Source organism: Pristiophorus japonicus, chromosome 7 (genome assembly GCF_044704955.1).
Source record: "Pristiophorus japonicus isolate sPriJap1 chromosome 7, sPriJap1.hap1, whole genome shotgun sequence".
Lineage (NCBI taxonomy): Eukaryota > Metazoa > Chordata > Chondrichthyes > Pristiophoridae > Pristiophorus > Pristiophorus japonicus.
Window position 1 is genome coordinate 198,465,294 of NC_091983.1, and position 72,089 is coordinate 198,537,382.

The 72,089-nt window shown below is 45.0% G+C and overlaps 1 protein-coding gene across 2 annotated transcripts; it reads right to left on the bottom strand.

Annotated features, from left to right (window-relative positions):
- Nucleotides 1-10,580: 10,580 nt before the first annotated feature.
- kcnk5a (potassium channel, subfamily K, member 5a) lies at nt 10,581-50,920 on the bottom strand. Of its 2 annotated transcripts, XM_070885700.1 has the most exons (7): nt 45,085-47,795; nt 43,314-43,433; nt 34,307-34,436; nt 17,634-17,745; nt 17,361-17,527; nt 16,104-16,272; nt 10,581-14,242 (listed from the first exon to the last, which is right to left on the bottom strand). In XM_070885700.1, the coding sequence occupies exons 2-7, from the start codon at nt 43,388-43,390 to the stop codon at nt 13,419-13,421; spliced, it is 1,479 nt and encodes a 492-aa protein (XP_070741801.1). In that variant the 5' UTR covers nt 43,391-43,433; nt 45,085-47,795; the 3' UTR covers nt 10,581-13,418. The 2 variants fall into 2 exon arrangements, with proteins under 2 accessions (XP_070741801.1, XP_070741802.1); XM_070885701.1 differs by lacking the exons at nt 34,307-34,436; nt 43,314-43,433; nt 45,085-47,795 and adding an exon at nt 50,111-50,920.
- Between the last annotated feature and the right edge of the window lie 21,169 nt (nt 50,921-72,089).

Genomic DNA, 72,089 nt, shown 5'->3' on the forward strand with positions numbered 1-72,089 from the left:
CATCCTGCCCAGCCAGGCTTGGTTATGGTGACATCTGGAGGTTGATTTTAACTCCCTCCACCTGGCAGAAACCAGGAGAGGGTGGGGTGGGGTTGTTGTGGGGACAGGATAAAAGCGAATGCAGTCTTACCCAGTTCTTTCCTACCTTGATCTGGCTGACTCCAATTTTAAATTGCTGGCGGGAAGGATGGTCACCCCATCCAGAGGGTTGCCAGTAGATACATCCACTAGAATCGAGCCGTGCACTTATTAAGACATTTTGAAGTGTTTGGACAGGCCTGGCAGATTTTGCCTGCAAATATTAAAGCCAGTCAGCCTCAAAACCAGTCAGCCCCTTCCCTGCCCAGCTCAAACCAGCCAAGTGTTACCTATTGAAATAGGAGAATTGCGAAGCATTCACTGTATAAATATATGTGTGGGTAAGGAAGAAAGAAAATTGTGAAAGACAAAACAGATTTACCAGAATGATACCAGGGATGAGGGATTTCAGCTATGTGTGGAGACTGGAGAAGTTCAGATTGTACTTGAAAAGGTAAAAATATGCAGGGCAATGGGGAAAGAGCAGGGAGAGTGGGAGTAATTGGATATCTCGGTCAAAGAATCGCCACGAGCATAATCGACGAAATGGCGGGAGATCGAGCAGCGTCGGTGACGCGAGTGTGGGGAGGTCTATAACAGGCCCAGCTAGTGCAGCTGCAGCAGGGAGAGAAGGCAAAAAAGAAGTAGAAAGAAATCGAAAGGTGACGTCACAGCCAAGGGGGTAAGTGATTGGCTGATGATGGGTAAGTAGCTTTTCTTTTTTCTTTTCTACATCAGTAAGTAACATTTAGCATTGTTGTTGCCAATTTAAGTGTATCTAAGGGTTAAGTCATGACAGGACAGCTCGGACACGTGTTATGCTCCTCCTGTACCATGTGGGAAGTCATGGTCACTTCCGGTGTCCCTGACGACTACGTGTGCGGGAAATGTATCCGCCTCCAGCTCCTGACGGACCGCATTGCGGCACTGGAGCTGCGGGTGGATTCACTCTGGAACATGCACGATGCTGAGAATGATGTGACTAGCACATTTAGTGAGTTGGGGTCTTACCGCAGGTGATAGGTCCACAGCCAGATAGGGAATGGGAGACCAACAGGAAGAGCAGTGCAAGGAAGGTAGTGCAGGAATCCTCTGCGGTCATCCCCCTGCAAAACAGATACACCGCTTTGGGTACTGTTGAGGGGGATGACTCATCAGGAGAGAGCAGCAGCAGCCAAGTTCATGACACCGTGGCTGGCTCTGCTGCACAGGAGGGCAGGAAAAAGAGTGGGAGAGCGATAGTGATAGGGGATTCAATTGTAAGGGGAATAGATAGGCGTTTCTGCGGCCGCAACCGAGACTCCAGGATGGTATATTGCCTCCCTGGTGCAAAGGTCAAGGATGTCACGGAGCGGGCGCAGGACATTCTGAAAAGGGAGAGTGAGCAGCCAGTTGTCATGGTGCATATATGTACCAACGACATAGGTAAAAAAAACGGGATGAGGTCCTACGAGACGAATTTAAGGAGCTCGGAGTTAAATTAAAAAGTAGGACCTCAAAAGGAGTGTTTGCTAGTGCTGTTGGGGAGGAGTTAAACTAATATGGCAGGGGGATGGGAACTTATGCATGGAGACAGAGGGAAATAAAATAGAGTCACAAGCAAAAGATAGAAAGGAGAATAGTAAAAATGGAGGGCAGGGAAACCCAAGGCAAAAAACAAAAAGGGCCACATTACAGTAAAATTCTAAAGGGGCAAAGTGTATCAAAAAGACAAGCCTGAAGGCTCTGTGTCTCAATGCGAGGAGTATTCGGAATAAGGTGGACGAATTAACTGCGCAGTTAGCAGTTAACGGGTATTATGTAATTGGCATCACAGAGACATGGCTCCAGGGTGACCAAGGCTGGGAACTCAATATCCAAGGGTATTCAGCATTTAGGAAGGATAGGCAGAAAGGAAAAGGAGGCGGGGTGGCGTTGCTGGTGAAAGAGGAAATTAATGCAATAGTAAGGAGGGACATTAGCCTGGATGATGTGGAATCGGTATGGATGGAGCTGCGGAATTCCAAAGGGCAGAAAACGCTAGTGGGAGTTGTACAGACCACCAAACAGTAGTAGTGAGGTTGGGGACAGCATCAAACAAGAAATAAGGGATGTGTGCAATAAAGGTACAGCAGTTATCATGGGTGACTTTAATCTACATATTGATTGGGCTAACCAAACTGGTAGCAATGCGGTGGAGGAGGATTTCCTGGAGTGTATTAGGGATGATTTTCTAGACCAATATGTCAAGGAACCAACTAGAGAGCTGGCCATCCTAGACTGGGTGATGTGTAATGAGAAGGGACTAATTAGCAATCTTGTTGTGCGAGGCCCCTTGGGGAAGAGTGACGATAATATGGTAGAATTCTTTGTTAAGATGGAGAGTAACACAGTTAATTTGGAAACTAGGGTCCTGAACTTAAGGAAAGGTAACTTCGACGGTATGAGGTGTGAATTGGCTAGAATAGACTGGCAAAGGATACTTAAAGGTTTCACGATGGATAAGCAATGGCAAACATTTAAAGATCACACGGATGAACTTCAGCAATTGTACATCCCTGTCTGCAGTAAAAATAAAACGGGGAAGGTGGCTCAACCATGGCTAACAAGGGAAATTAAGGATAGTGTTAAAGCCAAGGAAGAGGCATATAATTTTGCTAGAAAAAGCAACAAACCTGAGGACTGGGAGTAATTTAGAATTCAACAGAGGAAGACTAAGTGTTTAATTAAGAGGGGGAAAATAGTGTATAAGAGGAAGCTTGCAGGGAACATAAAAACTTACTGCAAAAGCTTTTATAAATATGTGAAGAGAAAAAGATTAGTGAAGACAAACGTAGGTCTCTTGCAGTCAGGTTCAGGTGAATTTATAATGGGGAACAAAGAAATGGCAGACCAATTGAACACATACTTCGGTTCTGTCTTCACGAAGGAAGAGACAAATAACCTTCCGATTGTACTAGGAGACAGTGGGTCCAGTGAGAAGGAGGAACTGAAGGATATCCTTATTAGGCGGGAAATTGTGTTAAAGAAATTGATGGGATTGAAGGCCAATAAATCCCCGGGGCCGGATAGTCTGCATCCCAGAGTAATTAGGGAAGTGGCCCTAGAAATAGTGGATGCATTGGTGATCATTTTCCAACAGTCTATCAACTCTGGATCAGTTCCTATGGACTGGAGGGTAGCTAATGTAACACCACTTTTTAAAAAAGGAGGGAGAGAGAAAACGGGTAATTATAGACCGGTTAGCCTGACATCAGTAGTGGGGAAAATATTGGAATCGATCATTAAGGATGAAATAGCAGCGCATTTGGAAAGCAGTGACAGGATCGGACCAAGTCAGCATGGATTTATGAAAGGGAAATCATGCTTCACGAATTTTCTGGAATTTTTTGAGGATGTAACGAGCAGAGTGGACAAGGGAGAATCAGTGGATGTTGTGTATTTGGACTTTCAACAGGCTTTTGACAAGGTCCCACACAAGAGATTGGTGTGCAAAATCAAAGCGCATTGTATTTGGGGTAATGTACTGACGTGGATAGAGAACTGGTTGGCAGACAGGAAGCAGAGAGTCGGGATAAACAGGTCCTTTTCAGAATGGCAGGCAGTGACTAGTGGGGTGCCGCAGGGCTCAGTGCTGGGACCCTTGCTCTTTACAATATACATTCACGATTTAGATGAAGGAATTGAGTGTAATATCTCCAAGTTTGCGGATGACACTAAACTGGGTGGCGGTGTGAGCTGTGAGGAGGACGCTAACAGGCTGCAGGGTGATTTGGACAGGTTAGGTGAGTGGGCAAATGTATGGCAGGTGCAATATAATGTGGATAAATGTGAGGTTATCCATTTTGGGGGCAAAAACACGAAGGCAGAATATTATCTGGATGGCGGCAGATTAGGAAAAGGGGAGATGCAGTGAGACCTGGGTGTCATGGTTCATCAGTCACTGAAAGCGGGCATGCAGGTACAGCAGGCGGTGAAGAAGGCAAATGGTATGTTGGCCTTCATAGCTAGGGAATTTGAGTATAGGAACAGGGACGTCTTACTGCAGCTGTACAGGGGCTTAGTGAGGCCTTACCTGGAATATTGTGTACAGTTTTGGTCTCCTAATCTGAGGAAGGACGTTCTTGCTTTTGAGGGAGTGCAGCGAAGGTTCACCAGACTGATTCCAGGGATGGCTGGACTGTCATATGAGAAGAGACTGGATCAACTGGGCCTTTATTCACCAGAGTTGAGAAGGATGAGAGGGGATCTCATAGAAACGTATAAGATTCTGACAGGACTGGACAGGTTAGATGCGGGAAGAATGTTCCCGATGTTGGGGAAGTCCAGAACCAGAATAGTCTTCGGATAAGGGGTAAGCCATTTAGGACTGAGATGAGGAGAAACTTCTTCACTCAGAGAGTTGTTAACCTGTGGAATTCCCTGCTGCAGAGAGTTGTTGATGCCAGTTCATTGGATATATTCAAGAGGGAGTTAGATATGGCCCTTACGGCTAAAGGGATCAAGGGGTATGGAGAGAAAGCAGGAAAGGGGTACGGAGGTGAATGATCAGCCATGATCTTATTGAATGGCGGTGCAGGCTCGAAGGGCTGAATGGCCTACTCCTGCACCTATTTTCTATGTTTCTATGGCCCCCTTCAGTGCTGTACGATTCTGTGACTTACTGCATTTTGTGAATAGTGTGGGTTACTGGAAAGACATTGCAGTGGTGACTGCTGTAAATACAGGTAAGTTAAGGGAACAGCCCATTCACAGCCGATCTAAATTAGAGGATCCCGGCCCAAGCACCGGCAAGGGCAGCAATTTGTCACTTTCAGCAGTTTCCTTTGAGAGGCACCAGGGGATTCTTGGAAATATAAAATGTGCTGACGATCAGCTCACTGAAAAAGTGAAAGAAGAATCGTCTGATCATTTGCTCGTTTGTCAAACAGAAGAGTGAGAAGACATATGCAGACGGTAAAATAAGATTGTACAATGCTAGTGCCTTTCCAACACTACTATGTGCCTCGGAGCTATGGCAGATAGTGGAAGTGCAGAACAGGAATATGTATGCATTCCACCAACTTAGCTTAAGAATCATCTTGGGAGTACATTGGACAGATCGTGTGATCAGTGGGGAAGTGGCGTGGCGCTTTGGCCAGATGACTATGCACTCAACAACCAGACAGACGGTCATGTGCTTCGGTCATGTCGTCAGGCTACCCTGCGGCAGAGGTACAAGGTACGTGTTAGACTGGATTCTGTATTTCTTTTATTATTATTCATTCTTTTGCTGTGGGTTGCACTGATGGGCCAGCATTTATTTCCCATCCCGAGTTACCCTGAAAAAGTAGTGGTGGGCCTTCCATTTCACATAAGAATATAAAAATTAGGAGCAGGAGTAAGCCATTCGGCCCCTTGAAACTGCTCCGCCATTTAATGAGATCATGGCTGATCTTCTGCCTCAACTCCACTTTACTGCACTATCCTCATATCCCTTGATTCCCTTAATATCCAAAAATCTATCAATCTCTGCCTTGAATATACTCAAAGACTGAGCCGCCACAGCCCTCTGGGGTAGAGAATTCCAAAGATTCACCACCCTCTGAATGAAAAAGTTTCTCCTCATCTCAGTCCTAAATCTCAGGCCGACCCCTTATTCTGAGACTGTGACCCCTGGTTCTAGACTCCCCAGCCAAAGGAAACATCCTCCCTGCATCTACCCTGTCAAGCACTAATAATTTTGTACCTTTCAATGAGATCACCTCTCATTCTTCTAAACTCTAGAGAATATAGGCCTAGTTTACTCAATCTCTCCTCATAGGACAATCCCTCCCCCTCTCCCATCCCAGGAATCAGCCTGGTGAACCTTCATTGCACTCCCTCTATGGCAAGTATATCCTTCCTGAGGTAGCGACCAAAACTGTACACAATACACCAGGTGCGGTCTCACTAGGGCCCTATATAATTGCAGTAACATGTCTTTACTCTTATACTCAAATCCTCTTGTAATAAAGGCCAACATATCATTTGCTTTCTTAATTGCTTATTGTACCTGTATGTTAACTTTCAGTGATTTATGTACAAGGACACCCAGGCCCCTCTGAACACCAACATTTCCCAATCTCTCACCATTTAAAAAATACTCTGCTCTTCTATTTTTCCTACCAAAGTGGATAACTTCACATTTCTCCACATTATATTCCATTTGTCATGTTCTTACCCACTCACGTAGCCTGTCTACATCCTCCTCACAACTTATATTCCCACCTAGCTTTGTATCATCAGCAAACTTGGATAATCTTACATTTTGTCCCCTTCATCCAAATCATTGGTATAAATTGTGTCTAGCTGGGGCCCCAGCACTGATCCTTGCGGCACCCCACTAGTTACAATCTGCCAACCTGAAAATGATCCATTTATTCCTACTCTCTGTTTTCTGTCCGTTATCCTTGCTAGTATATTACCCCTAATCCCATGAGCCCCAATTTTGATTAATAATCTCTTGTATGGCACCTTCTGAAAATCCAAATGTACATCCACTGGTTCCCCCTTATCGAATCTACTAGTTACAACCTCAAAAATCACCAACAGATTTGTCAAACATGATTTCCCTTTCATAAATCCGTGTTGACTCTGCCCAATCCTATTATTATTTTCTAAGTGCCCTGTTACCACGTCCTTAATAACAGATTCTAGCATTTTCCCTGCTACTGATATGAGGCTAACCGGTCTGTGGTTTCCCATTTTCTCTTTTCCTTTCTTAAATAGTGGGGTTACATTAGTTACCTTCCAATCTGCAGACTGTTCTAGAATCTATGAAACTTTGGAAGATGACAACCAATGCATCACTATCTCTATAGGCATCTCTTTCAAAACCCTTGGACGTAAGCCATCAGGTCCTGGGGATTTATCGGCTTTCAGTCCCATTCATTTCTCCAGTACTACTTTTTCACTAATACTAATTTATTTCAGTTCCTCATCCTTTCTGACACAGAGTTGGTTGCTAGGCCACTTCCGAGGGCAGTTAAGAGTTGACCATGTTGGGGTGGGACTAGAGTCAAATACCTGGTAAGGACAGCAGGTTTCCCTCCCTAAAAGGACATTGGTGAACCAATTGGGTTTTTCGGATAATCCGAAAGCTGTACGATCACCACCAACTTTTAACATGCAGTTAACTTCCAGCCTTTGCAGTAGTTGCTTTTAAAATTGGGCCGCGACCAGATTTCTGCTTTGGCTTTCGGTTGGCTTTAGTTCAACCACCTGTTACAGAAATGTCAACATGTCACGTAGCACCCAGATAGCTCAAGCAAACAATACAATGCCAGCTGACGTTGCCATTTTCCAAACACCTTTTCACGGCCTTTTGTTTTGGTCAGTGGTGAATCTCGAAATAAGCAGAAACCCATCACCATGCTGAGGCTAAAAGCCCAGAATACTGTGAAATCTTTTTATTTCTCCAGGGTCGGGTGCCCAAGGGACGCAGTCCACTGACCCAAGCGTGCAAAGAGATACTAAAGAAAGAACTTACACTGTACAAGCACCTTTCACAGACAATTCTTTTGTTTTAAAGGGCAGTCACTGTCACTATGTCGCTCAATACAGCAGGGTCCCACAAAGAGTACCAAGATAAATATTACTAGAGTTTAACTAGCTAAAATCGTGCAGCCTACCAGCAAAAAGCACTGGTAACATTCTCGCTGCTTGTTCAGGCAGGCCTACTCTACTTGATAAGGGGATTGGCTTGCAAGCTTATCTGGACCTTAAGAAGAATCCCAGCTTCCACGGACAGGTCTACACCTCTAGGTCTCATTAGCGAACAAGTCTGGCTGATCACTCATCAACTGCGCTCTGGGATACTGCAAACCTACCTAGCTCAGGTAACCAATTACCAGTCTGCCACAAAAACCATGAGCCTCTTTTTAATAAACATCTGTCAGGTTTGGCCCTTGGCCTTCACCTTTCCCTTTAGGTGGATCTTATGAAGGAGCGTTATCATCATCCTTTTTTCCAATTCTGACAAAGGGTCAACACCCGAGATATTATCCTGTCTTTTCACTTTAGAGATAATGACAGGCCTTGCTGTGTATTTCCAGCATATCCCGCTTTCATTTCAGACTCCCAAGCATTCATTCAGTTTTTTCTTTTTGACTACAGGGAGCATCAAGTTCAAATACCCTGAGAAAGATGTGCCTTACTCAAGACAAGAATAAGCCAAAGATCAAATTAATTATGGGTCGTTGTCAGTCCAGGTTTTGTCCCCCTACTCCACCGCCCCCCATTGCAAAACCTAGAGAAGGGTCGAGTCGACTGCAGAGAATACCTTGGAACAGGAGCAGGTCATTCAGCTGGCTGATTTGCATCTTAACTCCATTTACCCACCTTGGCGCCATATCCCTTAATACTGTTGCCCAATAAAAATCTTGTCAATTTCGGTTTCGAAATTTTCATTCGACCCCTAGCCCAGCTATTTAAATTTTTTTTAAACTTTTTTTTTTTAAAAAGGGGGTGGGGGGGAGGATGAGGAGAAGAGAGAAGAGGAGCAGCCCCTCGAGCCTGCTCTGCCATTCAAAAAGATCATGACTGATCCTCCACCTCAACTCCACTTTCCCACCCTATCGCCATATCCCTTGATTCCTTTGTGTGAAGAAGTGTTCCCTGACATCACTCCTGAACGAGCCTAGCTCTAACTTTAATGTTGTGGGTTGAAAGGAATAGAAAGCACGAGGTACATCATCCGGATGTACTAGGGGACCAAGGGTCTAGTGAAAAAGGAGGAATTGAAGGATATCCTTATTAGGCGGGAAATTGTGTTAGGGAAATTGATGGGATTGAAGGCCGATAAATCACCGGGGCCGGATTGTCTGCATCCTAGAGTACTTAAGGAAGTGGCCCTAGAAATAGTGGATGCATTGGTGATTATTTTCCAACAGTCTATCAACTCTGGATCAGTTCCTATGGACTAGAGGGTAGCTAATCTAACACCACTTTTTAAAAAGAGGGAGAGAGAAAACGGGTAATTATAGACCGGTTAGTCTGACATCAGTAGTGGGGAAAATGTTGGAATCAATTATTAAGGATGAAATAGCAGCGCATTTGGAAAGCAGTGATAGGATCTGTCCAAGTCAGCATGGATTTATGAAAGGGAAATTATGCTTGACAAATCTCCTGGAATTTTTTGAGGATGTAACTAGTAGAGTGGGGACAAGGGAGAACCAATGGATGTGGTGTATTTGGACTTTCAAAAGGCCTTTGACAAGGTCCCACATAAGAGATTGGTGTGCAAAATCAAAGCACATGGTATTGGGGGTAATGTACTGGCGTGGATAGAGAATTGGTTGGCAGACAGGAAGCAGAGTGTCGGGATAAACGGGTCCTTTTCGGAATGGGAGGCAGTGACTAGTGGAGTGCCGCAGGGCTCAGTGCTGGGACCCCAGCTCTTTACAATATACATCAATGAATTGGATGAAGGAATTGAGTGTAATATCTCCAAGTTTGCATATGACACTAAACTGGGTGGCAGTGAGAGCTGTGAGGAGGATGCTAAGAGACTGCAGGGTGACTTGGTTCGGTGAATGGGCAAATGCATGGCAGATGCAGTATAATGTGGATAAATGTGAGGTTATCCACTTTGGTGGCAAAAACACGAAGGCAAAATATTATCTGAATGGCGGCAGATTAGGAAAAGGGGAGGTGCAACGAGACTTGGGTGTCATGGTACATCAGTCATTGAAAGTTGGCATGCAAGTACAGCAGGCGGTGAAGAAGGCATGTCGGCCTTCATAGCGAGAGGATTTGAGTATAGGAGCAGGGAGGTCATTACTGCAATTGTACAGGGCCTTGGTGAGGCCTTACCTGGAATATTGTGTTCAGTTTTGGTCTCCTAACCTGAGGAAGGACGTTTTTGCTATTGAGGGAGTGCAGCGAAGGTTCACCAGACTGATTCCAGGGATGGCTGGATTGACATATGAGGAGAGACTGAGTCAACTGGGCCTTTATACACTGGAGTTTAGAAGGAAGAGAGGAGATCTCATAGCAACGTATAAGATTCTGACGGGACGGGACAGGTTAGATGCAGGAAGAATGTTCCCAATGTTGGGGAAGTCCAGAACCAGGGGACACAGTCTTAGGATGAGGGGTAGGCCATTTAGGACGGAGATGAGGAGAAACTTCTTCACTCAAGAGTTTTAACCTGTGGAATTCCCTGCCGCAGAGAGTTGTTGATGCCAGTTCGTTGGATATATTCAAGAGGGAGTTAGATATGGCTCTTACGGCTAAAGGGATCAAGGGGTATGGAGAGAAAGCAGGAAAGGGGTACTGAGGTGAATGATCAGCCATGATCTTATTGAATGGTGGTGCAAGCTCGAAGGGCCGAATGGCCTACTCCTGCACCTATTTTCTATGTTCCTATGCTCTGCCTGTAGAATCAAGCATGGAAGGGCGACTGAAGCAGCCAAGAAATACTACAGTTTTAAGGTCGTGGGAAAGGAGTTAGAGTTAGTCACTTTGGTTTTAAAACAAAAACACCCAACTGAACCACTTAGTATTGTATATAAAAAGGATTTATTTACATTCTCAAATGAACATAGAAATAAATTAGGTCCACAATTTACAGAGAACCATAAAACGACAGCACTTAATACACGACATTCCAGGAATAAATACAACAAACAGGCTTCTGGAGTTCAACAGTTATTCAATACATGGAGTAATGGAGCGACACAGTCATAGAAAAGACTTTCATCTACTCTTTTACTGTAAGGAGTTTTAAACCTTCCTGTGTAGCCAGTTTTGGCAAGTCAGACGACACTAACCCCTTCAATGTAGTGTATAAAGCAGATTTTCTTGAGTGCGCAGGGAAGAGAATAGACAAGTTTTACACACTTCATTTATACACCCTTACAGTGCCTACATCCATTATCATCAGTTCACCTTGCCTCTCGTCATCCCTGTGCCATTACGCCCAAACGCTGCTTAAAATAAATTGACGGTCATTTCCAAGTTGCTGATCGCATGATTAATGCCTGGCAGCAAATTTAAGGCAGGAATACACTCTCTGCATTCTATTTTTGCTCTCAATAGTTTACAAGGTTGCCTTCGCTTTTAAAAAACGAGGTCGCTCAGTCCCTGCCACCAAGCTTCCAGCAACCAACATGTAGTCAGGTTTTGGTTGTGTTTAACAGTGAAGTCGAATCACCCCACTAGTCACATGTTTCTATGGGAGTGGGAGGCCTCCATGAAGGAAAGGAGAGGTTTGGCCAGGGCTAGATTGCTGTTTGTTGGCCAGCCTTTTCTGTGTCTCTGCAATAGAATAAGAACGTTCCCACTCAATCCTTAAAAAGGACTGAGTGCACTTCATATGTGAAGATTGTTTATTAAACCGTTGCTACAATAGAGACTCGAGTGAAATGTTCTTCAGTGGAGTCATCTGTAACTTAAAATAATTAAACAATCGAGTGGAGAGTGTGTTCTATGGAATATCTATTCCACTTGCTAACAATTGAGTCTATGAAGACAACAACAAAAGTTAAAAAAACTATTTAAAACAAATACTTTTATAATCTTTATCTCATCACACTCCTTCATCTCACAATGAAGCTTTACAAACACCATATAGTTCCTTGACACTAGTGCAGCATTTCCTTGAAGGAAATGGCAATTTATTAAGAATGTGAACTTTTAATGGCCATTTACTTAGGTACAATAGGGTCATTCTGGAGAGGCAAGGTTTCTGCAGATGGAAATTAAAAATCACCCGGAAAAGTTCTGGCACGGCGCAAATCAGGGACACTGACCTCTTTCTCCCGATTCTCCAATCCGCAGTCCAGTCAAGGCGAGGCTTCTCGCCTCGCAGATTTTACACTTTCAGTACCTTCAGGATATCGTGCCACTTCGCAAAATATTCCCACCAACCCAAGACAGAGAGAAGTGAGCAGCCTGCGATTGTGGGACATGAATGCCAGGCATCCTTTTTCCTCAGGCCATCTTAGAAGCTCACATTAAAAGTGAAAAAACACAATTGAATTGAATTTCTGCAGCAGCTCCATTCTGTAACCGATGAATAGCAATGAAAATGTGCCTGTAGTAATTGCATCTTTTGGCATACTTGGGACCTGGCAATGTGCCGCACCAGGCTCTTGGCCTGAATCCACCTACCTTCGTCCAAAAAACAGGTAGATGCCCACCTGCCACTGCAATGAGTACCAGACTGGGAACAAATGTAAACAATTAAGTGCCAAAAAGTATTCCGGTTTCCGGAGTACAGAAAATAACGAGTGATGGCTCAGTCGCACCATTATAAACACGGGAGAGGGAAAAAGGAGAGAGAAGGAAGGAAGGAGTCGCATCCTGGTGAGTTCCATCATAGGATATTTCCTATGCTTCTCACCAGGTTTGTCCATAATTTCATCATTTCGATCGAAAAGCACACGGAAAATGCAGTTTGGCTTATTCGATGCACATTGATTTTCTGTTCGTTTTCTTTCAGATTTTGTATCGGATAACCAAAGACTTAATAAAAATTTATCTCTGGAGTATTGTTGTAAAGTCACAAACAAAGGCAAAACAAAAATATACAAAACATATACAAGAGTCACTCATAAGGTGCAGATCCAAACGAAGTATATGGGGCTGTTACATGGTGACTAGGATAGAGACTTGGCACATTGTAGCATCCTGGGGATTTTGGCACTAACTGCATGATACACCATTTTGCATACAAAAGTACTGGAGGCAGTGAAAATGGCAGTTCCTCAGCAATAAATCACTTGCTGCAACAGGTCACCTGAATTTCTTGTACCCCTCCTCTCCCCCACCCCCAATTACCCTTGTCGCAAAATTAGAGAGCACGGAATTTCTGCATTTTCTCTTTGTACATTGTTGAATGTAGGTCAGAAGGAAAGCGTCTATGCCAAAATAGCCTTGAAAACACTTGGAACTAAAAGCAACTGACTTGTTTAAGATCTACAGTTCCTGGCTCAAAAGATAAAATCTTAAAGGTTTTTTTTTTACTGGTCATTTGAAAAAAAAGCTCACAGTATTAAAAAAAAGGAAAAAATGTTCTATGAATATCTTTACACTTGGAAACATTTTAGTTTTGGTCACAGTTTCCACCTCAGTCAACATTTGTGCTGGAAATTCTGCTCTCCACCCCTCCTATTTAGAAGAGGGATGCTCCTTTTACTTGCTAAGGCCTCTTTTTTAAAAAAAAAAGGATTGTGCTTGTGCCTTGGAGGTATTCTTACAATAAAGCCAAGTGTCATTAGCAGCTCCTCCAAACTAACAGGGTGTCAGCCGTCTCCTTTTACCCAGGTCCTAGTGCTGAATGAACAAAGTGGAACCGAAGGAGGAAGTTTGGAGAAGCGAGTCCCAGACGCCCTTAGTTATATTACCACTTCAATATTATGCACCTTGTTGTATCCATTCATCAGGTGCTCATAGTCAAGTGGACCTCCCAGCTTGTGGGTCTGGAAGTCTGAATGGTCAGTGTCCGGCGTTTGCACCAGGACATCCGACTCGCCCTCATCCACCAGGTTCTCTTCCACTGACAGTTCCACCTTCTCGTCATCACCGAGAAGGTTTTGCTCGTCTATGAATCTGATGTTGACGTTCTCGAAGAACAACGGAGGGCGGATGCGCGTGTCCCACACCGAACAGTTGTCTCGGACGGTTTTATCCAATTGGTTTTCTTGCACGGTTCGATCTGGCTGAGTGTTCAGATCTTTTTCTTCATTTAGTGGCACTGTAATCTCAACATCTTCGATGGTGGGCAGGCTGGGTGGCTCGTAACAAAATCTTTTCAGGCCTATTTTTCTGAACTCGATTGCTCCAAGCTTACCGTTGCTTTCGTCCTTTGTTGTCGGCTTGGCCGGGACCTCGACACCCAATAGTTTGCTCCCATTATTCTTCAAAGTCTTTGAGCCAATCTGCTTGATGAGATCATTGTAGCTTTCTTGTTTTTTGGAAAGGAAGCGAAAGATGTTCACCTCAGTGGAGTCTGACATTTTTGAACTAAGAGGCTGGGGGCTTGACACATTTTCCACGGATCCTCTCATTCGCTTCCGCCGCTTCTTGATGGCTTTGTGTGCCTGGACAAACATGCTCACTTTCCAGTTGAAGAAGAGGGAAAGCCATGCCAAACCCAAGTAGATCCACAGCTCTACAAAGTATCTGTAGAGGATATGGTAATCTATGTTTGGGTCAACACCTATGGAAGAAGTGTACAGTTAAACGAGTGACATATACATCGGACTAGAATACATCAAAAAACAAACTCATGTCAAATGGACACAAAGTGAAGAGGATTCATCAAAGTCCATGACACCAATTGCCTTGAATTTATACAAGCATCAAAATTATTTTATTCTCCTCCCCTTTTTTGTTATCCCAGTTTTGTTGGGTCACACACGCATTAAGTGGGTGGACAACCTGGATCAAGGGCTCCACCAATGTTTCTGGTTATGGACCACTCAGAAGCAGATAAGAGCTCTCCCCATTCTCCCTTCCTCCTCCATAGGGAGGAAGCTCAGAAGTCAGGAACTCAGGAAAAGGGAGATGAGGAAGAGGAGAGGGGAGGATAAAAAAATAAATCAAACCACTATTTTACAGAATTGCACGTGCCTCACTTGCAAATTTCAGAAAGACCCCGAGATTGAGTTACTCCATTTCTGTTGATCAGAGCGAAGCAAAACTGGACAAGTTGGGGTGGATTTCCTCCTACCAGCTGCTCCAACCTCCACATTGAGTGACCCAATCCCATTTCCCTGGGTTACATATTCAGAGGACACCCAGTGTTCTTCACTGGGAATCTGCCTCGGTGAAGGAAAGAAATATCCCAGTCCTGCAGCAGACACTCGCTCTAATAGCTCAACTGGGCAGGGACAATATTCAAAAAGGAGCAGCTTCACCGCGCCCGCCCCCCCCGTCTCCAACCGACCACCAAAATTGACCGGGACCCAATATTTCTTTGACTGTGAAGACCACCAGGTACAGACCGCCAGCAGTTGGACGGAGTGATGGCCAGATGGCCTACCGTGGGTGCACTTCACGTTCACGCTGCTTGACTCCTAGCCACCACAGACCTCCTTACTGCCTCTTCGCGTTACGTCAGCACTGCAGAGAGACACAACTTCCAAGCCCCACTCCCCTCGTCGACATTTACACGAGGCAGGGTGGGTGGCTGTCATCTTAAAGCAGAGAAAAACCTTGGGCAATTTTAGGGGTGGGGATTCAGTCCTTCCTGCCTCATTTTCCATGGCTCTCCACCTCAGGACAGCCTGTTGTAGGCCGTCATATGGAGGAAAATCTCGAATCTCTCCCCACCCTCCCGCCCCACGGATAAAACGGCAAACGTGCAATAAAACCACACAGTGGGCAGTGGGGGAGGGAGGAGACTATCAGATTGTGCCTGCACCTCCTGACATGCAGCCCTTACCTGCCAATGGCGCTGACAAGAAGTTGGGTCATAACACTATCTTGCTCTTCTCTGCCCTCTCTGCAGTGTAAATTTTGTCCACACTCAGCTCACGGTCAAGCATACAGATACTATCAACAGCAGTTGTTCATCCCAGCAACTTGGCTTCTCCATTTTACTGAAAATAAAGTGACGAGACCTGTGCCTCATTGGGACAAGGGTATGATGACACTGCTGGGAATGGTTCATATATCCCAGACTTTGTCTGCAGGGTCATTATCTCATGCTGGGAGCAGGGAATCTTAGGAGACACTTATTCTGTTTCACAGTGGCGCAAAAGTGACTACCATTCTAGAATTGTGTCCCCAAGGGGCTCCGGGTTAGGCAAGATAAATAATCGATACTGCAGCTGCGATATTATCTCGTGCATTATATCGGTTGTCCTACAACAGTGGCAAGTGGGCAGCAGAGTCGTACTGGCTGCTTGCACTATGACTTGTGACAGAGGGCGATTGTAAAGCAAACATTTTTAAACAAAAATCCCTTCAGGCTCAAGACTCACCATCATTCCAACCTCCAAATATACTTGATCTGAAAGCTGACTCTATGCCCACTAACCCAATAAGAGACGGCCTGATTGGAACATGTTCCTTACCTGCCACAAAGTCTCCAAATCCGATGGTGGAAATCGTGATAAAAGAGTAGTACAAGCCTTCAATGTACGACCAGCCTTCAGTCAACGTGAAGACGAAGGGCGGCATCACCAGGTGCACCAGGACACCCCAAACAATGAAAATCGCCGTGCAGGTTATCTGGGCCTTCCGCTATAAAATGAAAGGATGAAAGAACATTAGGGCAAGGACGAGGGACAGTAGACCATTCCCGATAACTGCAAGTATTACCTTCACAATTACTTCAACACGATTCCATTCCCCCGAACAATGACTTTTCTATCTTTTAATCTCACATTTCAACTGATAGTGTTATGCCAAGATTCTATGGGGGCGAAATTGCCCCGGGCCGCATCATTTGAATGATATGAAAGTTTTGAGCCAGGGCGGGAAGTGCCACATCTGGAGCGAAATTGGTAAGAAAAGTGTGGGCCGTTAACCGGGCTTCCGGGGGCACGACTCTCAATGTGGCATGCCATGTCACAGCGTTCCTCCTTTTCTTTTAAAGGGAAGGGCCACAGAGGGGATGCCAGGCTGCAATGTGGCGGTCCGGCCGTCCTAGCGGCTGCCATTGTCGGGCTGACTGAAAAAAGATGGCGGCAGGGGCGCTACAACCTCCCCTTTAAAGGTACCCAGGCACCAAAGCTTCTCGCCCCGAGGTGACATTGCCCCACGCCGATGCAGGGCCGGTGCGGCAGGAGAAGGGGGCGTGTGAAGGGGCTGACCTCGGGGGGGGGGGGGGCGGCGGCGGCACGGCAGGAGAAGGGACCGGCACGGGGGGAGAAGGAGCCAGCACAGGTGCTCTAATCAGGGAGCGTGACGCAAACCACTTTTCGCGCTCCGAGCCCCGGCGGCAATGGCTGGAGTGAACACTGTGTGCCGCGCCCATGTGTTAGTGCATCTGCGCCTTGTTAGTGCCTCCCAGAGGGGCAATTTCAGCAGATATGTAGATAGATATAAATATACGAGCTGTTCCGACAGGGAGTCTTAAAGCAATGCCTTTTCAGTCTTGGCTCAGTTGGTAGCACTCTTGCCTCAAGTCAGGAGGTCCTGGTGGGTCCCACCTCGTAATATCCTGGTCTATGTGGCTCAGCACCATGATGGTTTTCAACTTACACTGTTCCCTCATTAATAAACTGTATACCGATCTGGCTCAGATCTTGCTGTTATTCCTGCTGAACATTACTTGGAATTTCAAAAGCCCAGAACGAGAAAAACAAGTGGCTAGCTAATACACTTACCGGACTAACGCCTTTCCTGGTCAAGGCTTCACCCAGCTTCTTGGCCCGTCCTCCGAAGAACTTCCCCAATGCGCTGATCCAGGAGAGACAGAGCGGCGCACCAAACAGCCCGTAGAAGATGCAGAAGAGGCGCCCCGGTGAGGTCTTGGGTGCGATGTTTCCATACCCTGTGAGGGAAGCAGAGCAGAACAAAAAAAAACACACTAAGTTATCCGCTCCTACAGTGAAACCAGCTCGTGATATTCAGATTCGTTGCCGGTGAGATTTACTTACCGATTGTGGTGATGACTGTGGCAGCAAAAATAACCGCATTGGGCCAGTTCCAATTGTTGAAGGTCCTATTGCCGGTGATAGTGACTCCTTGTCCAGCAGCCTCTTCGACAGCCTACAAACATAATGGGGGAAATGCAACAGTCAGCTTAAAATTAAAGACCCTTAGATTCAGAAGGACGAACAACACAAAACAAACCAGAATTTTTTTCTCCTCCTCAAAGATGATCAATAACCTCCACTCTCGCTGTGACGATGCAGCGATTTACTGTAACACTAGGATACACTCTAGGCTCTTCCCTCTCCTGCACAGTGTTACATTAGACATGCCTGTGAAGCATGTGATGTTGTCGTGTCATTGTAACAAGAGTTCAATTAAAAACAGAACACCTGGGGTGTCCTCTGATGTCTAGGTGACCACATGGTGTGGAAGTGAGCACCACAGAAGTGAGGGGCCCCAAGGTTCAACCACCGCGTTATCTGATCTCAGCCAACGTGCAGTAGTGGTGCTACTATTGGCTGCAGCGCCCTGCACTACGAAGGATAAGAAAGGGAAAAGAAACAGGCCGGTTTCTTGCCTCTGATTATTATACAACGACTCTTGTTTTAAGCGCGTATAGCAATATAGGAACCAGGAGTAGGCAGTAGGCCGTTCGCCCATAGGAACAGAAGTACCTCATTCACCAACAGGAACTAGGCCATAAACCTATAGGAACAGTAGGTCATATATGTGGATAACCGGTGAGGACAGGGCCAAACTGGGGCCCAAGGCCTTCCACAGTTCCAATCATTGCCAGAGGGTTACCTGCCAACTATAAATTCATACCACAGCAAAGGAGACAACACCTTCATGATAGGAAGAAGTAAAAACGAGAGAGAGAGAGAGAGAGAGAGAGAGAGAGAGAGAACGCCCAACAAGAGCATGAAAGAACTCGTGGGTGATACAGGGAACAGGAACGAGCGGCAGTCGTGTTGAAAACGTCACCTGGATCAAAACTATTGTAGATCATGAGCTGTACTTTCACACAGCTATCCAGGCCTGACCTGATCAAAGCATGTGGGAATAGCAGGGTTCAGCCATTTCCACTTTGGTTGTTATTGTTTGGGGGGCAGGGTGGGTGGGGGGGTAAAAGGGGCAGAGGGGAGTTTCAAAAATACTACTGTAACTAACGCCCAAATTTATTCAACCAAGTGTAGAAATGGCTACGGTGTGCAAACACGCAGAATCCACGCTGAAATGGGTGAAGCTCGTTAAAGCGACAAGTGACAGAAGCACTCGCATACCACAACATCAACAGATGGGAGAATCCAAGTAACAATGTGAAGGAGAATTGGCAGAGCATAGCATCCCACAAATCTCTACATTTACAGCATATGGTGTGATTTGCTGCCCAATTTTGTATACAAAGTCCCATAGGCAGTAGAAATGCCAGTTGCTGAGTGCATCTGGATGATTAACACTCCAAGTAACCCAGTAGTAAACAATAACAGACTAAATTCACAACCCTTTAATAACATAAGAAATAGGAACAGGAGTAGGCCATACAGCCCCTCGAGCCTGCTCCGCTATTCAATAAGATCATGGCTGATCTGATCATGGACTCAGCTCCACTTCCCCGCCCGCTCCCCATAACCTCTTATCCCCTTATCATTTAAGGAACTGTCTATTTCTGTCTTAAATTTATTCAATGTCCCAGCTTCCATAGCTCTCTGGCAAGGAATTCCACAGATTCACAACCTTCAGAGAAGAAATGTCTCCTCATCTGTTTTAAATGGGCGGCCCCTTATTCTAAGATCATGCCCTCTAGTTCTTGTCTCCCCTATCAGTGGAAACATCCTCTCTGCATTCATCTAGTCAAGCCCCCTCATAATCTTATAAGTTTTGATAAAATCACCTCTCATTCTTCTGAATTCCAATGAGTAGAGGCTCAACCTACTCAACCTTTCCTCATAAGTCAACCCCATCATCTCCAAAATCAACCTGTAAATATGGAAACCAAAATTGCACACAGTATTCCAGGTGTGGCCTCACCAATACCTTATATAGCTGTAGCAAGACTTCCCTGCTTTTATACTCCATCCCCTTTGCAAAAGGCCAAGATACCATTGGCCTTCCTGATCACTTGCTGTACCTGCATACGTACTCCCAGGTCCTGCTGTACTACGGCACTTTGCAATCTTTCTCCATTTAATTAATAACTTGCTCTTTGATTTTTTTTTCTGCCAAAGTGCATGACCTCACACTTTCCAACATTTTACTCCATCTGCCAAATTTTGCCCACTCACTTAGCCTGTCTATGTCCTTTTGCAGATATTTTGTGTCCTCCTCACACATTGCTTTTCCTCCCATCTTTGTATCGTCAGCAAACTTGTCTACGTTACACTCAGTCCCTTCTTCCAAGTCGTTAATATAGATTGTAAATAGTTGGGGTCCCAGCACTGATTCCTGCGGCATCCCATTAGTTACTGGTTGCCAACCAGAGAATGAACCATTTATCCCGGCTCTCTGTTTTCTGTTAGTCAGCCAATCCTCTATCCATGCTAATATATTACCCCCAACCCCGTGAATCTTTATTTTATGCAACAACATGCCACCTGCAAACATTTAAGACAAGCATTTATGTAGCACCATTCATGTCCTCAAGAAGCCCTCAGGTGCTTCACAGCTAAAGAATTACACTAAAGGTTTTTTAATGTACAAATACATTTATGCCGCATACAATTAGAGAGAGTGAAAGAACACTAGACAGAGTGAAAGCGAGAGAGTGCAGATAGGGAGGGAGGGAGGCAGGGAGGCAGACAGAGAGGAAGGGAAGGAGGCGGAGCGGGAGAGAGGGAGGCAGAGGGACCCACACAGATTCAGCAGGATGCAAGCCAAGCTTTTTATGTGCAGTACCAGTAATTGGAATGATCGCCAAGGGTTAATAATAAAAATCATTGCCATCAAAATTTGTGGCAATAAAGATGGTGAAGCAATTTCAAAGAGTGAGAAAGAGCCACAAATCTGGTGAGTCTGCAAGAGAGAGATTTAATGATAGAGAAGGTTAGAGAGCACAGCACAGAAAACAGGAAGCTGCATCTTCGATCTGCAGAATGTTGCGTGCTGAAGAACTTTTAAACATTAGTTTGGGACCTGGATTTGGTACTAATTCAGCAGGTGATCATTACACACTCAGCAAAACAAAAACACAGACTTGGCACTTCTGGGGAATATTTACAGCTAACCAGCACCCGGGTGGCGCCGTGAAGAGTTCTGATTGAACTACTGTTATTGCAGCTTCCAGAAACCACAAACGATTTCTTTTCTGTATATATAAAAGATGTCATATCCAAAAGCAGTGTTTCTCACTCTTCCCTCCCCCTCCCCACACCGATCACACTCAGATGCCAGGATTGAGAAAACACTCAACTCCGTTGCTTCCATTATTGCAGCAAAAAGAACATTTTATCACTGGTGAGCCATCAGATCAAACTCTGTCTTCACGGTCCTCAGGAGGTGGAGTGGCTTTGTCCCCAGGTCCACCTGCTGCCCTCCAATCCATCGGTTTGAAAGCGCCAGAAATATTACTCCAGCTCTAAAGCTCTGTACACAATACTGGAGTGTTACCTGCTCCTGGATCTCTCCAGGGACTGAATCACTTGCGAGTTGGCAAGTTTATTGTCACCCTCCTCTTCCACCACACCCCCACCTCATTCCCCCAGCTCCCCCATGCCTAAAACCCCACCAACAAGACAACCTCTCACGCAGAAACCCAACCCCTCACGTGGAAACCTAACCGAGAGTTGAGCCAAAGACCTACTGTTGAAACAATATGGTGTAATCTCACTCCAATCGTGATTTGTTAGATCTCTACTGGTTACACTGATAACCCAGGTTATGGGCAGACCGATAACAGCAGCAGGAGACCTTCCCCAATAACCCTTTCCACACGCTCTGGCTACCTCTCTCTGAATAACTGCCGCACAAGAGACTGTAATCTCCTTTACATTAAGCAATGCCAACATGCACCTGCAGATAAATACTACATTAACATCTGGACTGATTGGCAGAGCAGTCAAAACATTTCTATCGTTTAAAGCACTTTGTGAAGATCTGTTTATTTAGGAGTGTAATAAAGCTCTTGATTCCTAGACTTTAGATAATGAATTTGAATGCATTTGTAGACAAGGGTTAGTTATAGACCTCAGGCTTATTTCCCTAGATAGTGTGCACACACTGGTATGCCTACCAGGGTTACTGTCAAAAAAAACATTGTAATGTTTACTTAAAAATATTATTAAAATAAAAGCATACAGGATTCCTTGTTGAAATAATCAAATCAGAAGCAGCAGAAAGAGAGATAGGACAATGCTGACTAAATCTGTAATAGACAGAGAAAGGCATTTCAGCCGGGAGTTTCCTTATACCCTGTAGTCCAATTTTTGCAGACACTCTTGAGAATGTTGGTCTTTGAGAAGTTGCATAAACATCTTAGTGAGAGGAGTAACACATGACTAGATTATACGGTTTCTCCATTCGTGACAGGATTAGATTAGAGAAAGTACTACATGGAGGGGATCTTAAAGAGGGATACAAGATACTTAACTGGATAGATAAAGCAAACACTCTCTCTTCCCAGAGTTTACTTAGGTACATCCAGCTAAGCAGAATCGACCAAGACAACACTTTCAGATACAATAGACGAGCAGATCAAGAGGTCACAGATTCAGTGTCGTGAAGGGAAAGTGTCAAAAGTATTCTATTCGAGAGGGTGGAATGGGTTTGCAAGGAAGAGTAATGCAGGCCAAGGCTCAACTTTTAACTGGATGCTGTGATGGGAAGATAGAGTGCTCGTCATTCCAGAAGGATGAGATCAAATAGGCTGAAAGGCCACCTCCATCCAAATCTATCTTGTGATCACAGTTACATGGCATTACCACAACAATATTCCAGTGTAATTGGCATTAAGAATCGTGGAACTGCAAGATTTTTGTGACCGACAAACATGACACTTTTGTTGCTGTTAATTAACCTAATTTATAAACATAAAAATCTCTAAAGGGTTCCTTCTTTCCTTTCGTCTGTTAATATGCTTAACTACACTACAAGAAACAGTTACAGCAGTGACAAGTACACACCATTTTGTTTGGGGAAAACCATCACATGAACTGTCTGCAGTTGAGGGGAAGTGTCACGAGAGACAAAGTTCATACAAAAACTACAATCTTTTTTTAAAACTTAAAAAAAGAAGCACATCTCATATAGCAATTAAATGGCTTTCAAATCTATTTGGAGCATTTCAGAAACAAATATAAAAAAAATAATCATATGGATAGAAGAAGCAGACCCAGGATGTTATTCCAGATTTGATGAGTCAACCCCCCACACTCCACCCCTTTTACAAGACAGGTCCGCAGAAGGGTGTGGCTCAGTCAGCCTGGCTCAGTAATGGGGCCTGGGGAGGAGGAGGAGTTTCCTAGTGTCACCGGTCGCCAGGATTCTTCCTATTCGGTTCCAAGTAACTTTGAAAATGAATGTCCCAATGAGATAGTGAATAAAAGGAAGCTTGCCAAAGTTCTGCACCAATAATTGGAGTAGCATTTAGCTGGTTAAATTTGAGTTGATCTCCTGTATACACTTGGCAGTCCCCAAACCTGGACGTTTGGTTAATGTTTGGCCAAGATTTATAGACTTCTCTGAGGAGAGAGATCACAATATCAGGCAAATAGGCTCTGCCTAGCCCCTCAGACGGACATAAAAGATCCTGCGGCACTATCAAAGAAGAGTAGAGGAGTTCTCTCCAGTCTCCTGGCCAACATTTATCCTTTTACCAACATCACTAAAAACATATTATGTGATCAATTATCTCACTGCTGTTTGTGGGACCTAGCTGTAAGCAAATTGGCTGCCGTGTGTCTAGTACAAGTGACTATATTTCAAAAGCAAATCATTGCTTTGAGGCACTTCGGGATGTCCTGAGGTTTTGAAAGGCACTATATAAATGTAAGTTCTTTCTTTCATTCTTCCTAGATTATGTGCTCAAGCTGTGAACCCATGACCTTTTTATTCAGAGGCCAGAGTGCTACCACTGAGCCCAGGTTGACACAAACGGTGGAAAATATATTCCATGGATTTCAGGAAAGCGTAAATGATGGCATGTGAAATTTTCATAATCCAGTTGAACTGCTAGATACTCAGGAGTACAATTACAGGTTAGAATTTGGGTTGTGTATGAATGCAGTGTGTTCACTTGCATCACACCAGGTTGAAGTACTGATGGATATGGTGGTGATGATGAGTTAAGCAGATCACACCACAATGAAAGTGTATCAGCTTAAAAACAACTCATCCTGAAGTGTCAACTGGGTCATTGAATATATTTAAGGTGGAGATAGACATAGTTTTGAACGATAAGGGAGTCGAGGGTTATGGGGAGCAGGCAGGGAAGTAGAATTGAGGCCAAGCTCAGATCAGCTATGATCTTATTAAATGGCAGAGCAGGCTCGAGGGGCCAAATGGCCTATTCCTGCTCCTATTTCTTATGTTCTTATGTTTGTACCAATATATGAAACATTTGTAACGACAACACCCGTTTACCAAAGGCTGTGTCCCTTCAAGCAGAGGGAGAAACACAGGTCTGCTAATGGTGATGGGAGTAGGGTCAAAGGGTACAGGGAGGCGGGGGGCTGTCAAAGTTATATATAGTGCAAGGGGAAAGTACAACTTAAATTCGATTTTAGTTTAAAGAAGATTGTGAAGGCAAGGGAAACTCGAGAAGAATTGAGCTCCCTCCCATTCTGGGTCAGTAACAGTACATTGGCTGTCGGGAAAATTTGCACTAAAGCAGATATAATATAGAAGCACTGCAATCATTTAAGAGCGAGCTGGTTGCTGATTGGGGTGGAGGGAGGTTGGGTGGGGGGGTGGGTGACTATACAGTTTTTGCATGGATGAATTCTGTTAAGGTAGATGGCCTTCCTCAGCCATTTAAAACATTTGTTTTTTTAATTCGTTCATGGAATGTGGGTGTCACTGGCAAGGCTGGCATTTATTGCCCATCCCCAATTGCCCTCGAGAAGGTGGTGGTGAGCCGCCGCCTTGAACTGTTGCTCTTTGTAACAGTTTGGTACAACAAAGTGGCTTGCTAGGCCATTTCAGAGGGGCAGTTAAGAGTCAACCACATTGCTGTGGGTCTGGAGTCAAATATTGCCCAGACCAGGTAAGGAAGGCAGATTTCCTTCCCCAAACAGACATTAGTGAACCAGATGGCTTTTTATGACAATCCAGTAGTTTCAAGGTCACCATTACTGACATTAGCTTTTTATTCCAGATTTATTTAATTAACTAAATTTAAATTCCCCAGCTGCTGTGGTGGGATTTGAATTCATGTCTCTAAATCATTAGTTCAGGTGTCTGGATTACTAGTCCAGTAACATAACAATTATGCTACTATTCCCATTTAAACGCCTTCAGTCAGCAACAATGAAAAGACAAAAGAAATCTTCAGGTGCAACATTTGCACTTCTGCCCCAGTACACGATGGCTCAGTATTAAAAATTGCTGATCAGCATCTGCGGCAAATGAAATACTGTTTTAAGGCAGTACAACACTGATGTTAAATACAGTCATCCAAATTGCTCAACAGTTGGAGCAGTCCTATCATATTAGCGTACTGATTTTAAAAATATACTTGTCATACACGTGTACACACACACACGTACACAGTGACATGCAAACATTCTCTATATTGCATTGGGCCGAATGGCCTGTTTTTATACCGTATATCCTAATGCCCTCAAAAGTTATTTTTTATTGGGAAACCGGGTTCCCCCTTCATTGTGTTCTCTGTAGGACGCGAGTGATTATCTCGGTCTCTCTTTCTTCCTCACTCCCCCATGCAGCCTTCACGCATCCCAACTCCCACAAAAGTGAACTGGCCAAGATCAGACTGCAAGCTCCTCAGTCTGGTAGATTCCACCCTCTGGCCGTCAGAGAAACATTTCAGGAATTTCACGTTGTTTTTTTTTTTAAATTGTTAATTGGTACTTACGTGATTAAAAAGATACAAATGTTTATAACACTCCATTCCAGACACAAACAGTCCCGATTATATGGCTTGAGACCCTGAGGTAGTTATCTCTTTGATAGTAACGGATAAATTCAGAAGATTCTGGTAAATGGGGCTAAACGGGTGCAATTATAGTCGCTTTTGTTTTCTTCCAATGTTATTTCAAGTTAACAGCAATGCAGAAACGACAGACAGTATAGCTCCAGCTTCCGTTCCCGATCGGGTTCCAGAGCGTAGCAATGTGACATCTCTTAGGGAAGTCATCTCACAACACTTAGATGCCACGTCAGATAAGAGCATGACCACAGTGGCAGAGTTTTGGTTCTGCTATAACACAGCTGCAGAGAGTCACAGCATCACACCAGGGTGGTCACAATGGCAGCACTGGTCAGGAACAAACAAGAGAACATGGCACAATTCGATCCTCCCATTGCAGAGGATCCTGCTCACAGGAGCAGTTACCCCAACCTGCAATCTGCCCCCTGCCCCGTCTCCCCCCCCTCATTCCTTCTTACTGCTACCATTGGTTTATACCATGCATAATCTGAAAGTAATACCAATGTCAAGTAACCTTCTGGCCACATGGGAGGCTGTAAGGTGGGGGGAGGGGTCATGACATTCTGCAGCTGTTTTAACTGTACCTTCTGCACAATATTATTATGTGGTGCAGATAGAATTACATGCTTCAGAGCCCAAGTTGATTCACAACAATATCCAGAAATATATAACGAACTCGGTACCAGCCCACAGGTCAAGTGTTCCAAACGTCACTCTGCAAGCTACTTTCTTTATCCCTCCACACACAGCCTCCTCCTCCCCCACAAATGCCTAGTCGTGCTCCCCAACTCAACATAGAACAGCAACCAAAGGGTTAATAGTGAAGGTAAGAGAGGGACAGAGAAGTAACATTGCACTGGTAGGAAAGGGCTAAAAATGAAAAACAGGAAGAGAGGGAAGCATCGCCATTAGTTTACGGATACTACAGGACTCAGAATTATCCCCTGGCATTCTGGAGATTATGATTCTATTCTTTTGGTTTCTGTGAATATCACAAACCCATGGCCTTGATTATAATCTAAGTTTAGATTATTGTGGAAAAAAAGTTACTGTTTTTGTACCCGTAAAAACAACTGAATTGTTTCTCTATTTCATAGAAACATAGAAAATAGGTGCAGGAGTAGGCCATTCGGCCCTTCGAGCCTGCACCACCATTCAATATGATCATGGCTGATCATTCACCTCAGTACACCCCTTTCCTGCTTTCACTCCATACCCCTTGATCTCTTTAGCCGTAAGGGCCATATCTAACTCCCTCTTGAATATATCCAGTGAACTGGTATCAACAACTCTCTGCGGTAGAGAATTCCACAGGTTAACAACTCTCTGAGTGAAGAAATTTCTCCTCATCTCAGTCCTAAATGGCTTACCCCTTATCCTCCCCTCCCCCATATTATGTAAGCCTACCATGGCTGAAGATACCCTGAAATACACTGTAGATAATCATGGATGAAAAAGGCCATTTGGCCCATTTTAATTTGTTCATCAGAAAGATCTTGCATAGAAACAGAAAATAGGATCAGTAGGCCATTCGGCCCTTCGAGTCTGCACCGCCATTCAATATGATCATGGCTGATCCTCTATCTCAACACCATATTCCCGCTTTTTCCCCATACCCCTTACATTCCCATTACAGTATCGATCATTTCATAATTCTAGATTTTCCCCATTTATCATTCTACCTGAAATGTGTCAAACATGAGTAAAGATGTCATAGATTTGCCTTTGCATAGTTTGAACTCTTGTCCCTTTGTCCTTCTCTCGCAATTTTCTAACTTAGTCACCTCTCAGACATAGGAACAAGAGTAGGCCATTCAGTCCCATGAGCTTGCACCGCCATTCAATTAGATTGTGGCTGATCTGTACCATAAATTCATTTAACCACTTTAGCTACATGCACTTATCTAACCATAATCTACCGATCTCAGTCTTGAAAACTACAACTGTCCCCCAGCATCACAGCCTTTTGGGGGGGGGAGGTAGAGAATTCCAGATTTCCACTACCCTTTGTTGAAATGTGCTTCCAGATTTCACTCCTGAATGGCTTAGATCTAATGTTAATATCTGTTCCCCTCGTTTTCGATTCCCCCATCAGAGAAAATAGTTTTTCCAGATCTACCTTATATAAATGCAAGTTGTTGTTACCTTATTGAATCCATTTAAGATTTTAAACACTTTGTTCAGATCCCCTCAATCTTCTAAACTCAAGGAAATACAAGCCAAGTTTAGGCAACCCTCGAAGCTCCAGGATCATTCAGATACAGTGGTGACACCACTTTTCAAGACAGAAAGGCCCAAGTTCCCCAAATTCTTCCTAATGCCAAGGGTCAGCCTTGCGGCTCGTCTCCGCACACGTATGTCTCTCATGTTTCAGTGACTAGAGCGAGACGCAGTTCACAAGATATAGTCTGAAGCCAGTGTCTCTGCGGTAAATCAATGAGGAAATAAAGCCATATCGAAGCTTTAACGTTGAACTCAGAGACAGCTCAAGTGTCTAATTAGAGAGTGTGAGCAGATCTCCAGGCTACGTCCGGGTGCTGCAATTAGTGGCTTTTCTTCTTTTTTGTATTTCTTTTTCTCTGCCAGTTTTCTCCCCTCCCCAAGGCAGTAACTCTCTCTAATGTACAGTTCCATCAGTGCCCTGTGCTTCATGCCCAACTGACTGCTCTTCATATGTAAACCCAGGTAGGGTATATGACCATGGGGGACATCGGATGCAAGCCCGACATGTCCTCACCCTAACTGTGCACATCCACGCAGACACATTCCAGTGCAGTATGGAAGGAATGCTGCACTGTCGGAGGTGCCGTTCAGATGAGATGTTAAACCGAGGCCCCGTCTATCCTCTCACGTGAACGTAAAAGATACCATGGCATTACCTTAAAAAAAAGAGCAGGGGATTTCTCGCCGGTGGCCTAGCCAATCCTGCAAGCAGCATCACTAAACACATTACCTGGTCATTACCAAATTTCTGTTTGTGGAAGCTTGTTGTGCGCAAATTGCGTGCTACATTTCCAACATTACAACAGGGACTACACTGTAAAGTGATTTGACACTGCCAGAGGTCGCAAGAAGTGCTTTATAAATGAATGTTATTTCTGTCATTTCTATTGGCTTTAAAGTAAGTGGATAAATATTTGAAAAAATAAGTATGCCACTTAAGGAGATATTAGGACAGGTGACCATAAGCTTGGTCAAAAATGTAAGTTTTAAGGAGCATCTTAAAGAATGAGATTGAAAGAGGCAGAGATATTTATGGACTTAGGGCCTTGGCAGCTGAAGGCACAGCCGTCCATGATGGAGTGAAGAAAATGGGGGATGAGCAAGAGGCCAGAATTGGCAAAGATCTTGGGAGGGTTGTAGTGCTGGAGGAGATTACAGAGATAGGGAGGGGGGATACCATGGAGGGATTTAAAAACCTACCAGGAGCCAATGTAGGTCAGCAAGCAGAGGGGTGATAGATGAACAGGACTTAGTGCAAGTTAGGATACGAGCAGCAGAGTTTTGGATGCACTCAAATTTACGGAGGGTGCAAGATGGGAGGCCGGCCAGGAGTGCATTGGAATAGTTGAGTCTAGCGATAACAAAGGCACGTAACGTCATTCGGTATCTGCAAATGTTGCAGCAGTTCTGTTGGAAGGGTCTATATTTTCATTACAGATCCTGTATTTGTCAACATTTAGTGTTTTACATATTAACGTTTATTTTCTTTGTTCCTGTTAATTTTGGTCAATGTTTTTAATACTTCTGCAAAAAAAAAACAGGAATTGCAAATTACACCATGTGAGGTAGTGGTTTGGACATGGGTCCATCAGCAGAAGGACACAGTTGATCATGAGTCATCTATCCTGGGCCTTGTGACTTTATCTCTACCAATGGTTAATCGCAACTCACCAACAGGCAGCCATGATGTTCAAAGCAAATTAATAATTCAAAAGATAAAACCACAGGAATTACCTGAACAGAACGCCAGCGATCAGAATTCTTTATGATCATTCCGCCGTACAAGTAATCCCATTGATAAGAGTATTTCTGCTTAGAATTTGACTGGTTAAAAAAAAAAATTCACATTGAACAAAATAGGCATGCGATTGACCACCTTATCCAGTAGGAGATTTCATAAGATAATTACGGGATAAGGCAGCCGTTCAGCAAATCGAAAACACCCTCAAGTCTCCCATTGTGGTACCCAATTGCTTTTCAAGCAATTAGTCTCCACTATTGCATCCAGAACACCACTCCAAGTATTGACCACTATTTACTGAGTTTCTTTTAGATTCAAAATCCTGTGGAAAGTTCCACAGGAAAACTACACCACAGGCACCATTACTTACACAGCATTGGTTGATTGAGAAGCATTGAAGCCCTTTCCTCCGAGGTCTAGCCCACCATAATAATTGGGGGCTGACTCACCTCCCCCACTACCCACCCTCTGCATGGTAAAGTAGAACAAGATGCTCCAAAATGGAAGTCCCCTATCTCAGCTATGGCACTGTGAGCAGGGCTGGTGTTTCTCTCCCTTTCCCCACAAGGAGAGACCAGAAAAGTCCAGAATGGTTGAGCTATCGAATTAAAATATATGAGTGTATGGAGTGAAAATAGCCTTTTCAGCCCACTTCTTCAATATGTCTACAATCTACCCTATTATGGATTCTACCTACCCACAATCTCCTGAGCTAGGGGAACATAGTTGTGGAACTTTCCCTTGGTTCCCAACAGAAGGCTCCCTACTCATTACATAACCACTCTCCAAAAGGTTAATCAAGCTCAACTCCAGCCTATCCATCCATCTCCACATAGCCAACCATTCATCGCAGGCCTCAGCAACACAAAACCCCATCATGTTGCAAAGACCTACGTTTGGCACCACTTAACAGCGTCTTCAACTTCTCAATAAACTTCAGGCCACATTGTAGGTGGAACAGAAGGTGTTACCATTAAGCAGTATCTGTGGTATAAGTCAGAAGATAAAGCACTTCATGTTCCATCTCTCTCTCACCATTCGCTAGAACCTTCCAAGTGTGGTTTTATATATTGATCACCTCCCTCCCAACCCCACCATTGTGGAAGGAGAAAAAGCACCATTATTTCCACAGAACAGCCCCTCAGGATGACTACAATGCCTGGTGACAATTAAAACAAATAAGTTCCCCTTTACAGAAGTCAGTCCTTGCTGGTAAAGATCTAACAAAGATATTGACACATTAAAACTAATTGACACACTCGCGCACACACACCCTTCCTACAAAACTTTGTTGCTGACACTTCTATAGAACAGCCAACTAACAGTAAACAACAAGATGGGTCATCTGCCAGGAAAATAAAAAGTTATGCACATAGTGCCTACATCTTGGTACATCCTTTGACTCATCATGTGCATTGCCACGGGAGATCTGCTAGTACGCAATAGCACCTGTGCAAAAGTGCCTGAATATTCTTCAGGAGTTTTAATACAGCTGTAGATTATAGCCGAGTAGACAGAGGGAACCAGCAAAGGGGATGAAGTATAAAAGCAGGGAAGTCTTGCTACAGTTATACAGGGTATTGGTGAATCCACACCTGGAATACTGCGTGCAGTTTTGGTTTCCATATTTATGAAAGGATATACTTGCTTTGGACGCAGTTCAGAGAAGGTTCACTAGGTTGATTCCAGAGATGGGGGGTTGACTTATGAGGAAAGGTTGAGTAGGTTGGGCCTCTACTCATTGGAATTCAGAAGAGAGTTGATCTTATCGAAACGTATAAGATTATGAGCGGGCTTGACAAGGTGGATGCAGAGAGGATGTTTCCACTGATGGGGGAGACTCGAACTAGAGGGCATGATCTTAGAATAAGGGGCCGCCCATTTAAAACAGAGATGAGGAGAAATTTCTTCTCTCAGGAGGTTGTCAATCGCCTCGGAGAGCTATGGAAGCTGGGATATTGAATAAATTTAAGACAGAAATAGACAGTTTCTTAAACAATAAGGGAATAAAGGGTTACGGGGAGCGGGCAGGGAAGTGGAACCGAGTCCATGATCAGATCAGCCATGATCGTATTAAATGGCAGAGCAGGCTCGAGGGGCCGTATGGCCTACTCCTGCTCCTATTTCTTATGTTCTGATGGTCTCACTCTCACGTGAGCCGAACTTTACCAGTGCCGATGTCAAAGCACCTTTAAGAATGCTGGCTCCCCAAGGACCCAGTTAATATTTATTACAAACCGTTGCAGTTCAACAGCTGCAGCTAAACTGGTCGAATCAGTAATAATTACATCAGCTATTAAGACAGGATAACTACAGAATGTTGCTAACACTTAAAAAGTGACTCATTTACAAAAAGCCAACACAAAGTAGATTCCTAGTATAGTCTTGATTGACCTGCCAGTCAAAATGCATCGGGGCTTCCACTTCCCACAGAGCAGACACGGGCTCGGCTGCACCAACAACCATTCTACCCAATTTCACCCCCTCCCCCTACACTCATCTTCATGGTCTCATCCAGGTTGCAAACTTACTGCAACCAAAACAGCACCTATCGAACCTGTGCTCAGACCTCTGGCAAATTCTCCCCAGGCCCATCACTCAAAAAAGTGCAAGTGTGATGGCTCAGGGATGACTGACTGTGCAGGTTCCCTGCACCCTCCCCCACCATCCTTCCGTGTGAAGGTACCTGGTCTCTGCTCATATATACACAGACATATACACAAAGAAAAGGAAAAATCCCTGGGAAATCTATCTGCCTTGTAGAAGGCAACTTGTTTCTTTTTTTTTTAAGTATATAGAAATTAGGGGGAAGAAAGGAATGAATTTAGAACAATTATAAACCGAAGTATAATGTGCAAAGAGGAAGTAACTTGGCTTTATAAGAATGAATTTTTAAAAAAGTGAAGTCACAACAGCTATAGACGTTATATAATATGCAAAGAAACATTGTAGATCAGGCACTTTGCAATAAAATGTACTTGTGCGTTATGTGTTAGAACCAGTTTCCTTAGCCTAGCCTGGGACACTCGGGCTTATTTGGTGCTGGTACCAACACAAGGACCCTCCGCACAAGATTCTGATGGGCAATACCACAAGAGTACTGGTCAGCACCGAGAGGGATGCAATTAACATCCCACAGCTCCACTTTGTGCCTCCAGCTTAGAAGCACAAATGGTTGGAGTAATTACAAATAAAAGCTTTGCACTTAAATGTTTAAGGATTATACTGGTGGGTGCAATTACTGAGTAGTTCTAATGACGTCACTGCATACCTCTCCTCACCCAAGCTGCTCATTTTTTTGCAGCCCCATGCTTTATACCCCCACCCTTCCACCTCTTTCCTCTGAGCCTCATCACATGTGGGACTCAACCCAGCCCTCCTACAGTGCCTCAGGAGAATCCTTTCCCTTTCTAACTCATACCATCCACATCATAACTCCAAACCAAGTTAAGACATATTCTAAAGGCTGTACCCTCAACAGCTTACTGCAATGCGCTCTTCTAAAGAGTGCAGCAGGGAAATGATAAAATAAGTTTACAGATGACACTAAAACTGTCTGTGGTTGATAATGAAGAGCAAAGTCATGGACGGCAGGAGGATATCAATCTACTGGTCCGGTGGGTAGAACAGTGGCAAATGGAATTTAATTTGGAGAAGTGTGAGGTAATGCACTTGGGGAGGGCTAATAAGAAAAGGGTATACACATTAAACGGTAAGCCACTTAGAAGTGCAGATGAACAAAGGGTCCTTGGGGTGCTTGTCCACAGATCCCTGAAAGTAGGCGGCCAGGTGGATAAGGTGGTTAAGAAGGCATATGGAATGCTTGCCTTTACTGGCCAAGGCATAGAATACAAGAGCAGGGAGGTTATGCTTAAATTGTATAATACTCTGGTTAGGCTACAGCTGGAGTACTGCGTGCAGTTCTGATCGCCGTATTATAGGAAGGACGTGATTGCACTGGAGAGGGTGCAGCGAGATTTCCGAGGATGCTGCCTGGAATGGAGAATCTTAACTATGAGGACAGATTAGATAGGCTGGGTTTGTTCTCATTGGAGCAGAGGAGGCTGCGAGGAGACCACATTGAGGTGTATAAAATCTTGAGGGGCCTGGATATAGTGGATAGCAGGGGCCTATTTCTCTTGGTGGAAGGTTATGGGGGGAATTTGAGAGGAAGCTTCTTCACGCAGAGGGTTGTGGGGGTCTGGAACTCACTGCCTGGAAGGGTGGTAGAGGCAGAAACCCTCACCACATTTAAAAGGTGCTTGGATGGGCAGTTGAAATGCCGTAACCTGCAGGGTTACGGACCTAGAGCTGGTAAGTGGGATTAGACTGGATAATCTCTTGTTGGCTGGTGCAGATGCGATGGTAAGTACTTCAGGGAATCTAATACGGCCAGAGTGATCTCCTGGACTAGTTTTGATCGCATGGATGGGGTCGGAGAGGAATTTTCCCAGATTTTTTTCCCCCAATTGGCTGGGTTTTTCATCTGTTTTTTTTGCCTCTCCCAGGAGTTCACGTGGCTCCAGGTGGGGTGGAGTGTAAAATGTTGCGATACAGGGGGATACACAGTTGTGTGGGGCGGACTGGTTGGGCCGGATGCTCTTTACCTGTCCTCCATTGTTCATTGGTTTATATGTAACCTTCAGGGCTGCTGACCGAGGGCCAAGTGGCTCTTTGTTGGCCGGCGCGGACACGATGGGCCGAAATGGCCTCCTGCTGCGCTGTAAATTTCTGTTTCTATAACAGAAGCAGGGAGAGCAAGAGTAGGCAAGCAGGAACAAAACAGGATATCACATGATAAAGACTTGATTGAACAAAAAAATAGGTGCTAATGATTGGCAAGGGTCAGCTAGAGGCCAAGAAATGAATGCTGCTACATTGCCATTATAAACAGAATTGATTAGACTGTCCTGTGCAGTGTCGAGACCAGCCCTGCCAAAAACATTTATTTAGAGACACACAGTGTTGCTATCAGAATATATTGTTAAAAAGGCAGAATTGGGGTCAGCATAATTTTCTTTTGACAAGTGCGATCACAGGGGCTGGTTACTCATCTGCAAGGAAGAAAGATTAACAAGAAGGAGTTGATGATGTAGCAACACTGGGCTGCTGGCTAGTATATGTGTACTGGTTCATTCAGTCTCAAGCAATTGCCACATTTAGTAACCATTACCACTTAATGATGGCCTCAGAATTCACTTTCACCAAAATAGATAGAAATACAGCCCTCCTCCAACCCTATCTTTCTGCCATCTGGGTGGTTGAGTGAATGTGCTACCCAGTGCTGTGCCGGCACATGCCTGGGAGTGCATTTACCTGCTGACTTCAGCAAGCGAGGGCAGAACAGGGTGCCACCAGTATGCACCTCCATTGTGGAATAGCCTTTACAGCACTGGTTTTCCAGGCTCCATGTGAATAATGGGCACTCAAGCACGGTCCCAAGGTGCTCCAGCTCCCAGGGAGCTACATCGCAGAGCGGGTCAGAAGAGTGAAAGGGAAAAAAAAATTAATTCGCAAAATGAAGCAGAAATCCTCATGGCGACCGCCCATCATTCAATGGGGTTTCCCCCTTGGATTTTAAACTTTTTGAGACTTTTGGTGCTTTACACGTTAAGTCTCCAGGCACAAGTCATACAAAACATTGAAAAGGGCTCTTGTGACTTCCAAGGTCTTAACAATCTCCACAGGCATCATACCCACAGCAAAAAACAAACAAATCCTGGTGTTATTTCTGGTGTATCAAGCATTGTCACAAATTAAGTGTTGCTTTGTTGAATAGTTTTAAAGTAAAGAAGTGCCTGAAAACACATTCAAACACTACATTAGGGTGTGGTAACCATGACTACTCGCAAATTGTTTCTGCTGTCACAAACATGTCGAAGCTAAGATTTTGTGCTCAGTTCCCAAACAGATTGAAAGTCCACTACCAGTGGTTATTCCCTAATCATTTCTCTCATCATGTTTTTGAACCCCTGCCGTCTCTGAACAAAAATATTCTTACGATAGTCACCGATGGTTATTGATAGTAACCTTATGGCTAAACATAATATGCACTAACTTAGAACCATAGAGATTTAAACATGCAGCATCTCTTCCCTTAAAAGATACTACGGTCTCCACTGCAACTACTCCCGGTGGCAAAGCATTCTATGCTCCAACAATTATTTCCTGGAATTAAATTGCAGCTTTTCTGCTTGGATAAACCTGCAATCTTTATATATCAATGCATCTGGAATAGGGTGGGGGATATTTACAACATTAAATAGCTCATTAAAAAGTCTGACAATGAGAAACAGAATCGCACAAGTCATCCCAATAAAATAATAAAGCGTCAGAATTTATTATTTAATCGTTACTGGCTTTCGGATCAGCGAGTTGAAATAGAGTAGGTGATTTCTATCTATAAACATTAAGATTAAATATTGCAAAGCAAATTGAATTTGATTGAACTGCTCCTTGCAAATGTACACCAACAACTTTCACGGGGTTCTGCCCAATATGCCCCCTAATTTTTTGATGGGGGTATGCGGCCCTTTAAGGGGCTGCATTGCTAATTCACAGTTTTGCGCATGTGCAAGATTTAACATGAGAAAATCCTGTCCTGGGCTGCGTGGGACCGGTAGAGAGCTGTGTGGCCGCACAAATTAGAGGGAACGTTGGTACTGACCATCTCTGCGGTCAACGGCCGTTAAGCGACTTGGGATATTTTACGACGTTAAAGCCACTATATAAATTTAATTTGTTGTTGTTGATGCCATTTTTCCTTTTTTTTTTTAAACCACTTGTCTGAAGTTATGGCAGGAATTCCCCTGCAAATTCTACCCTATTAAATTATTTGTTGCATCGGTCTTGGTATTTTGCTTAACACTGGCACCTAAATTTTTATTTCAATACTACCATTCCTGAATCACCAAGTAATAGACTATATCAAATTATTTAGTGTGGTCAATGCGATTGAGTTACCATCTTGACTTTTCACTTGTCTGAAAAATTACCATACAAGTAACTTAGCGTCAATTCATTAAAAATGCTTATTCGTATTCATTTGTCAGCACAAATGTAGGAACACGTTAGGAAAAGTATTTGTGCCGCCTTCGGGGAAACCGCAAAAAAGAAGAAAGGAGCAGTAATTACATCAGAGGACAGAGAGATATAAACAGATGTAAAATTAGAAATATCCTCAAAATTGCAGGGAGCAGATTGAGGAAAATAACAAAAGTGATGAAAGAGGTATTAAATTGTATTTACGTCACTGTCGGTAGTGTAACTAATAAGATTGGTAAACTACAGCCACAAATTGACACATGGGATTATGACGTGGTTGTATTAAGAGACATGGATCAAATGAGGCCAGGAATGGGTTCTTAATATTCCTGGTTACCAAGTATTCAGGAATGATAGAGAAGGATAAGAGGAGGGGGTGTGGCAGTATTGATGAAGGATGATGGTACAGTTCTAAATAGAAAGGATATGGTTCTAAATAGAAGTTGAATTACTTTTCATTTTTTGCACTAAACCTCCATTATGTCCCACTGAATGTTAATCTTACATCACTGGACATGGCGACATGATCACTATATTGCACTTGAGACTAGCCGCATGTTGAAAGGCATTGGCAGTGTTCCATAAAGTGGATTTCAGAAAAAATTATTGATCATCTGTCAGTGCTAGTTAAGCATTATGGTTGATATTAAAATGCAACTAAAATGCAAACTGCAGAGTGATTAAAATCGTATCCTTCTTTCGCAAAATGTACAAGATCTGATTGAGAGTACTGAACTCAATTTTTGTCTCTTTCCCCTTCGCACAAAATTCTCCAACAGTTTCTCAGGTTTTTACTGCTAATTTCCATAAGCACATTCTAAAATGGAAGCGAGATTCTATGCAGTGGTAAAAACAGAAGTGGTTTACTGCTTTCTACTGATCTTGCTCATAGTTCAGTCACATTTGCTTTTTCACGAAAAACCAGAGCAGAAAGCATGGCCCCCAAATAGTTTCTCACCTAGTGGTGGCTCTTACTTCCAGATCAGTGGCAGAGGAAAAGACTGGACATTAAGCTTGCTTTCAGTCAAACTTTTTAACCATGCTAATGATATTTTCTCAGCAAGAGATTAAGCTGCGTGCCAAGAAAATCACCCACGTAATGACATTTTTCCGTCATTTACAAATAGGCTGGTGGTATTTTATAACGAGAGAATGCAGGTTTCTGCCAACAAACTCGAGACAGGATGTGGAAAACCTTGAAATACAGAGTTGGAAGATGAAGGTCCCCTCATTGTAGGGCTGAATACTCTCTTTTCTCCAGCATGATAGTTCGGGATTGAACCCAATTCCCTCCCTTCGGAGTTGGGTGATGCAGAAGGATAACGCTGGGGCATGTGGGGAGGTTCCTTACATTCTCATGCAAAGGCAGGTGGCATGGGGGATAGCTGGAACTGTGTGACATGTCTGTATCACGGTTTGCTAATGTTGTAATAAGAGACTGAAATGGTAGAACGGAAGAGTCAGACTGAGTCAAACCAGATTGTAGCACCTGCCAACATATTTTGTTGTTGCTAGGAAAATTTTGAGGGGAAAAAAACCCACTGAAGAGGAATGTTCTTCCTGGGAAAGAGGGGGCTGTCATATACATCCTGGCAGAGCGCCTCAGAGGTGAAATACTTCAATAAATCGAGAACTTCCAGAGGGGGATGGGAGGTCGCTGTCGAAGAGAAGAGAATGGAAGTTTCCACAGCTTTCCGAGTGCTGGCACTCCACGGTGGAGGAGGAGAACACAAAGTTTCTTGGTTGATAAGGCCGGGAGTTAAATCAGTAATACCCACTGACCTTGGCAAAGAAGCAGCAAAGGGAACTGCAACAATTGCGATAAATGATTGAAATATATTTTCTTTTTACACAGTAATGGGTAGAAACATAGAAAATAGGTTCAGTAGGAGGCCATTCGGCCCTTCGAGTCTGCACCGCCATTCAATGAGTTCATGGCTGAACATGCAACTTCAGTACCCCATTCCTGCTTTCTCGCCATACCCCTTGATCCCCCTAATAGTAAGGACGACATCTAACTCCTTTTTGAATATATTTAGTGAATTGGCCTCAACAACTTTCTGTGGTAGAGAATTCCACAGGTTCACCACTCTCTGGGTGAAGAAGTTTCTCCTCATCTCGGTCCTAAATGGCTTACCCCTTATCCTTAGACTGTGACCCCTGGTTCTGGACTTCCCCAACACTGGCGACATTCTTCCTGCATCTAATCTGTCAGAATTTTAAACGTTTCTATGAGATCCCCTCTCATTCTTCTGAACTCCAGTGAATACAAGCCCAGTTGATCCAGTCTTTCTTGATATGTCAGTCCCGCCATCCCGGGTATCAGTCTGGTGAACCTTCGCTGCACTCCCTCAATAGCAAGAATGTCCTTCCTCAAGTTAGGAGACCAAAACTGTACACAATACTCCAGGTGTAGCCTCACCAAGGCCCTGTACAACTGTAGTAACACCTCCCTGCCCCTGTACTCAAATCCCCTCGCTATGAAGGCCAACATGCCATTTGCTTTCTTAACCGCCTGCTATACCTGCATGCCAATCTTCAATGACTGATGTACCATGACACCCAGGTCTCGCTGCACCTCCCCTTTTCCTAATCTGTCACCATTCAGATAATAGTCTGTCGCTCTGTTTTTACAACCAAAGTGGATAATCTCACATTTATCCACATTATACTTCATCTGCCATGCATTTGCCCACTCACCTAACCTATCCAAGTCACTCTGCAGCCTCATAGCATCCTCCTCGCAGCTCACACTGCCACCCAACTTAGTGTCATCCGCAAATTTGGAGATACTACATTTAAAAGGAAAAATTGGTCTGGATCAGGCCATGAAAGACCATTATCAAAATTATTGGGTGGGAGGGCTTAGAAACACAAGAAAATTGCCTGAAAATATATAATATGAGTTTTTTTTGAAGTTATGCTTGTATAACAAGCACCAAATATACAAAAGACCCCATCTGGAACTTCTCACAAGGTGAATAAGGATGAGAGAGCTGGGAAGAGGGGACAATTTGTTGAGGGAGGGGTGGAGAAGAGAGAGCGTCAAAGGAGTCAGAATATATAATCCAAGAGAAGGGTTTCTAGCAGAGTGGGAGGGTAGCAAGGCAGAGGGGTCTTGGAGAAAATAATTCCAAAGGGCAGGTTCATAGGGCCTGAATTATTGGCCTCCAATAGTGCAGCAGAGGAAATCATTTTCTCCCTTATACTATCTGCCACTGGCCAGCCTCCATCCAGCCAGCCACCCACCCACCCTACCCAACCCCTACCAGTATCACTCCAAAAATCAAGATACTGGGAGGCAAGCAAAGGCAGGTCGAGATGATTTCCTCCTGCCTCCTCCCTGTTGAACTGGTATCTGCTCTGTAACACCCGACAATAGATTGGGCGTGCAGGCAGTCTAAAAACATTGCGAGGCTCACGCCCGGTCACTCCCTGCTGGAGCACTGTCCTGACTTTACAGTCTGCAGTACACTTGCACAGCAGAAATCTTCTTGAAGTGTTTCCACAATATTACCTGCTGGTATTTTTGGGGAGGGGGGCAGGGAGTGGCAGGGTATAATGCAGATACACTTCGGCTCTTCAGACTATTCTTTCCCACCAGTATCTCTGAAAGGCACTGTTCATATCATGATGCAAATTACATAGCATTACATTACATTACATACAGGGGTAGAAATTGGCTCCAGCCAGTTTTTGAGATACCAAATGCGCAAAGGAAATAATTCCCCAGACTGAGGCCCAAAGCCTGCGAGAAATTGGTCCTTGGGTCTCATCATAATTTTCAGGCAGCTGCCAGGTATGCCTAATCACAGTGGATCAAAATGCAAGACCTTGCGTCCAGAATTTGGTATAAGTTGTGTTTTATGCTGGAACGCATACCAAATTCTCCCCTGAAGGTGTTTTTAAAAGTCTCTATTCCAATTTTGTTTCTCCTACCATCTATAATGGTGACCACGAAACTGCTTTGCTGGCCTGAGCTGCTCAAAAATGGCCTCTATTGCGGTCAGGGCTGCCGCTGCCTCCGGATATAGGCCACTGACACCTTCTCCTTCAGTGAGCCCCAGATATTCCGGGGGCTACAGTACCGTATCTTTAGTCTATGCTGCGGAAGTCCAGTGCTGCCATCACAAAGGTGAGCCAGCATCAAAAATTGGTTAATAGTGGACCTTACCTAGCATTGCTCACGGGTTAAGTCAAAGGAGACGGGTTTAGCAGGACAGGACTATTATAGCTCTACACATTTTGGTGAATGCTTTCAAGGCCACAATGTTTAATTGCTGTGAATGTGCAAAAATTGAGCTCAAATTGGATGGCAAAGGATGTGGCTCGATAGCTACTTGTAAATACCAGACTTGTTAGAAAAGAAATGTCAGTAGAAACCAGCACGAAATGACCAGCTTTCTGTCTCTTTTTTTTAAAATATACTTTTTTTTTAAAGTGACACGAGTAATTTGCATGTGCGATGCCTCAGGTAGGACAAGTGCATCTCAAAACTTTTATATACACACACACTATGGGCCCAAGTTTCCACATGATTTGCGCCTGATTTTTAGGAGCAACTGGTGGAGAACGGACTATCTTAGAAATCGCAATTCTCCACATTTTTTTTTCTGCAGTTCTAGTCAGGTAGAACAGTTCCACTTTGGAACAGAATTTTTTCTTCAAAAGGGGGCGTGTCCGGCCACTGACGCCTGATTTGAAAGTTTCCACAGTGAAAACATACTCCAAACTAACTTAGAATGGAACAAGTGAAGATTTTTGTAGAACTGAAAAAACCTGTTCTACACATTAAAAAATCAGGCGCAGGTTACAAATTAGGCGTCCAGAACGAGGTGGGGGGGGGAGGGGGGAAGGGAAGTCATTAAATTCTACAATAAATCCTTAGTTATACTTATACAAATATTATACAAATAAATCCAACCTGAATAAACATTTATAAGCAAAGAAAAGATTAAATAAACCATCTTCCTACCTGTGTGAAAGTGCTTCAGCCAGGGAGAATGCTGCAGCAAGCCTCACAAAACGAGACAGCCGTTCTCGAATGCGGGGTGGGGGGGGGGGAGGAAGCCGTTCCAGACGGCGGGCGGGAGGGGACCGACTGACCACAAGGGGGGGGGGGGGGAAAGGGAGGAAGCCGTTCCAGACGGCAGGAGGGAGGGAGGGAACCGACCGAACGCGGGGGGGGGGGAGCCGTTCCAGACGGCGGGAGGGAGGGAGGGAACCGACCGACCGAACGCGGTGGTGGGGGGGGGGGGGGGGGGAGGAAGCCATTCCAGACGGCGGGCGGGAGGGAACCAACCGACCAAACGCAGGGGAGGAAGCCGTTCCAGACGGCGGGAGGGAGGGACCCAACTGACCGACCGAACGCAGGGGGGGGGGGGGGGGGGGGGGAGCCGTTCCAGACGGCGGGAGGGAGGGACCCAACTGACCGACCGAACGCAGGGGGGGGGGGGGGGGGGGGAGCCGTTCCGGGCGGGCGAGCGGGGGGAGGGGGAGTGCGGGCCCGACCGACCGACCGAACGCAGGGGGGGGGGGGGGGGGGGGGAGCCGTTCCGGGCGGGCGAGCGGGGGGAGGGGGAGTGCGGGCCCGACCGACCGAACGCAGGGGGGGGGGGGGGGGGGGGGGAGCCGTTCCGGGCGGGCGAGCGGGGGGAGGGGGAGTGCGGGCCCGACCGACCGACCGAACGCGGGGGGGGGGGGGGGGGGGGGGGGGGGGGGGGGAGCCGTTCCGGGCGGGCGAGCGGGGGGAGGGGGAGTGCGGGCCCGACCGACCGACCGAACGCAGCGGGGGGGGGGGGGGGGGGGGGGGAGGACGTTGTTCCAGACGGCGGGAGGGAAGGAGACAGAAGGCTGCAGGAAGCCTCAGAAATTGAGGAGCCATTTCCCGACGGCAAAAGGGGGATGTCGGGAAACGGCTGCCTCAACTTTCTGAGGCTTCCTGCAGCCTTCTCAGTGCTGATGTGCTGATGGCAATGTGATTTTATTAAAAAATGTTCAAAAATTAAACAGCTACAAAGAACTACAAAAATGGCCGAGTGCCAATGTTTCCTTCACACTGAGCATGCGCGAACGCTCCAACGCGCAGCGTTGCCGGCAGGAAAAAAACTAATTTAAATAGTACCCGCCCCCTCCCACTTACAAAATCGGTGCGAGTGTAGGCTCCGCCCCCCTGGGCGCCGCGCCAAACAGACAAGGAGCTGCAGGGCGCTCCAGAATCGCACGTTTTTTTTCCGGCGCCGTTTTAGGCGCGAAAAATGGGCGCCCAGCTCGGAGAGGCGCCCGTTTTTTATCGTGTGGAAACTTGGGCCCTATATAATTAAGAAGGAACGAGAGGTGGTCTTGATCCCATCTAACCTATTAAAATTACTCCAAGTATAAAAGAATCATGGATTGAGAAGACGATTTGGCCCTCGAGGGCTACTCAAATTTAAAACCCAACCTTGAGATCAATGAATGTTTGTAAATGCCAGGTAGTTGTCCTCTACCTTTCCTCGGACACCTGGCATGACACATTTCAAGCCTAGCTTTGCACTGCTAACTAAATCTGGGGGAAAATCTGTGACTTGCCCATTGGTACTCCAGTACAATTTCTCCCGCGTCCTTCTGTGCTCCCAGCAGCCACCAGGGTCAAAATCGAGAGACATCAGCGCTCGTTGCAGTTGCCTCCGGCTGCACCCTGTTACGCCACTTAACGTACAAAAGAGAAAAGAATAAAGTTAGGGATGAAAACAGTGGCCAGTAGGCCCCGGGTCTGGGGGCTACTGGTTTTATAGGCTACATCAAGCAGAAAATGTCCTTCTGTAGCCCAGTGGTCAGAATAGATGGAGGGAGAGAGAAAGGTGCGGAAAAAAAGGCTCTCCCCCAGCAACCCCTTCCTGGGGGTGAAATTTTCACTTGAAGTGAGGGGATGCTGTTTCTGGGAAATGGAGCAACTTTCCCTTTTAAACATCTGGGGGCTGAATTTCAACCTTGGCCCAATATACAATTCTGCCCAATTTTTCTTTTCATTGAATTCAATGGAAAGGATAATTGGGTGGGTTGTACAGCGGGCAATTCGCTACTGCCCATTTTGCGCCCTTGCCAAAGATGAATTTCAAGCCACTCCCCCATTGCCAGCTGCATCAAGCACTCCCAGATCAGGTAAAGCAATGTTAGATTAAGAGTAAAAGCTCCCTCTACTCTGACCCAACAATGAGCCTCAGCCGCAAAGAGCGTGACATCCTTCTATTTTTCTTTCCCCCACTCACACGCCACACCGTCAGTGCTGTGGCTTATGGGAGCAAGATTGCTAACTTAATGCCAATCAGTACGCAATGTGGGCTAGTTTTGTATCATGGATCGGTTCCCATTAGCAATGGGCTTGATGCACCTCAAACTCATTTCACTTTACAGAGAACGGACAGAGGAGATTGCTCTCCATCATTCTGCGTTGGGGGCCAGGATTTGAACCTAAAAGTGAAAGGTCAGTGTCTAATCCACCTGGAAGGAAGAATTGTTATCCGAGCACAGTGCTTACCTGAGGAGAGGGCATCTTAACTTTGAGTGTAAAAGAATGGGGTCAGAAGGGGCAAAAAAGCATGAGAATAAAATGAATTCATGTCCGGGCTCACATGGAATAAAAAAACAGCCAAAGATCTGGTTTTTGATCATCTTCAGCGACTCCTACTGGACATGCCAGGTGAGGACAGGATCAGGCTTGGTTGTGACAGCAGCTGCAGTTGAATAGCCAACCGACACTCACTGTCAAGGCTTGTACATGGAGGATGGCAATTTAGCCAAGGTACCTGCAGGAACTGTACTCCACCAAGAAGTCAACACCTACAGGTAGGGGAGTGTTTGTTTTTTTTTAATTATAAAGTTTTTTTTAAAATGATGAAAGTGTATGACCAACGCCAAGTGTTTAGTCGGACAGAGACCTTGAGAAATTCCGCTTGCAGTTCACAATCAATGACCAAGCTATAAAATTAACGGGATAGTGATATGACTTCAACATGAATGTCAAAGGGCAACCTATTAAATACATGCTGGAACACAATAAATCAGAACAAAAGTCTATTAAACAATTCTTACCACAGAACGCTTGCATTACCAAACGGGTGACGAGCCATCACCACAGCTATGTTTGAACCTGAACTGGTTCAGATTCAAAACGAAGGGGTTTTTTTTCCTCTGTGCGGTGTTTTTTTTAAAGCGCGCTGGTTAACGTGTGCGTTAAATTGCCGACCAGTGCTATTTCATTAACGCGGCCGTTCAACCAGTTTATTGCACAGAGGGAATTAAACCCCCCCAACAGTCAAGTCAAAAGAGAGAAAAATAGAGTTCAGTCATTTCAGCTTACTGAAGGGGGAGGGGTCACCACCACTGCGAACCGTTTGGGCGGACTTTTCCACAGCGCTCATGTACGGGGCGACGTTAGCCAGTTCAGCCGTGATGTAATTACGTCGCCGACCATAGCTGCACGAGAAAATACATTTTAGAGTGCACTAAAAATTAACTAAAGTTAAAATGCCCGACAAGATCTCACGGCACAACAGTCCATGCAGCAAACAGGTACCACCACACCCATGCAAAAAAACATCTTCCGTCAGCCAAGGTGTTTCACAACTTGGGTTTCACAAGCGAAGAACTGCTTCAAAAAGCGGTTTCATCAGCAGAGAGAGAGTGAGCGTGCGAGTGCGAAAGAGAGTAAAAACAAACTTGGCTGTCACCGACGGGAGTGGCTGGCGCTATCCCACTCCTCCCTCCGTGGGTGGGGGCAGGGTTTCAGCGTCACTCACCGATACAAAGATACCCCGGCAACTGGGGAAATTTGTAGAGCTATAAAAAGAGACACACATTTGAAATATTTTTCAAAACAACCGCCCACATATATTTGTGCAGGTTCTCCCCAACTTTCCTCCCCCCTCCCCGCATTTTTCCTGGAGGCACTGATTCATACTGTGGTACAGTTCCATAGGCGTCAGAAAACATCTGGTGCCTCTGACAAGTAGTCATTCTTTGCACGTGGGCATTGGTAGGCTATTCGACTGTGGGTGCATCACGCCCTTCCTGATGTCCTCGTGTACATTTTCTGGCAGGAATGAGAAACCTAACTGAGTTGGCCCCTAGCTCAGAGGCACTGAAACTAATTTCATGATCCCAACACCTTCGACGAGATCAGCTAACTCAACACAGACCTGCCATTAACCATGGGACCTTAGTTTTACAATTATTTTGCTCCAATTTACAATTATTCAACTTCTACAGGATTTGCAGGACTTACATTTATATAGCACCATTTACAACCGCAACTTCACAACCAAAGTAGTCACTGCTGTAATGTAGGAAATACGGCAGCCAATTTGCGCACAGCAAGCTCCCACAAACTGCAATCAGATAATTTGTTTTAGTGATGTTGGTTAAAGGATAAATATTGGCCAAGATTCCGGGCATAACTCTCCTGCAATTCTTCGAAAAAGTGTCATGGGGTATTTTATATCCACCTGAGGGGGCAGACGGTTCAATGTCTTATCTAAATGATGGCACCTCCAGCAGTGCAGCATTCCCTCAGTACTGCAGTGGAGTGTGAGCCTAGATTTTTGTGCTCAAGTCTCTTGAGTGGGGCTTGAGCCCACAACCTTCTGACCCAGAGGGGAGAGTGCGACCCAACTGAGCCATGGTTGACAAGACAACAACAGGGGTTTGTTCCACACGAGTGATTGAGTAGCAGCAGTACTTGTACTAGGAGGAGCAGTACCCATTGCTTTTGATACTATCTGCAATGGCACCGACACCAAAGGCTGTGCTCAGGTCAGTGGCTCGGGCATCTTGAAAACCCACTCCACATGTGGAGGCCTTCCATAAGTTGAAGGTACCAAAACGGACTCTTACAAAAGGCAATTAAAAGGTAAATTTATCTCGTTGCGCCCATTACAAGTGGTTCATCAAAGGGAAAGCCGTTTACAATGACTCTTCACTTTGAAGAAAGCAGTCTTCAGAAAAAACTTAAAGCAATTTATGGTGTTATATGGCAGGGGTCCTCAAAAGTGCCTGGATGGAGACGGTTTCTCTTAAAGGCCCGTTATTACCTCCTAAAACATCTGGACATTTTGGCTGGTTTTCAAATGGAGCTGCGTGCAATAACTGACCACATGACCACTCCTCAAAAGAAATATAAAGAAAAAATTATGCAGTTGGAAAAAAACACTTTAAAATATGCCGTTTTGAATTAATTCAGCTTCTGCTTTGACTTGCCGGTATGGTTCTGGACCAAACCATCTGGTTTTCGAGTAGGTTGTGCACAAACTTCTGATACGTCAACCCAAATAAAGAATTTTAAAAACTGAAGGATTTTTTTCTGTTTCCCCTCCCACTTCTGTGTCTTACAATGTGGTGACATTGCATAGAATTTACAGCATAGAAACAGGCTTATCGGCCCAGCTGGCCCCTGCTGGTTCATGCTCCACACCAGCCTTCAGCGACCCTACTTCATCTAATCCTATCAGCATAACCTTCCATTCCTTTCTCCCACATGTGCTTATCTAGCTTCCCCTTAAATGTCTCTGTGCTATTCGCCTCAACTATTCCTTGTGGTAGCATGTTCCACATTCCATCCGCTCTCTGGGCAAAGAAATTTCTCCTGAATTCCCTGCTGAATTTATTAGTGACGATCTTATAATTAGCGACGATTTATACATTGAGTTACTGAGGGTGTCAACATGTATTTTTCCTCATCACGAAGGCTTTCAGAGCTGAAACCATGGTCCCTCACAGCCCCACTCTCTCGCCTCTTAACACTGCTCTCCTCAGTTCTGGACTTGAAAACCCAACATCTGCTGCAGCACAAACTTTCTAGGAGATTGTCACCAGATTTTTAACCCCAATGTTGGCCATTCCCATGACTTGACGAGTCCAACAGCTGCCCACCATGTCGGCGCCGAGACTGTCAACAAAAAAATGCTTCCATATATCGACAGGCGCAGTAACCGCCCCCCGCCCCCCACACAATATGGCGCCTTTAACGTAGCGAAACGTCCGAGAATCGCAGCCTCTTTCTCACTCACCAAGTTTCATTTCTGCCAAGAGCTGCCAGTGGCGTCTCTGAAAAAACACAAAACATGTGCACTTGACTGTGAAAACGCCCACCTGCTTCCCCGACCGTTCTGGACAGGTTGCAAGGCAAGCGGGTTCAAGTTAAACTAACGGAAAAGTAAATGGGTGTGGGAGGGAAGGCAGAGTCGAACTGCTCAGTAAACCGGCATCCTCAAAAACCACACTTATGTTTGCAGAGTCATAATACTTTGTATGCCTTAAGAGAGGCGAGGGATCGGTGAAAAGATATCAGAACTTGGGTCAGCCCCCTCTAAAGGGACCAGGAAAGAAATATTATTACACTGGTATCCAGTTTCTTGCAGCGAAGGGATCTGCATTGTTGGGGTTTAAGAACGAGGTACTGTTTCCTTGAATCACTCCCCTCCCCTTTATCAGTCACTTCCATTTAGCAGAATTAAAAAAAAGGCTTTTAAAATATTTTTACAGCATAATAACTAGGAGTATCTGTAGGTGGAGTTTGAACTCTGGGTTCAAAACTTCAGATGCTGGCAATTAACTCGTCATCAAAATATTAAACACATGCATGTCTGAATATTCACTCTCTCCTCAGCCACCTGTCTTTATATTGAAAGAATATACTCATTATTCATTCACCACCACATAAGCCCCTGCATACACTGTGCTCCCATGTTATCTCGGCTTTTTCTCCTCCTGTTTATTTATATTCTTTCGTCTCTGCCTCTGCAACAGTCCTTGGGTCAGTCATCCTGTGTACACAAGTGCAATTCTGCCCTGCAGTGCAGAAAGTGAGCGAGAGAGAGTGAATTGTCAATGAACAGGACACATTGATTCCTTCCCTTCGTCCTTGTCTACTTTTTTCAAGTATTAGACGGTACTTTTCATCTTTCTTTAATCTTGAATAAAAATCTAAATTCCTATAAAACTTTTTTCTTGACAAAAGAGGGCTGGGGTCTCTCGCCTGATATATTAACTTAGTAGATTGCAAACTTTTTTCCCCCCTGTGCACTTGTAAAGGGGCCGTCTGTTCTTCTAAACAGTAGTGTCAGCTGCCCGAAGGAAAACAATGCTGTTAAGCTGCAGAAACTATTTCACAATTTGCATGCAGCAATGGAGATAACATACATACTAGCAAATCAACAAATACAGGGTAACATATACACATATATATGCAGACATACATATGCACATATACAGATATACATATATGTATGTGAGAAAGAGAGAGGAAATTGTCAAGACACTGAACGTGACCAGCCCGCAGATGGAAGACAATCCGATGGCCGCGCAGATCTCGGCTTGAAACCCTACAAATTAAAGCCCAACTTTTCACTTTGGGATGCTGACGGACAACTTGTGCATTTATTTTTTTTATTTCGCATTTCAAGCATTCAACCTTTTTGTTTAAGAAATAAATCTTTTAACCCGTTTCTGCCTGGGAGACACAAAACAGCTTGGACCACCGTCATATTATATAAGCCTTTGTGCTTAGAGAGAGAGGCGAGGTTCAATCCCCTCTCTCCCCCTCCCCACGAAGGGTCAATGAAGTGACTCCACAGAGCCCACACACCCACCTCCGCTCATGGAGAGTCAAGTTTCACCAATCTTTTTGTATTGTGTGTAAACCCACTGCCGGCACATTTCGGTTTCTTTAAAAAAACACACGCAGCTTCTGTTGAGCCGGAGCTTGGGAAATACTCCAAATGAAATAAGTCACGAGTTCTTGTGCATAACTTGGGACTCTTGCTGCCCGGGCTCAACAGAAAAAAAAGAAAGCGTCCGATTCCTGAGGAAAAAGTATATTAACATTTCCATTACGACTTAGCACCCTTCACCAGAAGCTCCGCTTAAAGCGGCATGCCAGATAATTGAGGGGAGGGGGGTATTTTAAAATAAGTCATATATGAAAGGTGATTGGGGGAATTTTAAAGTCATATGAAAAGCAATTTAGAGAAATTTTAGTCATAGTTGAAAAGTAACTGGGGAATTTTAAAGTCATATGAAAGGCAATAATTTGGGGGAATTTTAAAATCCTACTAAAAGTAATCGGAGTTTAAAGTAATATGTAGGTTAACTTTTTAGGGATTCGGATACACGGGGGGGGGTGCGGGCAGGGGTGATCGGAACCGTGACTTTGGGGGACGGGGGGGAAAGAGAGTGGGACACCATCAAAAATGTAGGATTAATAAATGAAATGATATTTGGAGAGAGAGAGAGAGAGAGAGCGGGAGTGAGTGAGTGAGAGAAAAGGAATGCAAGCAGAAAAGCGAGGGAGGGAGTTTGTGAAGGGATTATCTTTAGTGTACAAGTCTTACCTCTAAAATCTTTTCCAGGGCTGCATGGGTGAGACAGGGATGATCTTCAAGGATCTGAGACTTTTTGATCTTGTATCGGTCTGCCGCTTCGGTCCAGTTCGGTTCTTCCAGCACTTGGAAGATAGCAGCGCCGATTGACAGATAGAAGATGATGGCTGAAGTCAATAAGGGGCCCCTGTCTACCATACTGTTTCTTTTTTTAAAAAAAAGCTTCGCACCCCCCGCGAGAAAGAAAATAAATAAAAGCAGCAACCACTTTTGTTTTTAAAACTGCACTTTCTGCGAAATTCTCGTTTGAATTTGGGGCGCGATTGCCAGCGCGCGCTTGCGTGGTGCGTCCCGGCCAGTAAACTTTCTTCTGAAGAAAAATATATTTTTTTTCCAAAGGGGAGGGAAGGAGGGATAAATAAATCCTCATAAAATCCACATCGGCCGTGAATCAAAAATACACTCCCCAACTCGGAAACAATCACCATCCGATTGGATTTGTTTTGTCCCCCAAAAAAATATTTTGGTGTTTTTCTTGGAAAAAAAATGATCAATAGTTTCTGTGCACTTTTTTTAATTGTTATTTTTTTTAAAACAATTAAAAAAAAAATCAAAGTTGTCTGGTGTAGAATTTCGGATTTTTTTTTGTCTTCTTTGCCCTGGCCTTCGCGACACGTGTCGGTCTGAGGGAGCTGTTTAAAGTGAGCAGGCACAGCACCAAGCCACACATTTGAAGCGGCTGGCAGCGATTTATCAGTGTCCAGGAGGTGGAGTCCTCCCCGCCCTTTGCTCCCTGCAGGAAGGCTTTTACATATATAAAACTATTAGTAAGTAAGTTCACGCCAAATGAATTCTGTTTTTTTAAGTCCCTACACTGAAGTAAAATTTGTTTAAACAAAAGGGGCACAGTCGCTCATTTTAAGATCAGAGTGCGGAATTAAAAATATATCAAGGGAAAATATTTTGCTTTTTAAAAGTTTGCGTCGCGTATAAACTTAAGTGCACACAAAAAGGCATTTTGATTTGTAAATGAAAGAAAGTGGGTTTAAAAGTTCTTTTAATAAGTTGAATGCATTGTGACTTATTCTAAATGGGTTGAACGTTTCTTCTTCATTTCTTAATAAGTGCCGTGTTGGGTAATTTGGGAATATTATTTATTGCTGTTGGGTCACTGATCCGATACGCAGCTGTTTTTGTCACCGCAGTTTTTCGTTCTCTTGATTTAGTGTGAACAAGTTCAAGCAGACTCGTATCGCTGTCGCTCCTCCTTTGGGCTTGTTAAGCAACCCGTACTCTGAGCGGAAAGCAAGTGCATTCAAATTCAACGGCGATTGTCCTAATAACACGGCCGAATAATTAAGGGGGGAAAGTCACTGAATTACTTTGGAAGCTCCATTATCTGCCATAAATAAAGCTCACCACCTGCCCCTCCCCCTCACCATCTTCCCCTCACCCGTGGCCACTGCAACTTAGTCCACTGGTGGAAAGTGACAGATAGTTGAGTCTCCAAATTCTAGTCTTGCACCAGTAATATCCGAGGTATAATACAAATCTGAATGTAATCTTTCTTGGGTTGTGAGACTGATTTATGTCATAGCATAGGATGTTGCTATGAACAAGAAACATGGTCCAACTGGCCAGCCCCAGGAGGAGCTTGGTGCTGGCAGGCTGTGCAGTGAGGCAACATCTCAAGCGAGGCCTTGTCCTGCAAAACAAAATATCGTGGTTAACTGGAGTGTGGGCGATGGAGGCTAAGTTCCAGTTTTTTAACAGTTTCTGAACAGATAAACAGAATAAAGTAAATTGGAAAGTGCAGTTGCATCGGAAAAGTACCATCATTTTTGTTTGTACGTGACGTAAAATAACTTGATGCTGTTCTGGTTTCTGACTCTTCCTAACGTGGCAACCATCCAGCTATTTTTAATAAAGTTATTAAGCCAGCTCAGTTCCTGGAACAGTCAGAAACAAGTGGCTCACTAAAGTCAGGTCCTCAGATGCTGCATTGGATGAGGTGGTGGCTGGATCCAGCTGCAGCAGAAACTTTAACTCAGTATTATACTGAAGATTAAAAAACATCAATAAAGCACTCAAGCATTTCCACTCATGACCATTGCACAGTGACCACCCCTCCACCACAAAGAAAAGTGCACGTACGTGAGGACAGGACTGAACTCGGCTGTGATAGAACAGTGGATAGATGGCTAGGGTCATCTAAGAGGTATGGCCACTTGTGCAAGGGACCAGTAGATGCTCAATACAACAACAACTTGCATTTATAAAGACAGTCTTGCATTTCTATAGCTCCTTTCACGATCACCAGACATCCCAGTGCTTGACAGCCAATGAAGCACTTCTGAAGTGTAGTATAATCACTGTTGTAATGTAGGAATTGCGGCAGCCAATTTGCACACAGCAAGCTCCCACAACTCTTTTTGGGGGAGACAAATTAAACATTCGATCGAGTGCCCCCCGATCTGGGGGACACTCCAGACACTTTTAACTGCCCTTTTAAAAAAAAATTGTTTTTGTTTTTTTGTGATTTTATTTTTTGGGCTTTAAAATCATATAATTTACAAGCGTCCCCTATAAAAGGGGAGGGGGCAAGCTCCCAAAAACAGCAATGTGATAATCACCTGATAATCAGATTTTGTGATGTTGATTGAGGGATAAATATTGGCCAGGACACAGGGGATAACTCCCCTGCTCTTTTTCAAAATAGTGCCATGGGATCTTTTACGTCCACCTGAGGGAGTAGATAGGGCCTTGGTTTAACATCTCATCTGAAAGACGGCACCTCAGGCAGTGCAGCACTCCCTCATTACTGCACTGGAGTGTCAGCGAAGAATTTTATGCTCAAGTCTATGGAGTGGGACTTGAACCCATAACCTTCTGACTCCAAGGCAAGGGTGCTACCCACTGCAGCCAAGTCAACCTACAGCCCAAGGCCCCACCCCACTGCTGGCCAAGAGCGGGGAGACAATCATCAAGGACACCGAAGCAGTCAGGACCCACTGGAAGGCGCACTTCGAAGATCTTAATCGAGACTCTGCCTTTGACATGAGTGTCCTCAACTCCATTCCGCAGCATGTTACCCGCCACCATCTCTGCAAAACTCCAGCCCTGTACAAGGTAGAAAAGGCCTTCCGCCAGCTCAAGAACAACAAGGCATCAGGAGCTGATGGAATCCCCATTGAGGCACTAAAGTATGGTGAAGAGGCACTATTGGCACGAATGCATGACCTCATCTCTCTCATCTGGAAGGAGGAGAGCATGCAGGGAGATCTCAGAGATGCAGTCATCGTGACCATCTTTTTAAAAGGGGACAAGTTTGACTGCGGCAACTACAGAGGAATCTCCCACTGTTGTCAGCCACTGGGAAAGTCATCGCTAGAATCCTCTTTAACTGTCTTCTCCCTGTGGCTGAGGAGCTCCTCCTGGAGTCACAGTGCGGCTTATGTCCACTACGGCATACAGCTGACATGATCTTTACAGTGCAACAATTGCAAGAGAAATGCAGGAACAGCACCAACCCTTGTACATGACCTTTTTTGACCTCACAAAGGCCTGTTAACCATGAGGGACTATGGAGCGTCCTCCTCTATTTCAGTTGCCCCCAAAAGTTTGTCACCATCCTCTGCCTGCTCCACGACGACATGCCAACCATGATCCACCTCCACGGAGGTGTGTGGGGGGCCTGACCCATCCACCTCCATGGCACGAACCTGGTATTGCAGTACTTCCAGGAACGGTGCAGTGGCTCTAGGCCTTTTGGCTAAGAGCATTGGCGCAGAGTAATCCTTGATGTGTGCAAGGTGACCTCTGGCGTTTGTGATTTGACAAAGAATTGGAAAGATTGGCTACGAATTTAAAAAAAACTACAGAGGAATCTCCCACTGTTGTCAGCCACTGGGAAAGTCATCGCTAGAATCCTCTTTAACTGTCTTCTCCCTGTGGCTGAGGAGCTCCTCCTGGAGTCACAGTGCGGCTTCTGTCCACTACGGCATACAGCTGACATGATCTTTACAGTGCAACAATTGCAAGAGAAATGCAGGAACAGCACCAACCCTTGTACATGACCTTCTTTGACCTCACAAAGGCCTGTTAACCATGAGGGACTATGGAGCGTCCTCCTCTATTTCAGTTGCCCCCAAAAGTTTGTCACCATCCTCTGCCTGCTCCACGACGACATGCCAACCATGATCCACCACTGACCCAATCAACGTCCTGACCCGGGTCAAACAGGGCTGCGTCATTGCGCCAACCCTCTTCTCGATCTTCCTTGCTGCAATGCTCCACCTCACACTCAACAAGTTCCCCGCTGGTGTGGAACTAAACTAAACAGTGCGAATTTGTTCAACCTTCGTCGCCTCCAGGCCAGATCCAAGACCGTCCCGTCCTCTGTCGTCGAGCTACAGTATGCGGATGACGCTTGCTTCTGCACACATTTCAGAGGCTGAACTCCAAGTCATCATCAACATCTTCACCGAGGCATACAAAAGCATGGGCCTTACACTAAACATCTGTAAGACAAAGGTCCTCCACCAACCTGACCACACCACACAGCACTGCCCCCCAGTCATCAAGATCCACGGCGCGGCCCTGGACAACGTGCACCATTTTCCATACCTCGGGAGCCTATTATCAGCAAGGGCAGACATCGACGACGAGGTTCAACACCGCCTCCAGTGCACCAGCGCAGCCTTGGCCGCCTGAGGAAGAGAGTGTTCGAAGACAAGGTCCTCAAATCTGGCACCAAGCTTATGGTCTACAGGGCTGTAGTGATACCTGCCCTCCTGTATGGCTCAGAGACATGGACCATATAGAGTAGACACCTCACATCACTGGAGAAATACCACCATGCTGCCTTCGCAAGATCCTGCAAATCCCTGGGAGGGCAAACACATCAACGTCAGTGTTCACGATCAGGCCAACATCCCCAGCATCGAAGCACTGACCACACTCGGCCAGCTCCGTTGAGCGGGCCACATCGTCTGCATGCCGGACACAAGACTCCCAAAGCAAGCGCTCTACTCTGAACTCCTACACGGCAAGCGAGCCCCAGGTAGGCAGAGGAAATGTTCAAGGACACCCTCAGAGCCTCCTTGATAAAGTGCAACATCCCCACCGACACCTGGGAGTCCCTGGCCAAAGACCGCCCTCAGTGGAGGAAGAGCGTCCGGGAGGGCGCTGAGCACAGCACCTCGAGTCTCGTCGCCAAGCGCATGCAGAAAACAAGGGCAGGCAGCAGAAGGAGCGTGCGGCAAATCAGACACCCCACCCACCTTTCCTCCAACGACTGTCTGTCCCACCTGCGACAGAGACAGTAATTCTCGTATTGGACTGTTCAGTCATCTGAGAACTCACTTTTGGAGTGGAAGCAAGTCTTCCTCAATTTTGAGGGACTGCCTAGGATGATGATGCTCAAGTCTATGGAGTGGGACCTGAACCCACAACCTTCTGACTCCGAGGTGAGGGTGCTATCCACTGAGCCACAGCAGACACACAATCATCGCATTTAAGTATATTTCACCTTTTTATATCACCTTTAATGTTGTAAAACATCCCAAGACACTTCACAGGAGTGTAATCAGACAAAGATTGAAACCGTGCCAAAGAAGGAGGTAGGGGCCCAAGTTTGGGCAAGAGGTAGAAATTAAGCAGCGTCTTAAAGGAGGAGAGAGAGATGGAGATTCAAAGAGGTTTGGGGAGGGAATTCCAGAGCTTAGTGCCGAGATTGCTGAAGGCACAGCTGCTAATGGTGGGGAAAAGGAAGTAGGTGATAGAAACATAGAAAATAGGTGCAGGAGCAGGCCATTCAGCCCTTCTAGCCTGCACCGCCATTCAATGAGTTCATGGCTGAACATGAAACTTCAGTACCCCCTTCCTGCTTTCTCGCCATACCCCTTGATCCCCCGAGTAGTAAGGACTTCATCTAACTCCCTTTTGATATATTTAGTGAATTGGTCTCAACTACTTTCTGTGGTAGAGAATTCCACAGGTTCACCACTCTCTGGGTGAAGAAGTTTCTCCTCATCTCGGTCCTAAATGGCTTACCCCTTATCCTTAGACTGTGACCCCTGGTTCTGGACTTCCCCAACATTGGGAACATTCTTCCTGCATCCAACCTGTCCAAACCCGTCAGAATTTTAAACGTTTCTATGAGGTCCCCTCTCACTCTTCTGAACTCCAGTGAATACAAGCCCAGTTGATCCAGTCTTTCTTGATAGGTCAGTCCCACCATCCCGGGAATCAGTCTGGTGAATCTTCGCTGCACTCCCTCAATAGCAAGAATGTCCTTCCTCAAGTTAGGAGACCAAAACTGTCCCCAAAGTCCAGGTGTGGCCTCACCAAGGCCCTATACAACTGTAGCAACACCTCCCTGCCCCTGTACTCAAATCCCCTCGCTATGAAGGCCAACATGCCATTTGCTTTCTTAACCGCCTGCTGTACCTGCATGCCAACCTTCAATGACTGATGTACCATGACACCCAGGTCTCGCTGCACCTTCCCCCTTCCTAATCTGTCACCATTCAGATAATAGTCTGTCTCTCTGTTTTTACCACCAAAGTGGATAACCTCATGATGGACAAGAGGCCAGAGTTGTAGGAACACAGAGATCTTGGAGGGTTGTAGGGCTGGAGGTGGTGACAGAGATAGCAAGAGGTAAGGCTTTGGAGTGATCTGAACATGAGGGTAAGAATTTTAAAATTCCTCCCATGGCTCATTAGACTGTGGATACTTAATCCCTAGGCTCTCGTGAGAAGTATGGTCACTTGGTCAAGGAACCAGTAATACCTGTGGAACCCTCTCCCAGCAAAGATGCAGTGCCAGCAAGAGAGCAGTGGAGAAAAGTGAGGCATTTACGCAATGCAAACACAAAACACAGCAAAATATGTCAATCTATCACTTGGAATGTAAAAGACAGGTGGTTCCTCTGACTTCCTTTTCCCCTCTCAAAGTGAAGTTTGCCAAATGCTTTTCTGTGAAAACAGTGTCATATTAATACCTGGAGCAGGATTGCCCAAACTTTTTTTTTATCTCTGTGGGTTACATAGGTTACGTGGAGTCTCAGTGGCTGTATATAACCTGTAAATCCATGTTCCATTATTCACATCTCAAGTTGACACTTACTGATCTTAATGTTGATTTTCCCACCAATAAGGCATCTACTAAGAACAGACTTCCAGCATACACACTTTGATATCTATTAATGACCTGGACGTGGATATACACAGCATAATTTAAAAGTTTTCAGATGACACGAAACTCAGAAATGTAGTAAACAGTGAGGAGGGCAGTAACAAGATCTAGGAGGACATAGACTGGCTGGTGAAATGGGCAGACACGTGGCAGATGAACTTTAACACAGAAGTGTGAAGTGATTCATTTTGGTAGGATGAATAAGGGAAGGCAACATAAACTAAATGGTACAATATTAAAGGGGGTGCAGGAACAGAGAGATCTGGGAGTGAATGGACACAAGTCTTTGAAGGTGGCAGAACAAATTGAGAAGGTTGTTAAAAAGGCATACAGGATCCTTGGTTTTATAAATAGAGGCATAGAGTACAAAAGCAAGGAAGTTATGTTAAACGTTTATAAAACATGTAATATCCCAGCTGGAGTATTGTGGCCAATTCTGGGCACCATACTTTAGGAAGGATGTCAAAGATTATAAGAGGGTGTAGAGATACTAGAATGGAACCAGGGATGAAAGACCAGTTTATGAAGAGAGTATAGAAACTGGGGTTGTTTTCCTTAGAGCAGCGAAGGTTAAGTGGAGATTTGATAGAGACGGAGATAATCATGAAGGTTTTTGATGAGTAAATAAGGAGAAATTGTTTCTAGTGGCAGAAGTGTCGATATCTAGAGGACACAGATTTAAGGGAATTGGTGATGGAACCAGAGGCAACATGAGGAAAAAAAATGTTATGCAGTGAGTTGTTATGATCCAGAATGCACTGCCTGAAAGGATGATGGAAGCAGACTGAATAATAACTTTCAAAAGGGAATTAGATAAATATTTGAAGGGGGAAAATTTGCAGGACGATGAAGAAAGCGCAGGTTTCAAAGAGTCAGTACAGGCATGATGGGCTGAATAGCCTCCTTCTATGTTGTATCATTCTATGATTCAAATAATCATAACAACTTGCATTTATATAGCACTTTTAACGTAGTGGTGGACGGTTGTTTTTCGGAATGGAGGAAGATATACAGTGGTGTTCCCTAGGGGTCGGTTCAAGGACCACTGCTTTTCTTGATGTATATTAATGACTTGGATGTGGGTGTACAGGGCACAATTTAAAAATTTGCAGATGACACAAACGTGGAAGTATAGTGAACATTAAGGAGGAGAGTGATAGACGTCAGGAAGACATAGACAGGCTGGTGAAATGGGCAATCTCATTGCAGATGAAATTTAATGCAGGGAATTGAGAAGTGATAAATTTAAGTAGAAAGAATGAGGAGAGGACATATAAACAAAATGGTATAATCCTAAAAGGGGTGCACGAACAGAGATACCTAGGGGTATGTGTGTATAAATCGTTGAAGTGACAGGGCATGTTGAGAAAGCAATTCAAAAGGCTTACCGGATCCTGGGCTTCATAAATAGAGGTATGGAGTACAAAGTGTGGAAATTATGATCGACCTGTCTAAAACCTGTTTTGGCCCCAACTGGAGTACTGTGACCAAGTCTGGGCACTTTAGGAAGGATGTGAAGGCCTTTAGAGAAGGTCCAGAAAAGGTTTAGAGAATGATTCCAGGAATGAGGGACTTCAGTTACATGGATAGACTGGAGAAGCTGGAGTTGTTCTCCTTGGAGCAGAGAAGATTGAGAGGAGATTTGATAAAGGTGTTCAAAATCATGAGGGGTCTGGAGAGAGTAGACAGAGTTGTATGGCAGAAGGGTCGAGAACCAGAAGACACAGATTTAATGTGATTGGCAAAAGAACCAAAGGTGACGTAAGAAAAAACTTTTTTACGCAACGAGTGGTTAATATCTGGAATGCACTGGTGATGGAGGCAGACTCAATTTTATCTTTCATAAGGGAGTTGGATAAGTATCTGAAGGAAAAAACTTTGCAGGGCTACGGGGAAAGGGCAGGAGAGTGGGTCCGGCTGAGAGTCGGCATGGGCTTGCCAAGCCGAATGGCCGCCTTCCGTGCTGTAACCATTCTATGATTCTTTGAAACGTAGTAAAACATCCCAAGGTGCTGGAGGAACTCAGTTCTTGAAGATTTGTTGCAGCAGGATAGCGAGATAAGGAGGGACGAGCCCATGGAGGGCCATGTCAACTCAACATGACAGGACAAATCAACAAATTAAAAAATATAATTGTAAATAGAACTAGGCTGAATGTCAAGGGCTGGATTGTCAGAGCTCAGAGGCCGTATATGGCCCACAGACTACATTATACTGTCTTTGTAATTCTCTTAAGGTGTAATTTTGTCACTGCTACAATGTTTATCTCTGACCAGTTGAGGACAATGGTTCATGCTGTTTTAATTAGGCTTGTATTCCCTTGCGTATAGAAGATTGAAGGGTGATCTAATTGCGGTGTTTAATATGACTAAAGGAGTTGATAGAGAGAATCTATTTCCTCTGATGGGGGAGTCCAGAACCAGGGGGCAAATCTTAAAATTAGAGCGAGGCCGTTCAAGGGGTGATATCAGAAAGCACTTCTTCACACAAAGGTAGTAGAATCTGGAACTGTTTCCTCTCACCCCCTTAGAAAAAGAAGTTGTTAAGACTATGAGGATGAAATTGCCCCCCTCCATAAGCTCCATAAGAGGGACGTTGTGACGCGTCATCATCGTCATAGGCAGTCCCTCGGAATCGAGGAAGACTTGCTTCCACTCTAAAAGTGAGTTCTCGGGTGACTGTACAGTCCAATGTGGGAATTACAGTCTCTGTCACAGGTGTGGCAGACAGTGGTTGAAGGAAAGGGTGGGTGGGGAGCCTGGTTTGCCGCACGCTCCTTCTGTTGTCTGCGCTTGGTTTCTGCATGCTCTCGGCGACAAGACTCGAGGTGCTCAGTGCCCTCCCGGATGCTCTTCCTCCATTTTGGGTGGTTTAGGGCCAGGAATTCTCAGGTGCCGGTGAGGATGTTGCACTTTATCAAGGAGGCTTTGAGGGTGCTTCAATGCTGGGGATATTGGCCTGATTGAGAACACTAACGTTGGTGTGTCTATCCTCCCAGGGGATTTGCAGGATCTTGCGGAGACATCGTTGGTGATACAGGGTATTTCTCCAGCGATTTGATTCTCCACGTCGATTGAAGCACTGACCACACTCGACCAGCTCCGTTGGGCAGCCCACATTGTTCGCATACCTGACACAAGACTTCCAAAGCAAGCGCTCTACTCGGAACTCCTACATGGCAAGCGAGCCCCAGGTGGGCAGAGGAAGAAATTTGGGGTAAAAACAGTAGCCAGCCAGTCAGGTTCAAATCAACTGTGTGTTATGTTCTCCTCGTAACCCAAACATTACTCTTCTCGTTCTAAAAACAATTGTTCCTATTAAATGTTTTTATTATGTATAAACACACAAAGCAATAGCACAATATGTAAAAATTAATCAACACTGTATCATTCATAGAAGTTACAGCACAGCAATTGGCCAGTCGCCAACCAGTCTATGTCGGTGTTTATCCTCCGCATGAATAAATAGTTTCAATCACATTTACCCACCCTGTTCCCATATACTTTCAACTAATTTTTCTTTCATCCATCTATCCAATCTAATCTTAAAAGTTGGCATAGTTGCTGCCTCAAACACTAACCCAGTGGGATAATTGCAGATCCCACTTGTTTTAACTCTCCACCCACAAAATATTGATAATTCTCCCCCCTCTTTAATTAAAGCTGGTGGTACAGTCCACAAACATTGGGGTCCCCAAAGTGACCAGTCCTTGTGTACGAGGCTGGATGTATATTATAGCTCAACCCACTCCAATCTTCCACCACCCAACCAGGCATACATTGAGCAAAGATTACTAATGGCGATGGGCAGCAGGAACCCCGGCTGACTGTTCCTCTTCATAGGCCGGCAATGCAAGACACTGTAATCAATTGGAGCAGCCTCTCGCCATCATCGTCTGTTAGCCGTGGCTCAGTGGCAGCACTTTCACCTCGAAGACAGAATTTTGTGGGTTCAAGTGCCACTCCAATGACTTGAGCACATAAATCTAGGCTGGCACTCCATTGCAGTGCTGAGGGAGTGCTGTACTTTCAGAGGTGCTGTGTTTCAGATGAGATGTTAAACCGAGCCCATAGCCTTATTTCAAAGAGCAGGGGAATTATCCCTGGTATTCTGGCCAATATTTATAAGTCACCAAAATCACTAAAAAACAGATGATCTGGTCATTATCACATTGCTGTTTTGTGGGAGCTTGCTGTGCACAAATTGGCTGCCACATTTCCTACATTATAACAGTGACTACACTTCAAAAAGTACTTCATTAGCAGTAAAGCGCTTTGAAATGACCTGAAGTCATTGAAGGTGCTATATAAATGCAAGTCTTTCTTTCATCAATCAGCCTGGTCTGCCAATTCAGCGTAAACTGGGGTTTAAACCTGGAATCTGCCTGGTTTATCTAACACTGTAATACCCACACAGCGTACTGGTCTATTGATGTTTTATAAATACATTAAGAACAAGAGGATAACTAGAGAAAGACTGGGCATATTAGAGACCATAAAGGAAATCTGTGTGTGGAGGCAAAAGATGTGGGTATGATTGTTAATGAATACTTTGCATCTGTTTTCACAAAAGAGAGGGGTGATGCAGACTTTGCAATGAGGGAGGAGGAGTGTGAAATATTAGATGAGATAAACATAGTGAGAAAGGAAGTATTAAGGGGTATAGCAGCTTTGAAAGTAGATAAATCCCCAAGCCCAGATGAAATGTATCACAGGCTGTTAAGAGAAACAAAAGAGGAAATAGCAGAGGCTCTGACCATCATTTTCCAATCCTCCCTGGCTACTGGTGTGATGCCAGAGGACTGGAGGACTGCTAATGCTGTACCGTTGTTTAAAAAGTGTTAGACCGAGTAATTACAGGCCAGTCAGCCTAACCCCGGTGGTGGAAAAATTATTGGAAAGAATCCTGAGGGACAGAATAAATCTTAATTTGGAAAGAAATGGATTAATCAAGGATAGTTAGCATGGATTTGTTAAGGGAAGGTCATGTCTGACTAACTTGATTGAATGTTTCGAGGAGGTAAGTGCGATTGATGTAGTGTATATGGATTTTAGCAAAGCTTTTGATAAGGTCCCACATGGCAGACTGGTCATGAAAGTAATAGCCCATGGGATCCAGGACAAAGTGGCAAGTTGGATCCAAAATTGGCTTAGAGGCAGGAAGCAAACAAATGGTTGATGGGTGTTTCTTTGACTGGAAGGCTGTATCCTGTGGGGTTCTGCTCAGTGCTGGGTCCCTTGCTTTTTGTGGTATATATCAATGTCTTAGACTTAAATGTTGGGGGTATGATTAAGAAGTTTGCAGATGACACTAAAATAGGCTGTGTGGTTGAAAATTAAGAAGAAAGCTGCGACTGCAGGAAAATATCAATGTACTGGTCAGGTGGGCGGAACAGTGACAAATGGAATTCAATCCGGATAAGTGTGAGGTAATGCATTTGGGGAGATCTAAGAAGGCAAGGGAATACATATTAAATGGTACGACACGGAAAAGGAACAAAGGGACCTTGGTGTGCAGGTCCACAGATCCCTGAAGGTAGCAGGACAGATCGATAAGGTGGTTAAGAAGGCATATGGAATACTTGACTTTATTAGTCGAGGCATGGAATACAAGAGCAAGGAGGTTATGCTTGAACTGTATAAAACACTGGTTAGGCCGCAGCAGGACTACTGTGTGAAGTTCTGGTCACCACATTACAGGAAAGATGTGATTGCACTGGAAAGGATGCAGCGGAGATTTACAAGAATGTTGCCTGGACTGGAGAATTTTAGCTATGAGGAAAGATTGGAGATGCTAGGTCTGTTTTCTTTGGAACAGAGGAGATTGAGGGGTGACCTGATTGAGGTGTATAAAATGATGAGGGGCCTGGATAGAGTGGATAGGAAGGACCTGTTTCCCTTGGCACAGGGGTCAACAACCAGGGGACAGAGATTTAAATTAAATGAGGGGAGGTTTAGAGGAGATATGAGGGAAAATTCTTCACCCAGAAGGTGGTGGGGTCTGGAACTCACTGCCTGAAAGGGTGATAGAGGCAGAAACCCTCACCACATTTAAAAAGTACTTGGATGTGCACTTGAAGTATCGTAATCTACAGGGCTGCGGTCCTGGAGCTGGAAAGTGGGATTAGGCTGGATAGCTCTTGGTCGGCTGGTACGGACATGATGGGCCGAAATGGCCTGCTTTCATGCTGTAAATTTCTATGGTTCTATGATTGAAGGATTTGTAGGGTTTTGTATGCTTCTCTTTTTCAATTATTCCTATTTTCTTCCCTCACGCTGTTCCTTAATGTGTTGACTTATTGGTCTTATTTAACTATGTGGTTACAGTGCCATAAGTAAGCTTTTGTTTTGTGGGCCGCAGTGGTATTGCCATGGGAACTCGGAGACCACACCTAAAGTGTATCTTTATGTACCCATTAATTTGCGCGTATCTCAAGCTGCTGATACTACCTCAGTGTTGCGTTTCAGGATTTATCAATCATTGATGTATTCGTGCTAGGAACAGTCATTTACATACATCCAGATCCCAAAAATTCAAACAGCAGATACAAAGTATAAGTGTGAATAAGACTGAGTTGCTTGGGCTTGCGAGGGCTAGGTTGTCAGGTCTCCCAGGTCACTTGTGGCCCAGCTTCCACAGCTTAGATAACCCCTACTCTAGGCAGCTCAAGCAGGGAGGGCATCACTGCCAAGACTTATCATGCCCTCACTTTATGGCCACTTATTCACTTTCCACCAGGGGCCGCTGGGTATCGATTAGGCTTTGTTTCTCCTATTCCTAGTTCAAGGTCACTGAGGCTAGTTGTACAGTACTGTCACATCGGTTGCCCAGGGCAAAAGTTAAAATCATACTGAGAATTGAGCCCAGGGCCTTTTTGTTTCTATATCTTGGTACAAAACCTATACCTGGCCTTTACATACTGGACATGAAAGGAAAAAAGAACTCCTATTTTGTCCCAAAGTCTATTAATTACTTTTGAAGTGCAGTCACTGTTGTTATGCAGGCACACCTGGCAGCCAGTTTGCAAACAGCAAGGCCCACACACAATGGTATAAATAACCAGGTATTCTGTTTAGGTTGAAAGGTAAATATTGGCCAAGAAACCAGGAGAACTCTCCTGATTTTCATCAAATGTAGTACCATGGGATCTTTTGCATCCACTTAAACCGAGGCTCACCTGCCCTCTCAGCGTTTCAGCTAAAGGTGACACCTCTAACAGTGCGGCACTATCTCAGCACTCATCGTCATAGGCAGTCCCTCGAAGTGAGGGTGACTTGCTTCCACGCCAAAAAGTGATGAGTTCACAGATGTTTCAATGAAGGACCTAATATTCCAGATCCAGAACTACATCGTGAAGGATGGAAGATGCCTGTGCTTGGATTTTTTTAACATGTGGTGGCCATTGCACACCAGCCACCACACGGGCTTGACAGAGTTAGGTCTTAGTCCAGTGGCAAGGATTACCCAAGACTAACTGGAGACCAACTCTGCTGCACAGACCGAGCACGCACACATATCTCAGTGTGGGCTGGCTCCTGGGCCCTCGCCTCTTCTGGGCCCCAGATTCACGCCTCTCTTGGGCCCCGGTCACTTCCCTCTATGGACTCTTGCCGCTCCTTCGCCCCTCCTGCTGTGCCTGCCTGCACTGCAATCGGCGACCTTGCTTCGTAGGCGTCGCCCTCCTGCAGCAGCTCGCACTGCTCTCTACAGTGGTATGCTGCCGCACGTTCAGCACTACATCATCATCATCAAGGCAGTCCTTCGGAATCGAAGAAGACTTGCTTCCACTCTTAGAATGAGCCCTTTGGTGGCTGAACAGTCCAATACGAGGGCCACAGTCCCTGCCACAGGTGGGACAGACAGTGGTTGAGGGTAAGGGGTGGGTGGGACAGGTTTGCCGCACGTTCTTTCCGCTGCCCGCACTTGATTTCTGCATGCTCTCGGTGATGAGACTCGAGGGGCTCAGCACCCTCCCGGATGCACTTCCTCCACTTAGGGCTGTAGGATTCACAAAATTCTGGGACCACCTACTCAATGGACTTGTGTCTGGAATTTAAAAGGGAACTGTGTTCGACTTTTGGAGGAGAAATGTGGACAGAAATATCTCACTATTAGGCGGCTTTGGACTAAACTAGGGCCTTTTAGATTGAGTTTGGACATTTTAAATTGTATGCTGGGTCTGCATAGGGAAATGGGATCCTTATAGGGCTGCTAACCCACCTGGGAGGCAGGCCCCAGGGAGACATTAGCAATCTAACAAAAGCCCACTTGCCAGGGACCCAGATACATACATATTTTAATAGTTCTTAAAACGGCTGTACAGAAAAACCCTGGCACCAGTAAAACATACAATGGACAGCATCAAGACCTGATTACATTCTAACAGCACCATTCGAAAACCCCATCAACACCTTTAGGAATCTTGTATCATGCTAATGCTCAATCAGCCCACCAAAATTCTCACAAAGGGATCACAGAGTTGATCAGCCTGCCAAAATCGCACAAAAGCACTCAGCAAAAATCAATTGTGCACCCGAGTTTTGGCGCGGAAGTTTAAGCAGCCTCTCAGATATAACTGGGGGCCTTGCTGGTAGCTTGGGGGGGTAACCTTTGGGCTGAGGAAACACTTTTGAAGAAACGTACTCGAGAACACTCTGGAAAAGCACTTGGACTCTGGGCTCTTTGACTCTGGCTTTGAAACATCTAACTTGCCACACGAGGTTACAGCAACGCAACAAGAAGAACCCAACAAGAAGCCTCGGAGTCACTGAAAAACCAACAATCATCCAGCGCTGGCTCAAGGAAAAAACGTATTTACCATCAAAACGTCGACCAGTGCTAATACCGAAGACACTGCAACCAGCCAAAGAATCCACAAGATTGAGGAGAGAGAAAGCAGTGTGGAGAAAACTGTGGAGAAATCCTTTGGTGAGCATAGTCCCTGCAATTTCAGAGCCTAACTTAGTGTAGTGGTGGGAGGTGGTCTTTTTTTCACTGCATAACCTCTGTACCCATTGCGTATACGTTTTCCCCCTTTTTCTGTACATTTTGTTATATGTTATTAAGTTAATTAGTGTGGTGTGCTAGTTTCTAAATAAAATATTTGTTCTTGCACCAAACAGTTGTCTGTCTACATCTATCACATCCCCTAAATAATTCCAAGCCCGAGAACCAGGGAGTGGGACGATTCGAACCGTCAATGTCAGAAAAGGCTGACAAACCCACCACCCCCTACAGGCGGTCTTTGGCCAAGGACTCCCAGGTGGAGATGTTGCACTTTATCAGGGAGGCTTTGAGGGTGTCCGTGTAACGTTTTCTCTGTCCACCTTTGGCTCATTTGCCATGAAGGAGTTCCGAGTAGAGCGCTTGCTTTGGGAGTCTCGTGTCTGGCATGCGGATGATGTGGCCTGCCCAGCGGAGCTGATCAAGTGTGGTCAGTGCTTCAATGCTGGGGATGTTGGCCTGGTCGAGGACACTAATGTTATTGCATCTGTCCTCCCAGGGAATTTGTAGAATCTTGCGGAGACATCGTTGGTGATATTTCTCCAGTGACTTGAGGTGTCTACTGAACATGGTCCATGTCTCTGAGCCATACAGGAGGGTGGATATTACTACAGCCCTGTAGACCATGAGCTTGATGGTAGATTTGAGGGCCTGCTCTTTTCCTCAGGCGGCCGAAGGCTGCGCTGGCGCACTGGAGGCGGTGTTGAATATCCTCATCAATGCCTGTTTTTGTTAATAAGAGGCTCCCGAGGTTTGGGAAATGGTCCACATTGTCCAGGGCCATGCCGTGGATCTTGATGACTGGGAGGCAGTGCTGTGTGGCAAGGACAGGCTGGTGGAGGATCTTTGTCTTACGGATGTTTAGCGTAAGGCCCATGCTTTTGTATGCCTCAGTAAATACGTCAAATTTGTCCTGGAGTTCAGCCTCTGAATGTGTGCAGACACCGGCATCGTCCGCATACTGTAGATTGACGACAGAGGTTGGGGAGGTCTTGGACCTGGCCTAGAGATGACAAAGGTTGAATAGCTTCCCACTGGTTCTGTAGTTTAGCTCCACTTCAGCGGGGAACTTGCTGACTGTGAGATGGAGCATGGCAGCGAGGAAAATTGAGAAGAGGATTGGGGCGATTACGCAATCCTGTTTAACCCGGGTCCGGATGTGGATTCAGCACTACACTGAAGAGCCAGCCTACATTATGCGCTCAAATCCTGGAATGGGGCTTGAACCCACAACCTTCTGATTCAGAGGCGCAAGTCCAGCCATCTGGGCTAAACATGGGTGCAATATGCTTTTTTATATATGTATGTAAATTAATGGGAGCCCTCCACAATGTATCTCTTGTCTTTTGTTTAATGTTAATAAGGACATATCACATCTCCTGATTAAGGTGGATCAGGGGACAAGAAGTTTAATCAGGTCCATCAACCTGCCACATATTCCTTGAAAAAAGAGATACAGCTCCAAAATGCATAGCTGAAGCTTACCTTCAACATGCAACTCAAAGCAGGAAAGACAGGTGTTTCTTTATTGCCCCGATCATAGTATTCCTGCCCCACCCCATCCGGTTCCCTCAATGTTTCATTTTAGAAAGGGCAGTCGCAGTCATCAGGGCAGGGGAGGGGAGGATATCACGGGTAAATGGAGTTCTTTCCCCTTTTCAGGCAATTGTTGGCAGCATCAAGCATCAAGGTGCGGTATAACATGGGTTAGATGCAGAGTAAAGGTCTCCGTGGGTAGATTAGTGCACTCTAGATTAGGAAACTATTCCAATAATCCTCTGAAAGATAGCAAAGTTACTGATCACAGCAATACAGTAAACATGAGTCATTCATTCACTTGGAAATTCCACTTTAGATTTGAACTAGGTGTTAGAGATTGTTCGGTAAGAGTATGTGTTGCCACTCCTTTCAAGCTTGTCAGGCTCACCGTCACCATCCAGCCTGAGAGGAGGCAACTCACAGTGTGAGATTCAAAATTGTCGGCAGGATCCATTGGAGTGCCAATTCTCAACTCTGTGTTCAGTCCTCCCCGCGCTCCCCCACCATCACACACACAGGCAATGCATGTCATTGTTTATACAATGATCAACATAAGAAATAGGAGCAGGAGTAGGCCATTTAGCCCCTCGAGCCTGCTCCGTCTTTCAATAAGATCATGGCTGACCTGATCTTGGCCTCAACTCCACTTTCCTACCCGTTCCCCATAACCCTTGACTCCCTTATCATTCAAAAATCTGTCTATCTCCACCTTAAATATATTCCATGACCTAGCTGTTATGTATTTAACCCCTTGTAACCTGTATTACACTACAACCAGAGGGCCTACCTGTTGGAGTCCCAAGGGATCCCAGCATCCTTTGGGAGCACGGTATATAAGCAGGCCACCCATGAGGTACGTGCACTCTGGAGTCACATCAAAGGAGCTACGGTCACATTTGCTCATTGTACACAGTATTCAGTTTCATCCTTTATTATGAGCATAACACCAGCCTCCACAGCTCTCTGGGGCAGAGAATTCCAAAGATTCATAACCTTCTGAGAAAAGAAATTCCTCTTCATTTCCGTTTTAAATGGGCGACCCCTTATTCTTATTATGCCCCCTAGTTCTAGATTCCCCCACGGGGGGGAAACATCCTCTTTGCATCTATCCTGTCAAGCCCCCTCAGAATCTTATACGTTTGAATAAGATCACCTCTCATTCATAAAATCTTAGAAATTTACAGCGCAGAAGGAGGTCATTTCGGCCCATCGTGTCCGTGCCGGCCGACACAGAGCAGCACGGCCTGTGACCAGCAGCCCTAAAGGTTACATATAAACCTATGACCAATGACGGAAAGGCAAAGAGCACCCAGTCAACCAGTCCGCCTCACACAACTGCGACACCCCTTATACTGAAAACATCTACACTCCACCCCAACCGGAGGCATGTGATCTCCTGAGAGAGGCAAAAACCAGATAAAAACCCAGGCCAAATTAGGGAGAAAAAAAATCTGGGAAAATTCCTCTCCGACCCATCCAGGCAATCGAAACTAGCCCAGGAGATCACCATGGCCGTATTCTATTCCCTGCAGTACTTACCATTATATCTGCACCGTTTAACAAAAGGTCATCCAGTCTAATCCCAATTATCAGCTCTAGGTCCGTAACCCTGCAGGTTACGGCACTTCAAGTGCCCATCCAACCATCTCTTAAAAGCGCTAAGGGTTTCTTCCAGGCAGCGAGTTCCAAATCCCCACAACCCTCTGCATAAAGAAGCCCCCCCCCCCTCAAATCCCCTCTAAACCTTCCACCAACCACCTTAAAACTATGCCCCCTCATAATAGATCCCTCCACCAATGGCAATAGACCCTTACTATCCACTATGTCCAGGCCCCTCAATATTTTGTACACATCAATGACGTCTCCTCTCAACCTCCTCTGTTCCAATGGGAACAAATCCAGCCTATCCAATCTGTCCTCATAACTAAGATTCTCCATTCCAGGCAGCATCATAGTAAATCTCCTCTGCACCCTCTCTAGTGCAGTCACATCCTTCCTATAATACGGCGACCAGAACTGCACGCAGTACTCCAGCTATGGCCTAACCAAAGTATTATACAATTTAAGCATAACCTCCCTGCTCTTATATTCTGTGCCTCGGCCAATAAAGGCAAGCATTCTGTATGCCTTCTTAACCACCTTATCCACCTGGCCTGCTACTTTCAGGGATCTGTGGACAAGCACTCCAAGGTCCCTTTATTCATTTACACTATTAAGTGGCCTATCACTTAATGTGTATACCTTTCCTTATTAGCCCTCCCAAAGTGCATCACCTCACACTTCTGTGAATTAAATTCTATTTGCCACTGCTCTGCCCGCCTGACCAGTAGATTGATATCCTCCTGCAGCCCATGACTTTCCTCTTCATTATCAACCACACAGTCAATCTTAGTGTCGTCTGCAAACTTCTTAATTATACTCCCTATATTCAAATCTAAATCGTTGATATATACCACAAAAAGCAAGGGACCCAATACTGAGCCCTGCAGAACCCCACTGGAAACATCCTTCCAGTCACACAAACATCCATCAATCAATACCTTTTGCTTCCTATCTCCGAGCCAATTTTGGATCCAACTTGCCATTTTGCTCTGTATCCAATGGGCTTTAACCTTCATGACCAGTCTACCATGTGGGACCTTATCAAAAGCCTTGCTAAAGTCCATATATACTACATCGTACGCACTACCCTCATCGACCCTCTTGCTCACCTCATCAAAAAATTCAATATGGTTAGTCAAACACGATGTTCCCTTCACAAATCCGTGCTGACTGTCCCTAATTAATCCTTGCCTATCCAAAAGCAGATTTACCTTGTCTTTCAGGATTTTTTCCAATAGTTTTCCCACCACTGAGGTTAGGCCGACAGGCCTGTAATTACTTGACCTATCCCCTTTTCCCTTCTTAAACAAGGGTACTATATTAGCAGTCCTCCTATCCTCCGGCACCATGCCTATATCCAAAGAGGACTGGAAAATGATGGTCAAGGCCTCTGCTATTTCCTCTTTTACTTCGCTCAACAGCCTGGGATGCATTTCATCCGGGCCTAGGGACTTACCTACTTTCAAAGCTGCTAAACCCCTTAATACTTCCTCTCTCACTATATTTATTTCATCCAGAATATTACACTCCTCCTCTATAGCAGTATCTGCATTACCTCTTTCCTTTGTGAAAACAGATACAAAGTATTTGTTAAGAACCCTACCAACATCTTCCACCTCCACACAAAGATTACCCTCATGGTCTCTAATAGGCCCTACCCTTTCTTTAGTTACCCGCTTACTCTTAATATATTTATAGAACATCTTAGGGTTTTCCTTAATTTTACTGGCCAAGAATTTCTCGTGCTCTCTTAGCATTCCTAATATCCTTTTTCATTTTGCCTCTTAATTTCCTATATTCCTCTAAAGATTCTAAAGTATTTAGTCGTTGATATTTGATATACGCGTCCCTTTTTTTCTTAATCCTCCCCTGTAAGTCCCTACACATCCAGGGGGCTCAAGAATTATTTTTCTCAGCCTTTATCTTTAAGGCACATGTTTGGCCTGAGCCTTCCGGATCTCCTCCTTGAATGCCTCCCACTGTTCTGACACTGATTTACCCATGAGTAGTTGTTTCCAGTCCACTATGGCCAAATCATTCCTCAACTTAGCAAAATTAGCTTTTCCCCAATTCGGAACTTTTATTCCAGGCCTATTCTTGTCCTTATCCATAACTAACTTGAATCTGACTAAATTATGGTCACTGGCACCCAAGTGCTCCCCCACTAATACCCCTTCAACCTGCCCAGCTTCATTCCCAAAACGAAATCCAAGACTGCCCCCTCTCGTGTTGGGCGTTCTACATTCTGACTAAAAAAATTCTCTTGAATGCATCTCAAGAATTCCACACCTTCTATACCCTTCACACTAAATTTGACCAATCAATATTTGGATAGTTAAAATCCCCTACTATTACTACCCTATGGTTTTTAGACTTCACAGCAATTTGCTGACATATCTGCTCCTATATCTCCCTCCCACTGTTTGGGGGTCTATAATACATGCCCAGCAGTGTGATCGCCCCTTTTATTTTTCAATTCGACCCATATGGCCTAATTTGATGATCCCTCTAACATATCATCCCTCCTCACTGCTGTAATAGTTTCTTTAATCAGTACACCAACCCCGCCCCCCCTTTTTACCCCCCTCTCTATCTTGTCTAAAAATCCTGTAGCTAGGAATATTGATCTGCCAAACTTGCCCCTCTT

What these genes read in the sequence shown, in the direction of transcription:
- kcnk5a (XM_070885700.1), bottom strand. Translation starts at nt 43,390, where the DNA reads ATGTCTCTCGATTTTGACCCTGGTGGCTGCTGGGAGCACAGAAGGACG. An exon ending in CAATGAACAATGGAGGACAG is followed by an intron (nt 17,746 to 34,306) that starts GTAAAGAGCATC and finishes TTATGTTTGTAG; the next exon opens with GCTGTCGAAGAGGCTGCTGG. An exon ending in CACAGTCATCACCACAATCG is followed by an intron (nt 17,528 to 17,633) that starts GTAAGTAAATCT and finishes CTTCCCTCACAG; the next exon opens with GGTATGGAAACATCGCACCC.